Source organism: Coturnix japonica, chromosome Z, assembly GCF_001577835.2.
Source record: "Coturnix japonica isolate 7356 chromosome Z, Coturnix japonica 2.1, whole genome shotgun sequence".
Lineage (NCBI taxonomy): Eukaryota > Metazoa > Chordata > Aves > Galliformes > Phasianidae > Coturnix > Coturnix japonica.
The window spans coordinates 17,683,805-17,755,893 of record NC_029547.1 but is presented as its reverse complement, the minus strand read 5'-3'; the positions used below and the strand labels follow the sequence as shown (position 1 = coordinate 17,755,893).

Here is a 72,089-nt window from a genome sequence, read left to right as displayed (position 1 = left end):
AGAAAGTGAAACAGAATTTCCAGCAGACTTCTAGATCTCTCTCTCTCTCTGCAGAATCGTAACATACATTTATTATCAGATTTCAAATATATTTGTGATTTTTCATAAACAATTTTATTCTGCAGGAATTCGTAGCTCCATTGCAGCTATTGCTGCTTATACACACACACAAGCACACATGCAGATATATATATTTGTATTTTGGAGCTTTTAAAATATTATTCGTCAGCTTACATAGAAATAGTTACACTTGTTACTCCACTATAACTGATGCAAACAGGAGCTGTGAACAACAAAATGTACAGAAACCAGTGGAGTCAGGCTGCTGTCTAGTTCTGGGGGACAAAAATGAAGACTGATTTTGAAAATAGATACTTCTGAATGTGTACTATTGATCATTTGTTTTATGTTTACATTTCTAAGCCCTCCTCCCCTCCCACTTTTAAAAGAGAGCTTGTACAAAGCAATAAAAGAAAGACAATTCAAACATACAGCCTCTGATATTTCAGCAGAATTGCTGTATATTGCAATACAGAAGCCTGGAGCCCTGAAAAAACCTCATGCTGGATGTGCTTTCTAATAGAAGAGTATATTGATACTTTTCTCTTGATAAAGAGGAATTCCCCATGTCACTCTGTAGCTGGGTACAAGTGATGCGTTCAAACATCTGCACAGGATTCATATTCCAAACACAAGAAGTTTTGATGACTGCCTTCAAAATCTTAAGTTAACATATAGTAAGATGGTAGTAGTAGAGAAGCTAAATTGATAGACATGAAAAGTATGTCACCTTTTCTTTCTGAAGATGATATGTAAATGTCCTGCTGTCCTCTGCCAAAGACATCTCGTGTTCTGAGTATTGTCCTTCTTCCTCATTGATGCACACACCTGCTTTAATAGTTACATATATACAGTCAGACCAGAAAATAAGAGCATGTGCAGAGCAGTTTTTAGCAGCAGGTTTACTGTTTCCAAGAAAGTAGATTTTAAAACCACAAACTGACAGACCCTTCATTTGAATGTTGCTGTGCAATGGCAGGGAAATTAATAGAAAATTTCACAGCTGAAGTTAAGAAAGAGTGCATGTGTGTGTATGTGAGGTAATGTACACAAGAACTGTATACATTAAAAATTATCAAGATAATAGTAACAAAGTAAACGTAATTATTTAATATTAATAGGAGAATGGGAAAATTTCCATTGTATTTCCTACATACCTCTTCCCAAATGCAGGGCAAGCTGCTGCAAACTCATCTCAACAAGCTGAGGGACAGCCCCTGAAAGCCCCACAAAGGGAGGGCTATAGTACAGCTGGAATATTTCACATTAAGAACTAAACACATTCAAATCAATTCTTGCTTGAGCAGTTTAGGGTCACTCTGTCCATCCTGAGGTTCTGCTACACCTCAACAGAAAGTTAGCAAGGACCTCAGGATTATGTGCACTTAGTACTGAGCAAAGTGGAAAAGAACTCAGCTGAGCTAACGTCCTTTTTTTCCTCCTCATGATAAAATCTGCAATCTGCGAGCTGGTTTAGTTTTCTAAATTAGCCCAAAAGCTTCTAATTCTAGGTCTTCTTGGTCTTATTTGAAAAATAACATCCACTTTGGTAGGAGAATTCAGGCAACTACGTCATGGAGTGAGATCCTTACTGGCTTAACACACTGGGTTGAAAGGTTGTGCCTGTTCCCTGCTGAGGGAAAGGCACTCACAGCTTGTATTAATTAGTAAAGCATTACACTATTTTTTTCTGGTCTGTGACTTCCTGGTAGGTCAGTACTGGCTCACAGAACCACCATCAATGTTTTTAACTCCACATAAAAAAGAGATGCTTACCAGTGTTGTGTTTTGAAACACAGTGCTGTCTTGTAGTTTAGGCCAGATGCTTTTGGGGAAGATTATGTAAGAGCAGCATGACTTATGGGGATGACTGTGCTTGCTACTTCTAGTTTGCAAGTTGTGGATGCTCTTCAAAATGGGTCTTGGAGACCCAGAGGTCTTGGAGAACTGAGGAGGTGCCTGAAGACTGGAGGACGGCCAATGTCACTCCAGTCTTCAAAAAGTGCAAGAAGAAAGACCCAGGTAATTATAGGCCAGTCAGCCTCACCTCTGTCCCAGGGAAGGTGATGGAACAGCTTATGCTGGATGCCATCTCCAGACAACTGGGAGATAAGGAAGTTATCAGGAGTACTCAGCATGGGTTCACCAAGGGGAGGTCGTGCTTGACCAACCTGGTGGCCTTTTATGAAGATGTCACTGCCTGGGTGGACAGGGGGAGGGCAATAGATGTAGTCTACCTTGATTTCAGTAAGGCTTTTGATACTGTCCCCCATGACATCCTTATAACAAAGCTGAGGAAGTATGGGATAGATGAGTGGATGGTGAAGTGCATCGAGAATTGGCTGACTGGAAGAGTGCAGAGGGTTGTCGTTGGCGGTGCGGTGTCTGGCTGGAGGCCTGTAACTAGCAGCGTCCCTCAGGGGTCTGTACTGGGTCCGGTCTTGTTCAACATCTTCATCAACGACCTTGATGAGGGGATAGTGACCTCCCTCAGCAAGTTTGCTGATGACACGAAGTTGGGAGGATTGGCTGACACGCCTGAAGGCTGTGCTGTCATTCAGCGAGACCTGGACAGGCTGGAGAGCTGGGCAGTAAGAAACCATATGAGGTTTAACAAAAGCAAGTGTAGAGTCTTGCACCTGAGTAGAAATAATTGCATGCACCAGTACAGGCTGGGAGAAGACCTGCTGGAGCTCTGCTGAGAGGGACCTGGGCGTCCTGGTGGATGACAGATTGACCATGAGCCAGCAGTGTGCCCTTGTAGCCAAAAAAGCCAATGGAATACTGGGGTGTATTAAAAAGAGCGTGTCCAGCAGGTCGAAGGAGGTGATCCTCCCCCTCTACTCTGCCCTGGTGAGGCCTCATCTGGAATATTGTGTCCAGTTCTGGGTTCCCCAGTACAAAAAAGACAGGGATCTCTTGGAAAGAGTCCAGCGGAGGGCCACTAAGATGGAACAGGCTGCCCAGGGAGGTGGTGGAGTCTCCTTCTCTGGAGATATTCAAGACCCGCCTGGACGCCGAGTTGTGCGACGTGGTGTAGGGAGCCTACTTTGGCAGGGGGGTTGGACTCAATGATCTCTAGAGGTCCCTTCCAACCCCTACAATTCTGTGATTCTGTGAAAATGCACACTAAAGAAAAACAACACAGGGAGATATAGGAAAGAGTAGGGCAAAATTTAGGGCAGATTCATTAGCATGATCTGTTTTAATAGAACAAGGGGAAATGGCTTCAATCTTACAGAGGGTAGATTTAGGTTAGATATAAGGAAAAAGTCTTTTGCAGTGAGGGTGATGAGGCACTGGAACAGTTTGCTCAGTGATGTGGCAGATGCTCCATCTTTGGAGATTTTTCAGGGTGAGGCTCTGGGCAACCTAATCTAGCAGTGGATGTCCCCGTTTATTGGAGTGGGTTGGACTAGATGGCCTTTGAATGTCCCTTCCAGCTCTAAGGATTCTATTATTCTGATTCACTTATTCATTGTTCTGGTGATTTCATCTATAATAACTTTGTCTCATCTCTGAAGCCAGAGAGACAGAGTCACAGAGCCATAGAATCATAAAATATCTTGAGTTGGAAGGGTTCTTAAAGATCCCTAAAAGAATAAAAGATCCCTAAGATACTAAAGATCTTAGTTCTGACCCCTCTGCTATAAGCCGGGCTGCCACCCAGCAGCTCACAATACTCAGGTCCCTATTCAATGTTCCAGCCCTCTGATCATCTTCATGGCTTCTTCTCTACCCTCACCTATGTTTCCATGTCTTTTTTGTGCTGGGTCTCAGTCCTGGACACAGTACTCCAGGTGGGACCTGATGAAGGCAGAGCAGAGAACAACCCCCTCCCTTGTCCTGCTGGCCTTCTCTCTTTTCATGAAGCCCAGGAAACTCTTGTTCTTTGGGTCTTCAAGTGCACAGTACTGGCTCCTGTATGGCTTTTTGTCCACCTGAGCCCCCAAGACATTCTCTGCAGATCTGCTTTCAATGAGTTCTTCCCCCAGTCTGTACTCATACTGGGGATTGCTCTGGCACAGGTGAAACACCTTGCATTTGGCCTTGTTGAATCTATTTATGTTCATGTGGGCACACTTTTCAAGCTTGTTCAGATCCCTTTGGATGGCATTCTTCCCTTCTGTCATATCAACCACACTTCATATCTTAGTATCATATGCAAAACTGCTGAGAGTGTACTCAATCCCACTGACTACGTCATTGATAAAGACATTAAAGAGCCCTACTCCCAAGATGGTCTTGTGGGGTCCACTTGTAACTGACATCCATCTGTTCGTAGAGCTGTGGACTACAAACCTCTGGCTGCAACCATCTAATTAATTCCTTATCCACTGATTAGTCCTCCCTTCAGATTCATATCTCTCCAGCTAGAGATCAGGACATGATGTGGGATCATGTAAAAGACCTTGCAGAAATCCAGAAGATAACATCAGTTTCCCTTCCTTTGAACACCAAAGCTGTCACTCCAGGAATTATCTACCCTTGTTGAAGCAGCTGATGACTGTCTCAGATCATCTCCCTTTCTTGCATGTATCTGAATATAACTTCCATGAGGATCCATTTCACTCTGTTACCCAGCACAGAGGTGAGGTTCATGAAGCTTCATGTTCCTGGCCAAGTCCAGTTCCATCTGCACCTTGGCTTTCCTGATCCCATTTCTGCATGTCCAGATGGTATCCCTGTATCTTGCCAGGCCACATACCACCACATCCACTAACTTCTTATCCCTCAGTTTGACCAGCAGGTACTTGTTCAGCCATGTTGTTTTCCTGCCTCATCTGCTTTACTCAGAGATGGGGAGCTCTTGTGCTCTCAGAAAGGGATGGCTGATGAGTAGTCAGCTCTGCTCCATTGCTTTGTCCCTAAGAATACTGGATCTCATCCAGTAATTCCTTAAAAATATAAAATTTTACTCTTGTAAGTCCTGTATACTGACTGTTTTGTTTGCCAGTCCCCTATTCCTTCATATTCCAGACTCAGCCAGGGTGAGGTCACTGCCTCCAGTCTAAATCTCTTTAATTGATCTCATCTTCATTTATCATCTTTCAGCTTGTTCTTAGTGTCAGTTATAACTTTGACAGAACCTTGAGGATTATTTAGATTTTAAGTTTCAAATTGGAGCTCATATTCTTAGAAAACAAAATAGAACAAAACATATAGCCAAAAAAAACCAACAAAACAAACAAACAAACAAATAAAAAAAAAACCAAAAACAAACAAACAAAAACCCACAAGAGAGAGAGAACTTTGCTGGAATTCTGTTGAAAATTTGATGAAAATTAACTTTGCTGTTGTTGTTAGCACTGTGAAGGAAGCTGAATTGTGGACCCACTGGAAAGAGCAAGCTGTTAACTAAGTTACATTTTGTTTTGCCTCACTGGTAAAGAAATATCCTTTAGGGAAAATTTAGAATTTTTTGAAGAAACACTTCATTCTCTAGTTCAGAAATCAGTGGGATAGCAGAGCTTTCAAAAGAATATCCTAAGATGGGGACTTTGCTTAACAATTCAGGCTTAGCAAATCAGTGTTTGTTTCAGCAATTGCAATCCTGTTACGCGCTGACCATGGCCACACTGCAGTCTGCAGTCTTGATGAATAATTTTTCCTTTCTCCTTCATCTGTCTTGTTTGTGACAACACACAAGTGATCATCAGATTAGCATGCTGTGTTGCAAATGGAAGGTAAATAGTAGTAGATCGCTCACCACCACAGGCAGTATCATTCTAAGAAAACAACTGCCATTTGCTATTTGTTAACTGCATTCAGATGACTTTTTCCTTGTTGTTTTAAAGTAATAAAATATCTACAGATGAAATCAACCTGGCTAAAGAGGCACCTTCAGTTAAGTCTAATTATTTATTTATAGACCTAACAAGACAAAATTTGTTCTACAAATACATTTATCTTCTCGGAACACCTGGAGACAAAGCTCTAGAGAATGTTCCTGTCATAAGGAAGTAGTACCAATGGTTAAAACTAGTTATGCTCAACCTGGCAGTGCTTATCTTGTAACTGTCTAGTAGGCTAGCTGATCTTAACAATATTGAAGACAACTGTGGTATGCCACGAGATTACAAGTGGTCTGAAAGTGGACAGTATCTAAAGCAAGATGAGGCTTTGTTTAGAACATGTTCAGTCATTACCATTTATATTTTACAAAACAATAATATAAGACCACAGTGTCTACTGTAAAAATTTGCAACATGGCAAACCAATGCCATAGAAAGAGTTCAAAAAATTCAGTAATCAGATGCCAAAGAGGAACAAGATTGTTGAACCTCATCTGAATCCAGATCCCTCTGTGGGGCCTTCCTACCCTCAGGCAGACCGACACTTCCTTGGTGTCATCTGCAGACTTACTGAGGGTGCACTCAATTTCCTCCTCCAGCTCATCAATAAAGATATTGAACAGGACAGGCTCCAGCACCAACCCCTGAGGGATACCACTCATGACCAGTTGCCAGCTGGGTGTAACTCCATTCACCATCACTCTCTGGGCCTGGCCATCCAACCGATTCTTTACCAAGGAGTATACCTGTCCAGGAAACAGGCTGCCAGCCTCCCCAGGAGAATACTACAGGAGGCAGTGTCAAAGGCCTTCAGGTAAAATTAGTAAGGAAATTAGAACAGAAAAACGAGCATTTCAGAGATGAGTCTTTCTGGTGTTTGAAACACAGTAAGGATCACAAGGAATGTAATATTTCAGTCAGGCAACCCACAAGTGTGGAAGTGGGATTTGATGACAGGACTGAAGTTATTCTGCTGCTGAAAATTAAAACTCATAATTTGTATCTTGGGGTAGTTAACTTCTTGTATCTGTAACAGAGTCTTGAAAGGAGGCTGCGTTTCCATATATGTATTCTGCACTGTCTTTTAAATACTTTAATCCTGCCAGCTGTTTACCTGCAGGGGCTGAAGAGATTTACATTTTGCCTCAGTGCATAATTTAGCTTTTGGGGAATGAGAGTAGGTAAGGTTCCTTTCTTTTGAAGCATCTGACAATGGCTGCAGAATGTGAGGGCATTTTGGTGCAGAATTTATGTCATTTTTTGGATATTGTCGAAAAACTTTCTTGGCCCTGCTCAACAGTTTAGGAAGATCCTGACTGTCAGGGTATATCAACACAAAGAATGGGGAAACATTAAGAAAAATCATACATACAGCATGGACTCCTCAAATTCAGCATGTTTGCCTTTGTTGACAGAGCCTTTTCTGGTTTTTGCCTTTCTATGTGGTGTCAGACAGTGCATATTTTCAAGGATGCCCTAGGCATTTTCTTTTAACAAATGCACCACTATTGCTAATGGCCATGTTTAGGACTTGCGTGACATCGTTTTTTGTCCTATTTTACTCTTGCCTATTATCCTTCCTGATAATCTATTCTTTATTTATTTGTTTTTAATGAAGAATATTTTTGGTTAGTTACAGAGTGTCAGAAATTTTTACATAGAATTCTGAGGTTTCATGGATTAGTGCATGGTTACAGACTTTCGGGCTCTCAGAGCAGCTAGTTTTGTGGACAGCAATAGAATATCTGTATGGTGTGGCCTGTGATTGTTCCTTTAATTTCACACCTAAGATTTTAAACTTGCTTTGGGAAAGACTGAATTAAGAAATGTGTCTGAATTCCTAAGGCAGTCCCAAATCTCCAGGAAAGCACTTCAGTTCAATAAATAGTTAATGTGATTAGTCGTGAAGAGACTGCAGGTATTCCTGTGGAAAGCAGACTGAATTTCCATGTGCTCTGAGACTGTGAGTATTTAGAAGGGGTTTGCTGCCCCGAAGGATATTAAATATAGGCAGTTGCTCCATATGTCCTTTATTGGAACATACTGAAAAAATGCCATTTACAGCAGATACAATTATTTATTTATTAATTTATTTTTGTGCCTTCTATGCCCATCTCTGTTCCACTGGTTCTTCAGCTAGAAGGGTAAATTCTAGCTTTTGGGGGCGCAGGAATAATCACTTCCAGGTTTCCATTCTAACTTCATCACATGGGCAGGTTGGAAATATATCAGGACTTTTGAACAGCATTGCTGAAGATAACAATTAGAGTTACCATCTTTTATGCCAAACAGCATAAAGAGCATCACTGCAACTTAACCATCACTATTTTTAATACAGTTCTGAAATCATAATATTGGACAGAATACAGCAGGGCCCTTGTTCAGCTTTGTCAGATGTCACTGACCACCTGCTATCCTCAGGCCTGACTCTTGGAAACTAGAGGCCACTTCATTTGTTGCTTCCAGATATCAAAAGCCCACTAGGTTTACAAGATTGTGAATGAGATATATACATATACATTTTGAGAACAATACTAACTCCTACTAAACTCCCTCAGCCTTATGTGTTCATCAGTACCTTGGTGGCACAGCAATAGGAAATCCTGTTCTTCCTAAGGTATAAATAATTCTGGATAGGGCTAAAATAAAAGTGTGTATCATCTGTGTTATGTATTCCCTGACAAACAGCACACTGGTTGGACAGAACTGATGTGTTATTCAGAAAAAGATCAGTCTTGTAAAACCACCATGATCCAGCCTGATGGTGCTAAAGTGATATCCAATTGCTGAGCAAAACCGTGATGATTCTTATTTGATACTGAGTGAGTAATTTGGAATTACATCTCTGTTGTGGATAAGATGGTATGGGATGCAGACAGAGTACCCAGCACTGGTTAACAGTATGCAGACATCAAACCAGTTGGGTGCCCTCAGGGAAACACTTGAACATAGGCTTATTTGATTAAGCAGCATTTCAATCTTTATTTAGCTGGATGGTAAGCATCTCTTTACTATCACTGGATTAGTATCTGCAAGGTACCAACAAAGGAATACACAAACACTCACTTAAAGGAGAGCAAATGGTTGCTCTTCCTACAGTTGCTGTTCTATAAAACCTATTTCTGCAACAAATCTTTACCTGTTATACATCAGAATACTTAATCTGGAGCTGTTACGTGGTTCTCACTTGAGTCTTATGTACCTCCCACATCCCTTCTTCAAAAAGACAGATCAAAGCCAAAGGCCTTTCACTTCTTTCCCTTATAAATCTGTTGAAAGCTTTGTAATAGCAAGTCACTGAATACATGTGTGTGTGTACACACACACACACACAAACACAGAACACAAAGAACAGTTAATTTGTGGAAGTAATTCAAAGTAAGGAGAAAGAAGTATCGTGTATTTTACTCTTGGACATGACTTCAGTGGCAGAAGATAATTGCTTAGAGTCTGACTGAAGATTAAAGTACCACTTCATCAAAATAAGCATACATCCTAGACTTGTCCCGCAGGGAGCAGTGTTTCATAAATGCATAAGCAGGTGGCATAGTGCAAACTCCAAAGATGGGAGTATTTCCAAAAGAAGCTACACGAGCTTTTATGGAGTGAATCTTATCTGACTGGGGAGAAGATTCTCATTTAGCTATCTATCTGTTAACACAGCGTATTTGAGTTAGCAATCCATATGGATTAGTTTTGGGAGAAAATGTGCAGCATTCCTTGCAAAATGGTTTGGTTTTTCACTTTTCCAGCAAAGCCAGTCCTCTCAATCAGGTTGTGAATGTGTTGGTAAGAAGCAAGTCATTAAAAATTGCTCAATCGTGTGCAGCATATGATTGACATGGAAGGCTAGAGCTATTTGAAGGAGAAATTTTGCTTGAAGATTAAGGTAGAATGGAATTATATTGGTTCTCAAGTCACAGAATTAAAAATATTCAGAAAAGTCCTATGTTCACACAGAGAATTGAAGAAACAAAACTAGTGAGTCAGAAAGCAGCCCCCATTAATCTTAACTCTGATGTTAGAAAGGTAAATCTCAATAACTGCAGAGTACACATACAGCAATCTTTTTGAGACTGTAAAAAGATGGATTGAGTACTATTAAACATAAAGAAAAGCCAATTCCCCAGGTCCCTGGGAAGCAGGACTAGCACCTATTTGGATGAACACAAAGTTGCAAATTTTATCATCAGCATCACTGCAGGTGAAAGTTGTGAGAACAGTTACATAACTCTAACAAGACCCTTCCATCAGACGTGGTACAGTGTTTCAGTCTGAGCCAGGATGTCAGGCTGGAGCATACAACAAAGGCAAAGCTTGGCTTCAAGAGAAATGGACATGCCAAGTGGCACATGATAAAGTCTTTTCAGATTCAGATACCTATTATTCAGATAACTATTATTCAGATACCTATTGCTGCCCAAGGAGTTTTTTAAAATACAAGCTAGTTTTGTTGATTTCTGTTGCTGATGCTCTGAAATCCAGCGTTTGTAAATTCTGTTGTGCAAGATGGCATTGAAAATTATATATCTTTTCCATTCTAAGCCAAAATTTTGCAGAGATTTGAGAGGCAGCATATTCTGCCTGTGATCTGGCAAAGATACTCTAAATTAACTAGAAGTGGGTGGGGAAATATTAACCCTGAGGATCTTGCCTGGAAATAAACCAGTGTTTTGAAGTTTCTTGGGGAAAAAAAAAAAAAAAAAAAAAAAAAAGGTAAAAAGCACCATATAGAGGCAGAGCAACTAATAACAGTAATAACAGTCACACCAGCTTCCTAGGAGACATAAAGACCTGACTGAAATTCTGGCTCCAAATCAGACCCAGGTCATTCACACAGAAGAGAAGCACCCTAACAAACCCAGCGTTTGACCCTTCTCTGGAGCAGACCTATTCTGTGCAGACAACTAGGCATTTGTTGGGCCAGCAAAACGGAGTGGAATTCCTTAGTCTAACAGTCAGGGAATTTGCCTGGGATGTAGCAGCAGCAGGTGCAAGTCCCTCGACTGTGCCTTCCCAGATAGTATGCTTTCCAGCTATTGGCTCATCTCACACAAGTTCAGTGGTTTTGATCCGAACTCAGTGCCTGAACTGCAAATTATTTCAAAACTCATGTTCACTTATGCCAGAATTTCCCCACAAATCACAATGATTTCAATGCATCAACGTTTCCAAACACTATTTCATTTTTCACAGAATATTTTGCAAGCTGCCAAGACTGAGAGCTGTTTATGTTGCTGACAACTCGAACAACAGGGCTCTAATAGGTTAAAAATAATTCAAAATGAAGCCTAAAAATAAACTGTTTTTGAGCTACCCTAGTACTAGATTAATGATATGGCACAGATAAGAGATTTAAGTACCTAGACACTGCTAGCAATTCTAATCACAGATGAGACGGTTGGCTACGCTCTGCCATTTTATGCCCTCAGGAGACAGCAAAGGTCATTCAAGTGCACAGATGTGGGATGTTCAGCTTACTGGCCAAAAAAGAAATTCCAAACTCCAGAAAACGTAGCACCAGGATGGAGTACATATAACCACATCACTCGAAGAATGACTGTGAGTCTTTAAGGCAGTGCCTATGGAAAAGAATAAAAGGCCCAACAGGCGCCGGTAAGAACTGGATTTTTGTTTCTGTGACACCATTTGTTTTCTATTATGGATATTTGCATCTTAGGTTAGCATTCCTCTGAGATAAGACCTCATACCTGATAACATTCATCCCCAGGCCAGGCCACAGATCTATGTCCCTGGCACCATACAACTATTTCTGTCTGAAATCCAAAGTACTCCCAAGAACCACATCACTTTCTCTCTCTCTCTCTCTCTCTCTCTTTTTTTTTTTTAATCTGTCACTTTATGCCTCTGAAGTGCATTCCTCTGACCTCATCTTTACAAAAAAGGAACCAATGGCACACAGTCCCTGGTAAAACAAATTTAGTAGAGAAAACTTTTTTTTTTTTTTTTTTTTTTTTTTTTTCCTAAATAGAGATCTGGTCAGGAAAAGAAAAAAAAAATGCCAGGAAGGGAAAAATGGATCGTGATCCTAGAAAGAGACCCTGAGCACGTATGAAAGACCATATGGTAATGATCAAAGTCGAGGAAAAACAAAAAGCTGCCTTCCACCTGCAAAACAGAATTGTCTGAAGATAGTGAAATGGGAATGCTTTGAAGATAAGCCATCATGCACTGTGGGAAAAGGAGGCAAGAAGTGAAACCTGGTTTTGAGACAATTTCCTAAGCTGCACTCTGTGATCGGTGAGCAGGGGAGCCAGGTGCTGATTATTTTCTACTCTGTTCTAACATGTAAAAGTCGGCAGAAGGAGTGCTAATTGCATTTGTTACCTGCTTTTCCTCATAACCTTCCTTCCTGTGGATAGAAAGCAGACAGATGAGGGACTGAACATGAATGATCTCACCACCTTCTTTGAAGAAAATAATATTCAGGTAGTCAGTCATCCCCCCCTTCAGGATTCCTTCATTGCTTTCAGTGGTCTTCTCCTGGAGTGCTTCAAGATAAAGGCTTAAGTTCAAACGTGGGCTCTGCAGTTTCTCTCTCCTGTGTTTCTTAATCAGTCTGAAATCCAAAGGCAGGCACTGATGGAAATCAAGGATGCTATATTTGAGGTCACAGCAAGAGAAGTGAGTATACTTAACTCCCTCCACAGTTCTACTGCACTCACTGGTAGCATCTATGACTCCACCAGAAAGCATGAGGAATCATGAGACACAGGAGGTAATTCAAATTTACGCTGTGCATAGTTTGGCAAGTCAGATCTAGAGATGACATTTCAACAGCTTTAACATCCCTTGGTTACATAATGTTGTACTGATCAGAAACTAATCGTCTCTCCGACATGAAAAGCGGTACTGACGATTGAACGGCAGATGCTCACAGTGGAGACAGCAGCCGCTTAACCGGTCTGTTTACAGTCATACGAGTGTCTAGAAGAACACAAAGGTGGTTGCTGTGGTTCTATCTAGACCACGTCCTGTTTCTGATAGGGAAAGAATGCAGGCAGCTGCCTAGGTCTACAGGGACGTCTGCTGAGCTGTATACCTTTGAGTATTCTCACAGCCTCCAGCCATTTACGCTTTAGGGATTTCTAAGCTGGAGGTGGCTTCTGTGTGTTTAATAACCTTTAATGATTCCTCCCCACCCTCCCCCAGCTTGTTTAGTCTCCCTTTTGAGACACACAAACATTTAGCATTCACATCACACCCATGGCAGACAAAAAGTACTTCTGAAGCTCAGCGCATCTCAGCTCTGCAGATTTGTACTCCAGCTAAATGGATCAAAACCTACTGGCTATTAAAGGGATCCAGTGTAAATGGGGATATCCACACTGTAGGCAGGTGGGTAGTTCTCACATCACCTTACTTAGAAGCAGGTACCACAAGATGCTGGCATTTGCAGTTTAAACAGTGATGGGCTGCAGTAAAGTTGTTTCCAGTTTACTGTTGTTTTAAAATTTGGATTATATCCACAGAGGCGTGATCTGCTTTTTCATAGCTTAGTCATTTAAAATACTTCTGTTTAAATCATTTAATTTACATAGTTGCTGCATTTGTCTAAGTGCAAAGCGTGGAAACCTGCTACTGTGCATTTCCAGTGACGTCTTGCAGTACTCCCTGTTGAGTCAAACATTGTTGTCTCTCTCTGGATTTTGCTTTATGTGTGTCTGCTAAGAGTGGCTGCAAATGAAGGACCATGAATGCTGGAAGTTTAAGTATTTATTTATCTGTACTGGTAAAATATCTAATAGTTAGTTCTGTGGTGTTTCAGTGAAGTTATTTTCTTTCAGTGAGATTTTATGCCAACTGTAATTACGGAATATTTTACATATTTTAAGGCTACCCTTTAGGATGCTGGCTGGTGAAGGAACTTCACCATCAGTGCTCCAGCAAGCTGAAAATCTGTCTTGTGAAAAACACACAGTCAGAAGCCAAAAACCTCATGACCCATGCAATACATTAATGAATGAGACAGTCTGCAATGCAAAGGGCACTGCAACTGCAACATTTCCCCAGCCACATCATAACACTCAAGACGATTTCCTCAAGCGCTGCGTAGACATCCCAAATGAGGCAATAAAAGCGGTCAGATAGGGGGTGAGAGGGAAGAAAGTAAATGCAAATTTCGTTTCTGAGCAGCTCTCTATGTAATGTTGACAAAATACCAATTTGGCAACAACTTACCAGACTGTCTGTAAACTAAAATGCTGAAAAATCAAAGCACTGACCAGAAAATGTACTGAAATAAGGAAAGAATGTATCAGGGACTGCCTGTAATAAGCAATATGTTCAGCTTTAAATTCACAGTATTTCTCAGTTTGTTGTTTTACTTCCCTTCGCTGGTTAAAGCAGAAGGCAGCAATGACAAATTCGCATCTGATTAGAAAAAATCATCTCAACAGACTGACTACAACTTTGCATACATATTCCTGTAACAGACAACTAAGGCAGGCTAATAGACAACTGCTTTACTTGGGAGACATGCAACATTTTTTCTTCTCTTCCCTACATAATGCAGGAAAATTTAAGTATCTTCCAGTATTTCTAGGTGCTGAGTAAACAATATCTTGCTGTTTTCTTAACCACTTCTGATGCACTGTTACTAATAATTGTCCTTAATAAGTGTCACAGGACTGTATCAAGTCCTGTGAAGCCACTGTTTCACTGGGATTTTTGAGGAGGGTAAACAGTACGTATTATTTGTAAATACACTTTGCTTAGATGTTTCCACAATATCAGAAAACGATTTTGAATCGGTAGAATCTAGCCCCATGTACACATCTGAACATGATAACCAGTTTTAAAAAATCTGGTGATTAATCTTGTAAATAAAAAGTCAAGCCTCCTTACTTGCTCTTTTCCTCCAGATACCCAATAGATCTAACTCTCAGGAGAGGCAAGAACCAGGACGTGTTTCTTGCTGAGATACGTACATTCTTGATCCTGCAGTCTGCAGTCACTAGCCAAGTTCTAAGCATAACTTAGACCCCTGAATACAAGCAGGAACTTGTCACAGTTTGTATCCAGAGTACCCACATATACACACATTTATATTTAACTTTGCACTTAGTAGCTCAGATAGGCCGATTTCTCATGGTCCACTGTTGCCTTTTCTTGCCTATTGTTTTTATCACATGCTATGTGAATTCAATTCCACAAATAGCATGTATGTATGTATGAAAGATACTCAGGAGAACGCTGTTGCCTCTCTACATTGAAGGGGCTTCTGAAAGCCCTCTATAAATTCAGATGGACTACCTGGATCACCTCATTCACTGACTGACTGCCCTGAAGAACGTGAATGAGTTATGTAAAGTGAGTTACTTTTTGTATAGCCAAGCTGACTCAATCTTTTATACCGTATCTGTGCACAACAGTATACAGAGAGACCTCTTGGGGGGAATAAAAAGCAAATAATCAACCAGCCAACCTGACATCACATTCCCTTCTGTTATTCAAGTGGATAAATGGTTTAAAGCTAACTGTTCAAACTACACAAAATACTTCTGTAACTTCTCATCTGAATTCTTTAGGACTCATTCAAGACTACTGTTTGGCTTTTGTACTTACGATAATGAACTTCTCCAAAAGGCTTTCATTCACATTTTCTGCGCAGGAATGCTTCAAGATATGGACCTTTCTGTGATCTCTATGATAAATATGAAGCTGAAAAATCCTTATTTTAGGTCCAATTGAAATCTACTCTGCAATACAACTTCAAAATAATTTACCTTTGTTGTTGTTGTTGTGCTGAGCTACTGTAGGCACATTTCATTTAGAAACTTTCCAACATTGTTGATACTACCTACCATTAATCAAATCCTAATAAAATAATAAAATAAAATAGATCTTTCTCAGGATTTAAGATCACAAGGACTTACAAAAACCCGAATTACCAGACACACTGTAGCTTACTATGTAACTGCCTATTTTATTTTTTTTTTAAATTGTATTATCTCAGGTTTATTTCCAGTTGTTTTTTTTGTTTATTTGTTTTTGTTTTGGTTTGGTTTGGTTTTTTTTGTGCTAAGTAGCAAAATATGCTGGTATACCCAGTAATCAAATGTGAAGCGAGACAACAATATATCTGGAAAAAAAACCTAAACAAAAACAAAAATCAAAACCCACAAACACACACACACAGACACAAACCCCTTCCCCTAAGCTTCTGGTGCTAAATTACACTTCAGTTAGTTCAGATTATCATTTCCTTTTCTATTACAGGACAAAACTTTGTAGATAAGGGTAATTCAATTTCCCATTTCATAGTATAACTTAATAATCTGATTTGTTTTAAATTATCCATCAAATGGCACAGTTAAAGGAATACAATGCTAGAAAACTGAAACTGTGCTCTGAGTTCCTTGACAGTCCTTAGGTTCCTTTATTACAGGCCCTTGTTTCATTAAAAATTGCTTGTTGAAATGAGAACTGCCTCTTATCTTCAAAATAAATTGGTATCCTACAAAACCTTTGTAAGGTTTTGACCTAAAAATCCCCCCCACCCCCAGCAGAACTATCCAAAATATATCAAAGCACAGCAGGTATGTGCTCACATTTTGTAGGGAGTATAATATCCTAAAATCTGTATTAGATAATTGTATGTGTATCCAGCAACAGGATGGGGAGCTCTTACTTGCAGCATTTTACTTTGGCTTAAGTAGGAAGGACTATGAGGACTAATGTAGTTCCAAGCACATCCAAGATGGCTAAATAAGGTTGTGTGTGGTTTGCTGCTCTTTTTTTCAACTGTGGCTCACCATGGAATTGGCATAAACAGACATAACCTTAACAGAGCAGATTTCCTTGAAAGAACTTAAGAGACAAGGTGACAGGAAGAGGGGTATGATAATGCTGGGTAAAATTTTAAAAAGAAGCTAAAATTCAGCAAAAATGCTCCTGTTTTTAAACAGAAATTATTGTACTGGAGAGGTCAATCTTTCAAAATCCCATGCATCTAAACTTTCATATTGTCAAGAGGTGTAAAATAAAAGATATGAACCATGTACCTTGGAGATGTGGCATCTGTGTAAGGCTTCTCTGAAGAATGGTATGCAATTGTCCTGTGATTCTTTGAAATGTAGTTCATTATTTCTGTGTAAGATCATCGGATACCTCAGATGTCTGTAAATCTCTCATGTAAAAATGTGTTTTATTTGTCTGAAATTTCAGAAGAAGAACTTCCAGAATCTTGAAGCATTATAGCGAGGAAGACTTTGATGATGGACAGCTACCTCCAAGGTATGTCATTGAGATATATCTCCAACCTCATGCATTGCTTACAGCAAGAGTCTCAAAAAGCCTTACAGATTTTTATTATTGAATAGTTAGCGGTTGAAGATACTCAGAAGCATCATTAACTATGGAAGGTTAATTGTTGCATCTTTTGTTTTGATATATTCTGGATTTGTGGAAAATTTTACCTGCCATAACCCCATATAGATAAAACATGGTCAAGTACGACTTTTGCACAATTTCTGTTTAAGCCTTGTGCTGCTGCACTTGATAAGTTACTGTTGAGGTAATGAGGTTTAGTAATTACTAGATGCTTTTGATCCCTAAAGTCTTATCAGTAGTAATGTTCTGACTTCTGCAAGCTCCTGAAGTTGATTTCACTCCTAGGGTTTGAATACTACATTAGGAATAACCAACAACAGCAATGTCAGCCTGTTCATTATCAAGAAGCTCTATACCCTACGGCAAAAAAACATCCAAGTCCTAAGAAAGAGGCTGGGTAAAAAGTTCTTGACCCAAACCTCAGTAAACAACATCAAAGTAGAGTGCATGTTTGAGAATCACATATATATATTTGTTACAATTTAGTTTTTTTATGCATATATAAAACAAACAAGAATTTCCTTCCTCTAGCCTCTTCCAAGAAAAAAAAAAAAACACAAAAAAAACCAAAAAGCAAAAAACTAAAAATCTGATGTAATGAATGCTCTTTTGAATAATTGTTATTTGGAGAAACAAAGAAACTGCTCTAGTTGAAACTAGCTCTAGTTATGAACTGCATAAATCAACATACACCAACTCCGTAGGTTTGCAATAACCATGTTCAGTATTTCCTGTTTATCTGTCATTACCTTGGACTGTGCACTGGCTGCGTTAAGACACCCAAGCACTTCTTGATTTTAATTTTGATTGCTATCTTTCTAAATTCAAAAACCATTTAAGTAAGATATTCCTGGTCTTCACTATCAAAATGCAAAAGGAAAAAAAAGAAAAAGAAAAAAGCCAATGGCCCCTATGGCTCTTCTTTCTACCGTTTCCTTAATAAGAACAGCATATTTACCTTAGCAGAAATACAGAGATACGGCAGATTCTGGACTGTTAAGATATCAGTTTGGTGTGGAGCTCCTGGAGGAATTTAGGCTCTATTGCATAACACAGCTTTCAAAAAAGACCAAGTAGAGTAATAACTACATCAAATGGTTGATTACACTGAAACTGGGTATAAACACTGGTTTAAATAAATGTTAGCAGGCATATAAGGCAGCTGGTTAAAACTGAAACAAATCTGAACAACATACAATAGTTTTATGCCTTCTTTTTGCTAAAATTCAGTGGATTGCACTTACACTATTCATGAGCTCTGTGAAATGTTTCGACAGTTCCTTTTGTGAGAACTGCTTGAGATAAAAATTTTAAATTGCATATCAAAAGACATATCCCTCCCCAGTTTATAATAAATTTCTCTGATCTTGAACTGATATCTCAATTTAAACACAATTTAAAAGAAAAATAAATAAATCAAAAGCCACAGGTATGTAAGACAAAGTATTCAAAACATGATAATGTACATTATTGCAGTCAATGCTTTATTGTCTTGTAACACAGACTGAGTTTAGGCTATATATTCAATACTAAGGCTGAGATGCTATCATCACATCTCTTGTTAGGCAACAGGAAACTTCAATGCAGATAAACAACTAGCAATAAAAATCACAGAGAAATAATTACATAATATGTATATGGTGATGTTGTGTGAGGTATTTGGACACTCTTTGACAATCTGTGAATATTTAACTGGTTTTGTTTCATGATGGAAGAGAAGAATGGGGAAATAATTAGAATCTCAGTCTTTGACTATGTCTCCTGCACATTTAAGTCAAAAACAGTGGTTTCTATTTACATTATTCAATCCTGTTATTCAGGAATGGTGACAATATTAATTTGCGCAAGAAGGAGCTTATACAACATACATTTATAGAGAACCATTTAAATTAAATTATGTTCAAATGTTAAATTATGCATCTCATTCTCTGCTATTCAACAGACAAATCTGTCTTATGTACGAGAAAAAACCCGCATTTGTATTGAGAGAGTCTGTACATGCTGGAAATTTAAACAAGATATTAAATATAAAATTACTGTGAAAGATAAAGCACAACCTTTCTTTAAAGTTGCAGCTGATCACAAACATTCCTTTTGATAGATTCCTAATGCAGCAATTTTTTTACAAGTATGAACACCCCAAATCTCCTCTATATATAGGGAAGTTTGTAACAGGTTCAATTGGAGACATCAAAAACATTTTAAATAGACATCACAAGATGCATTCGTAGTTTAAAGGTCAAATTTATTAGGAGATTAAGAGATGTATTATACGTGGACTATAAATACAGCACAGCTGACTTTATTCACAGTCAGAGACAGCCAATGCCAACTTATTTTGTAGACACCCTTGTTCTTTTGTTCCAGGAAAAGTTTGCACCGTAAGACTTGGATTTAGGTTTCGGAATCTTCTTTTCTTCCACGTCATAGCTCCAGCCTAGGAGTTGTGGGGGAAATGGTGAGGGGCAGTTGGGGGGAAACAAAAATAAAAAAATAAAAAAGAATTTTAAATATTCATAGTATACAATATAGAGCAAATGCATCTTAAACCTTTTAAGTTTGGTATCTTTTTCTCCAGATAGGAATCCACTATGTTCCTCCTTTGCAGCTGGCAGCAGGGAATAGAGAAATGTCATGCACTTGACACATGCCTGTTCTAACAATTGAGAGACTTTGCATACCTCAACTTTCAGTACCCTTACAGAAATCTTGACAGTCATCAGCAAAAAAATCTCAGCAGTGAACAATGACCATTTTTGTATGCATTTCTGCAAGTTCACAGCATTGCAACTCCAGAGCATCACGAAGGTACTAAGGCTCTGTGTAAGCTGGGACAAAAAATGGAAAAAGCTAGGAAACAAAGAAAGGGAAGGTCACAAGGAAAAGGTGGCATAGAGTAGTCCAGTCCTAAAAGTTTGGAAAACAATCCAGACCTTGGAAAGGCAAAGAAAAAGGAAAGGTGGAAGAACCAAGGTCAGGAAGAGCAAAGAAAAGAATTCAACATGAGAAGGGAGTACAATGCTAAACTTTTTATAAGAACATAAAAAATGAAAAGAGAAGGGAATGAAGTGATAGAAGACAAGTAAATTATGTGATAGTTAAGCAAGAGAAATGGTAAAAAATGTCAGAAAAGAGGAGGTGGAGACATCAGTGTTTATGTAAATCAAAATGCAAATCAATTGCAGCCTCCAGGTGCTTGGAAAGTTGCCAGGGCAGCACTCAGTATTCCAAAGTTTGGTCTCTTCAGCTGCAACATCTCACTCAAAGTTGAAATACTTGAGTGGAAGCTAGAAATGGTAAAAGTGTAGGTACAACTGATATTGATACAAGGATATATTTCTTCCTTTGATTTAAAACGAAATGTCATTAAGTCTGAAAAGGTTGAACTTATACCTGAATTTCCACATTTGTTATTCACAGAAAGTGCTCAATGTACACATGAAGACATTAAAACATGTTTTGTTTTTAAGGCACAGGTCGTCCTGTCAATGAGCCTCAATTTAATGTATTCACCATCGACACAGAGAGGTTACCTCCAATTGTAAGGTTGAAACAATACTGATTTTTCCACAAGAAACACTGGGGCAAGGTTTTGGAAACATATTCTTTCAGTCTACAAAAGTACTGACTTCTGCCTACTGTTCTGGTTAAACAATATAATCTTGAGTAAACAGCCAGAACTACATCCAGAGACAGACTTTGGTATCACAACATTCAGCATTAGAACACCTACATCTGAGGCACTTGGCTGATGGAATGGAACCTACTGCCTCAGCTTATTGCTTCATCAATTTATATACTAGATAGATAGTAAGGCAGTGAGTGCCTCCAAGAGATTTGCAACTGCCAGCACCATGACTTGGGCTGCTATATCTATCAAAAATCCACTGTTAGTTACATCTAACTTTGGACTGCAAGGGGTTGCCATATTTGACAAGACTTCACACCCTAGAACAGCCTTCCTCAGGCACCTTCAGTTTTTCAAAACAAACAGCAGAGCTCACTTTTATAAAAATACCACAGTGGAGGGGGAAATAATTCTTGTCCTGAACTGTCATACAAGCTAAGGGGACAGAAAGCAGACTGTACTTTCTCTGGAAGAACATTCTTACCAGATGACTAAAGGCTACTGTGGCATAACAATCTCCGCATCCTTGTTACAAAAGCTGCATGTTTTTCAATAGTGATGTCAGATTGAACAAACAAGAATTTAGGTCAACAGTCTAAACTTTTAATTTCATCCAGTTACAAGTGTTTTCTCCTTGTTTCAATTTCAGACCATCCTCAGCAGTCACAGTTTGGACACAGTGCTCTTATTCTACCCACAGAGGATGCTTTGGAAGAGACAGGTGAAAAGATAGCTCACCTGAAGTTCCAGAGTTCTCAAGTGTGAACTGTGTTAAAAATGAATCCCACTGTTATCGGAACACCTGCAATGTCTAGGACTTGTGGAAGATAAATTTGAGGTTTTAAATAATTTTGTTATGTAATAGTTCTCAATGAAAAGGACAGAACTGTGTTCCTAGACTTACAGATTTCAATTGTATCTTAGAATAGAAGCTAGGTGCCTGGGACACAGTTCAGCTTTTTAACCACAACGGTTAATCAATCTTTCTAGTTTTAACTGGTGCACAACATAATCGCCTAACAACTCTATACATTAGGTCTGATCAAGAAATGTTTGTCTCTAATTAAGCTGGACCACATACTGATGAAAGCTGTAGAATGCTGGAAACATTTAACCTGGTTTTAACTCAGTTATACCAGTTCCATATATCCAAGCAGCAAACCAAATCTATTGTATCTCATATGTATAATACGTACCATTTTTTTCAGCAAAGGCAATGGCATCTTCCTTAGTAGAGAAAGTAAGAACCATGTTGGATAAAGGATCAGCTCTGTAAGAAATCAGATGACCAATTTTAACAACACCTGAAACATAAAATAACTATAACTGCATTTCAAGTGCCAGCCAAAAGCTATACTGCACATTATTTTGTAATACACCATTTCAAAAGAAGACTAAAATGTCAGCAATTCAAAATTCCTACATTTTCATTAGTTCTAGGATTACCTTTTACACTGTGTATAGCACTTTTTTCATCTTTCAGTTTGCTGAAATTCCCCCCCAACTCAATGCAAAAAAAATAATGTTTTAAGTGTTTTAATCAACAAACTTATTACAACATCAGTAAGTAGTTTAACAAGTGCTTTGCAACAACAATTTTTTGATTTTGAAAGCTGTGCAGTATCTATCTTCTTAGGAGAATAGGAGGCTTAAGGCCATTTAGAACAATTTAAGGAGGGAAGAAGTCTGCTGAGCAGTCAGTGGGAGAATAATGGTCTGCAGAATATCAAAGTCAGCAGAGCAGGAATTAATGAGAGATTGAAGAACTGAAAAGTTGAGATTTTATTTGAAGTCATGTGACCTCCAAAAATCACTCCAGGATGGCAACGAGATCTTAAGCCATCACTGAAAAGAAAGTTCAGAAACTTGAACTGCTAGCTAAGCAATTACACAGTGGCTCTTCACAATTACATTTCTGAAAGAAAGCAAATAAGGGAAGCACTTTTAAAAACAGATTAAAATCTCAGTAAAAAACAATACTTTTGTTTTGCTTTAAAAGCTTAATTTAAAAGCAATGACAAAAGGTGAAGAAGTAGGGCTCTAAAAATTAATCTACAGGACTTTCACAGATACAAGATATGGGCTACAGGAGCACAAGAATAACCTAGTGCTTCCCTGATTCAGCATGTTAGCCCAGGAGACAACTGCAAGACAAGACCAAATTGCAATCAACTATTGAAGGAGCTGTCTCTGACTGTTCTCTCTTTGAAGCTATAAGGGTAAATGAAGAGAAAAAGCAACCAAAGATACATTGAACTCTATACAATAAAGGACAAAGACTATGACTGGCAGTGGGGGAGGGGGAGAGGGAGAATCTAGCTTCCAGCAAAGACAACAATGTAATTTTATCTGATGTATGTATAAATCCGATATATTCCCCAAGAAAACAAAAAAACCACACACTGGATAAAAGCAGAAATTACACTTTGACGTACTATTATGCTGAGTTTTTCTAAAACTACGTAAATATCATATAAAGGGAGTATAGAGAATTAGGGACTATGAATTAGTTCACAGTGTGATCAAAGAATAATCAAGCAACCCAATATATTGCAATATTTGGACAGTTAATGCTTTTTGGACATCTCTTCTGTGATTAGATTCTGAGGCTGGAAAAATCTAGTCAGTGCTACTGAGCAGTAAATAATATAATTTAAGTTCATTGTGTAGTGTGGAACTTGTACCTGTTCAGTGCTGCACATTTCGTGAAAGCCTTCCCAAACATTAGCAATTTGGAAACAATGAAATGAAGAAATCATGTGTTCTGTTTTCCTTTATGTACATCCTTCACCCAATTTAAACACAGCTTTTTCATTTCTTTCTCTGAATAAGCTACCCATGTATTTAAATTTGTGATAATCTGTGAGTGAAACAGCAGAGTTCAGAAAGGCCAACATGATGTCCTGACGGTAGTAACACTGCTACAGGATTTCCTGTGCTCTAGGCTGTCTATCAGTGATTGCAAATAAGAATTCCACATTTTGTTCTTTTTATATGAGCCTATGCAATGGGAACCATATGATTTCTGTGTTTCTTAACTAACCGCTTTATGTTAGGATATACTCAAGAACTATTAATCTACTTTCCTGTAATGAAGGCTCCCAATTAAAACAAAATGACACAGATCTATTTTATTTAGATCTGTAACTGTGTTACTTGCACTGAAAAAAAAAATACTCTATGAAGAGATCACTAATTATATTACATTATTCAAAATTAAATGGCAAAATTGTTCTCTGGTGAACAACTCCTGCAGAAATTAATCTGAAGAGAAGATACTTGTTAGTTTTTTCCGGGAGTTGAACAGTAACTTGAAATTGCCAGAATGTCCACTAATATTTCTTGTGAGAGCTCTTTAAAGAATGAATGGATACAAAATAGTTTACAAAACCCTTGACCTAGCAGTGTCAATTCACAACACAGCCCTCACATTTGGCTGATCTGGAGCTTGTTTACATGAGAAATATTCCTTCCCTTACTGCAAAATAAAAATGCATTCAGGGATGGATTAATTCAGAACAGCCATTCCATTTTATATACTATGCTAAACTCACTCCAGGACAGTTTAGCATTCAGGTAAGCCCTTAATAACACGGCACATTTCTCTAGTTGGACAGAAAATTTAAAAGCTGTTATTTTGGCTGAGAATGTGCAGAATCCCACCCAGAAAATAAGTTGTCTGGAGGGGGTACATTCCCAGCAAAGAGGAATTAGAAGAAAAGTTAAATTAAACCTGAACTGTAAAGCTGGTGTTACTGGCACCTGTTACAGTGCTGTAATCTGTGCAGGGTATAAATAAACCATACAGTAGTGGCTAGACACTTTGTGGAGAATATAAGACAGGTGGGAAAGGTGTATTGCTGGTCAACAGTCTATTACCTAATTAAGGCCACTGCAAAACAACTCAATCGTGGCTTGCTAAATATAGTGGATACTCGCAGCAATGGAATCACACCAGCCATAAACATGTTAGGTCTCTGAAGTCTCACACAGCAGTTTAAATATGCTTAAGACAAGATGGTGAAAAACCCCAAAACTTGCTAAGATGAAGATCATTACATAAAGATTTAAATGAAGGGTTTTAATGGGGCATTATAATACAATTATTTTACTTCCTAGTTAATATTTTTCCTCACCTAATGATGTACTACCTCAGCTTTCCTAATTTCTTTGCAAGGCCAGTGCAACCAAGACAATACATGCTGCAAGTATCATAACTTGATTTCAGAGTTATTTTGAAAACCAAACTATTAAAAATTTACAATATTGGTAATTGTTTGTGGAAAAAAAAACCACAAACATCTCTGAATATTTCATATTTGAAGATTCCAATTTAGTTTTATCAGCAGATTGTGCTCTTTAATCATACGTACCTGTATGATTGTAGCCAGAAATTTTGAGAACATGTTGTATCCTTTCTGAAGTCTGAAGATTAATTTCTATTGTTTGATATTTGTTTGCAGAGAATAGTTAACTTTTCTGAACAGAAAAAAAAATTCCTCATTTCAGATTTTTAGGATTTTTATAAAACTTTGTAAAAAGAAATTCCAATTGCTAGATATCATTATTTTATGCATAATCAAATTTAATATATTCCAATTGCTAGATATCATTATTTTATGCATCATCAAATTTAATATATGGAACTGACAGCTGAGAAGGATTTACTGCTTCAGGTATCTAATAACCTTCCTTCCCCAGTGCTGTTAGACAGCAACAATACTCACAAATACAGTATCTGAAATTTCTGGGTAACATTTTTCAAACTCTTGAAGAAGACTTTGTAAACTAAAGTCTGTATTTACATGATCATTAATCATATGACAAACAAACCTGAACACCTACTTGACATAAGTGCTGTAGACTTACAAAAAGAAAGATAAATTCAAAATGTACATGACTGGTGTAAGTCAAACATAGAAGAAAAGCATCTCCAAATTCAGTAATTACTCACGTAGATGCCCAACCCATCAGAGGGTTCTCCCAGCGCTCCCTGTTGTCGAATTCCATCTTCCATTTCTTTGTATTGTTAACTCCTGCCTGCATTGCATTACGTGCTGGAACAAAAATGTGAACTCTTCTGGTTTTGATGTGCTCATCTGGAACACCGGTTAAAGTAGAGATATCCTATTAAAACACAATGGAATTTGTAAAAAAAAAAGGGTTCATATGAAAGGCTTGTGAACTAATGTTATGCTTGTTTTTTATTTTTTATTTTTAATTACAATATGAGAGTTTTGCAGAAGCGTAGACTATGAGTCCAGTTTTATAATGTTGAAGCAGTTTCACAATGGGGGCTGCTATCATTCTGCTTCCCCTGGCTCAATAAGATTTTACATGGATCAGCCACCTGAACCTGCTCATCTCCTACCTATACAATAGCCAGAGGTAGAGCAGGACATCCCGTCCAACCCTCCAACTGCAGCTGTGAAGCCAAGACTGATCCAATTTGCAAGCTAAAGCTACCATGGAATTGTATCATAAGCTCTTTCTTTACACTTATACGGAAAATTAGAGCATACACTCGAGCATGGACAAATCCCAAAGTTTTACATTAACATCAAGAGCCTGAACCAAATATGAGCAGGTCTTCCCACCAAAATCCTTGCCAGCCATTTGGGTGCAACAGTGTAAATGCTTTCACTTGGGCTTATGGCTGAAGACAATTAACAAACAACCAGACTGAAGCATAAAGCAATGCTCAGCATGAAGGAGGAGGCACAATTTATATGTTCTACAATAATCCAACAACTGACATGGCAGAGCAGGCACTGGAAATCACCTCTCTTATTTTTCTAATTAGTTAAATTTGATTAGTTAAATAAAGTTGACCCCTCTTCTTTAAACAGTAAGGCTAAACTTGACACAAGCTGCGAGCGCTTGATTTTGAGAGTTGTTTCTTCTCAAGGCTACTAGTTGATTTTTAAGCACGGAACAAAATTTCTTGTCAGCCCATCAGCTGACTTTACTAGCCCCATCTCAAACTGCAGGGCTTTTGTTTGCCACCCCCCCACACTTAAACTCAAGGTATGTAGATTACTGCAGGCTACCTAATTTGGTACCATTAGTTCCTCACTAACAGCAAGGGCTCTAACGCCCAAAGCTCAACAGCCTGTGTCAGCCTGAAAACACATTTCTTGAACAGATATTGTGCACTAATTTGTCATTTCGATAAGGAAGTTTCTCCATGATTTTGCACCATTTGCCACTGGTAACACTTGGGTATTCTTGTGAAGGACAAAATGATTTAGAAGATTCCAGCCTTCCAAACCAAACACATGTTTCATAATGTCAGAAGTAGTTTACCCTCCTATCTTAAGGTTTTGCTTCTGTGCACTTCACAAATAAACATAATGAAGATAAAAAATAAAGGACCACAAAAAGCAGTCTAAAAGTATTAGCTGACTTTAGTACGGAATAAGATAAGTAAAAATCTCACATGAACTGATATGAAAAATTACTCTCAGCAGCATCTGATATAATTAAAGTGAACTTTCTCTTTAGAAACTAAACAGTAATTACATAAAATTAACCTGTCAGTTCACCCTTGTACAGTAGAGTGCAAAATCAAACATCAAATCCATCTCTAAGGATGCTAAACTACTTCTGTTCCTTACATACTTAAAAGGCCAGTGGGAGCTCCTTGGACTCCCTCCCCTCCTCACTCTGGAACCAAGTAGTAAAGTAGTTTGTCCAAAAAAAAAAAAAAAAAAAGAACCCAACAGAATGTTGGGCACATTGAACTCATCTCACCAGCAGTGGCATGACTCACATGAAAAGGCAAACATGTTTAAAGGAAACACTGTGGCTTTACAAGTCTGTAGCTACTAAATTTATGGGATTTTGCTTTGCAGCAAACTTAAAAGCCCTTGGTGCTGACCATCATTTGAAACCATTTGAATCACCATCACTTGAAATGAGGCAAGTCTTATATTTTTCTGTTCTTCAGCAAATTGACTCTGGGAGATCAGTCCCTCAAAACTACTGCATGTCTGAAACGTTTTATTTGTATTTGCAGTTAGAAAAGAAGACAAAACAAACAAATGCGAACACTAATTTTTTACACTCTAAATGTTCTACACAGACTACCAAAAGGCAACTGTCCAAATATCTTACCAATTCCATTACAAATGCTTTTATTAGGATCAAATAATGTTTATTTTCAATAAGAGTCTAGAAATGATATGAAAGACTATCACTTAAGTGAAATGTTGCAACACACACAGAACACCTCCCAACAGACAGACAGACTGGCATTTCTGACTGCTGAAGCTTGAACCACAGCTTCAGGAGGAAACAGCTTCAAGTTTTCTTATTTGAATTGGCAGATGGCTTTGTTTAATTATTTTTTTTTCTTTAATGCAGTAGAAGTTTTGTGTGACTTCTGTGTGTTTATAAACCTGGACCACTGTAGCACTCTTGAAATGCATATTTTAAAAAACATGCCCTGGTTGAGAACATTCTGCATTGTTCTCCAGTAATTTTATTATGGCCATTGAAATAATCTGGACTTTGCTATGTGCAAACCGGTTTGCTTGTTATCACCAAATACATCCAAATTTGCAAGCCTGGAAATGGCACAAAATCATAAACATGTTTTTCCCCATCATAATTCTCGGCAACTTCTATGGCCATTGTGAATTTTATGCTTCAGATTTGGAGGTCTTTTAATTCCTCTAGTATTCTCTGGGATTAAAATAAAATATTGTATAAACCAGTATTATGGATGCATGTCATCTTTTGAAGCTTTCATGCTAGAAAACCGTGAACACTACACATTAGTGCATACAGTACAATTTAAAAACTCGTTACTAAAAACCAGTAAGCACAATATGTATGAGCAAAATGTTGTAAAAAAAGATAAATCCTTGACTAGTTCGTATGTATGAGAGCAAAACCAAAAGCAGATCAAATCCCCAGTCCCTACAAGTCATGCTTTTTGGGCACAAGTCCGGCTCCAAATCAGTTATTTCACCAATAATATAGGATTAATTCCATAAAAATTATTTTCAAGGTAAAATCTAAACCTGCCTGCTTTCAGAAACTAAAATAACTAGATAGTGTTGCTAGCTCTTCACACTTTGATTCATTACAGCTGAAGTTTCCATGCCTTCTGGGAATCCAGCGATTGTTTATTGATATCTTCCCCATATTAAAACTGGCAATTGAACAGACAGTTGTTAGGACAATGAGTTTCTGGTTTCTGAAGCCCAAGTTGTCCTGACATAAAATCACTGTTTTTGCTTGCTGTAGATGTGTAAGGTACTGTAGCATAGCTGAGCTGTTGCCAAAGATATGGAATAAAAAGGCTTGGCATCTATCACATACTTGACACCTAAAGAGCACAGAAGCTCTAAAATTCCTATTCCCTGTAGGCGCACTCTTAGTCTAGACAAACTGATTTCTCACACTTTTAAAATGCATTACAACACTCTATTGTGATCATTTCATCCACACAGCTCCAGCTAGTGACAGAAGAACCTGTCCTTTAAGCGACATTTCAATGGGCTAAAGCTCCCGCTCCAAGATTCCATTAAAACAATATAATACTTGAAAAGAACTGTGCTGCACTGGGTTGAACTCTCTACTGTGTCTTCAGAGCTTTGTTCTGAGTTCAAGTTCTCACTGAAACTACCTGTGAACCAACTTTCCAAAACAAAGATGTTTTTGACAGCTATTTTCACACTACTATCTTTTTTTTTTTTTTTTTTTTTTTTTTTTTCCCCTTCAAAGTGTTCCTTACGGAATTTAGCTCTATTAGCATATTAAAATATTAGTGAGGTGTTCAGCATCACAAATTCTAAATAATAAGGTGACAACATAAAAGATGAGATCTGAACTGCATAGCTTTACTTTTACTGAAAATTAACAATCCCATTTCATTTTTAACGTGGGCTATCATCTGAAAGACTTTTTATGACCATTTTGGTTTTGGTAATATAGATCCACTCTTTTTTTCTTTTTTTTTTTTTTTAAATAGTAACTTCTTAGTATTGACATTTTGGATCTCGAAATAGGTTGGGAGGGACAAAACACTTTTTAAAGCAAAACAAATTGCACCCAGCATCCAACTGCCTACAAAGCACAAGGACTTTGTGCCTTTATTAAAGCTTATACTACTTAAAATCACTGGTCATGATGGAAGAACTGTTAAATCTGCTCTGGAAGAAGTAACAAGAAATGGTGGAAGTGCTACATAAGAGGAAGAAAAATGGGTACACCGGAGCAGCATTGATGAAAACAGGATTCAGCGTAAATGTGACATTCAAAGGAAAGGGATTACGTCTTCAAGAAAGTTCCACACTCACAACACCATGACCAAAAAATAAAAGTAACTGAACTCTGCAGTTCAAGGCAAAGAGATAAAATGATTGGAAATATCTCTGAAATGTTTTTGAATGGGTGAGTCAGGTGTGCTGAATGGTGTCATATTTCAACTCAGACATTACTCCACACATTGGCAAAAAGTGTACATAGCTGCTATCAACTACCTACTGTTTAGCATCCCTCTTTTTTTTTTCCTTTTTTTTTTTTTTAATAAAGGAAACAGGGAACAAGCAATGGGAAGTTGATGTCAAAACACAGAAAAACCTCCCAGCAAGCTTCCCGCAACCACCCAGGATTTAGAGTCTTGCTAGGCGCTCTCTTTTCAATACCAGAATTTCACACATTTCAATGACCATTATGACTTCAAAGAATCAAATTTTCATCATTGTCCGTCATCTGCCGGTTGATTTGTATAAAGGAGTTCTTCTGCATGCACTCCAGACAAAAGGCTCCTTACTTTCGTGGCTATATATCAAATTTAAAAGTTCTGTTTGTGACAGTTGTGTCTGTGGTAAATTAGGGTAACACTGAAGGAGTGCAGCTGCTCTGCAGGAACCTCCTTTTTGGCATCATTTCACTTAAATAAAAACTGAATAATTAGCTTCTGCCTTTATTAAACCACAAAAATGCCACTGGCCTTAGTAATTACTTCCGGTTGCCCCACCTACTTAACCTCAGGAGTTTACACTTGTTAGAAATGAGGGAAAGGAGAAGTTTTCTGTACTTTATGGGAGCAGCCTGCTTGCTTTCCCATCCCCAGAGTGTTTTACTATCCTGAGTGCATGAAGTCTGGCTGTGGATTTGTGTTGCAATATACTTTCTGTAGGAGCTATGATATGAAAGCACAGTCTGCCTTACATAAAAGCCACCAAATAGCTGCTGTGACAGAAGCTTTTTATTTAGTGGGCTCAGCTGCTTCAGCTGGAAGTCAGGATGACAACATACTTCTGCACTCCGCCACACTATTTTTGAAGTAAGTGTAAGAGTACAAAGTCTACTACGGAAATTGTGAATGGAACAATGGAGCAGAATGAACTCAGCACGGTCAGACAACATTTATCTAACAGCTACAGACATAACGAGGGCGAAAAAAGTGTCTCTGCCCTTAGGAAAGTCTGTATTACTCTGAATAACGTTTTCTTTCAGGCTTCACAATCTTTTTGCATTATCATAGTGATCTGTGAACAACACGTGGTACCTAACATGTGTTCTCCCGTCTAACTAAGCCTCAGATCAATAAAAAACCTCAGAAAAGGACTGAAAGAAACATATATAAAAAACAAAAAACCAAACACTGTAAACATGAAACTGAATTCAAAAATAATGCCAGCAAGAAAGCTTCTATTTCAAGAACATATCTTTCCATAGGCAGTTTTACAGAAAACCGTAAAGAAAAACTGGGTATAGGGAAAAGGATATGAAACTGGCACGAATGGAAGCTGGTATCATCACACTAACAGAATCACTGTAAGTGGAAAGGAGGTGTGAGTACCTAAAACAGCCCATCTACAAGCACTATCAGCTTCAGCCAAACTGCTCATCAGTTTGCATTTCACAACCAAGGAGCTGCTTGTTTAACAGCCCTGGTGGCCAAACTTTGCCACTGTCAAACAACCTCCTTGAGAAAGTCCTTGTCACTCCATTGCACAAAAACTCACTCGTATTTCTCAATATTTTGTGTGCCCAATATTATTTCTTGCTGGTTGACAATCACAGCATACCACATCCGATGCACCACCATTAAGACAGTGTCACTTGGAATTGCTCAGAGAACAAGATGAAAGAGAAAGCAGGCATAGACAGTTGGGAGTTCCAAAAATCACAGCTGCTTTGTACAAATGTTACTTCATTATAGTAAGCAGAAAACTTCCTCCTCCCCAACCAATCTTTCCATTCTTCAGTTTTACTCTGAGTTGCATTCCCAAATTGCCCATAGACATTTGTTCCCAGCAAGTCACAGAAGAATTGTGTTTATAAAAGTGATTAACGCTAAAATTTATGGCAAAATCTGCTAACTTGTGTTTTTATGAGTTTAAACCACAATACTTAAAACAAAAACAGAACTACAAGATTTTGCTTCTTCTTGATAGGTCAACAAACCTCAAAGCAGAGAGGTAGTTTCTTGGCAAACCATAATGCACGACAGACTCGCAAAAAATGCCTACTATTCAGTCTGTACTTTTGATGGACAGGTAAACAACATTTTGAGACTTAGAAATAAAGCATTCGAAGCACGTAAGTTCCACTTTCTGCACAGACAGGTACTGCATGCTTAGTATAGCTTTTTTTCCTGCCAAAAAGGAGTCAAAGAGCAAGACAAAAAAACCAAAATAAAACAAACAAACAAAAAACCCAACTATTTAATGCATTTTTTCCTGTAAATGTACCTCTTAGTTTTGGGTATACTGTCTGGGTAAAGGTCATGAAAGTAAAGAAAAAAAGTGTATGATTTCATAGTTTGACAAAAATTAAGAACGTCATTGCTAAATACAGGGAAGTAGGGCTGGTTAGGAGAGAAATACTGGAAGAATGATATATTTATAAAAATAGATGTTTCGTCTAGTAATGACCTGAGAATTCAATGTGGCCGTGACATTCTTCAGATTGAGAAAATTATAAACAAAGTGCTTATCCAAAACAACAAGGAAAAAAAGCCCCCGAATTATTTATAGCCGACCCTGTAAACTGCTTTTTCTTACAACACAGTAAGTTTTACATAGCACATACTATCTAGGATTCATTCAAAGCTTATGTAAGTACATCTTTTGCTGACACGCACAAAAGCAACTGGCTTGTTTTTTGTCATTATTTGTAAGGTATTTAAAAATACACTGCTCCTACAGTCAACAATTTTTAAAAGTTTCACAATCCTTAAATTAAGAACAGAGAAATAAAATCAAGTAGTTAAGAATACAACAACAGCAGCATTTTTAGACCATAAGCTTTCAAATTAAAGGAGAGGCAGTCTCACTTTACCTGCATTTAGAAAGCGTTCCAGTATATAAAAAGAAGTTTCAATCACAGACACTGAAAGTCCTGGCCAACAATCCAGGGATACTGGCAGTATTTTCCATTTTTTTGTGTGTGTTTCCAAAGCTGTTTTAGTGAAGTCCTTACTTTTAAGATTCACTAGAAGTTATCTGTATGTATGTGAGGAGGGGAAGTGGTTTCTGTGAGATGTATGATTGCCATGCGTTCTTGCAGTTTTGTGCCAAAACAGATAGTCGCAAATGATCCAAGGGAGAACAGCATTCAAAAGCTGACAGTGAACCGGTGTACTACTTACAAATAAGCACTGCAATTGCTCTTGTGAACCTTGGCTTTTACAGAGCCAATTCATAATCCAGACAGATACCTTAAAACCTGAGCTGCTGAGTTAAAATTCTAATGCATGTCAAAATTTTAAGACTTGATAACTCCAGTGAAATTTCTCACAATACGGCTGTAAACAACATCACTGCAGCGTACGGAACAGCTATGGTGATTCAATTTAATTAGCTAGCAGTCTCCCTGGGCTGGTAGCTAGGGCACAAAATACCTAAAAAATTTAAAAGAATTCCATTATTTTGTATTCCAGTGTTCCTTTTGTTTCACTTCCTAACCACCTATTTACTCCCTCCTTAATGGTAGCTGTGGAACACTTATAAGGGATTTAAATCGAAGGGTTAAAATTTTAGTTAACTATGCAGATTTCATTAAAAACAAAGAAAAAAAAGGGGGGGGGGGAAAGGGTATTCATCAGAGGTTTGCATGGAGGAAGCAAAAAGTACTGTTTTAAAATTTAATCTGACAATACAGTCACAGTAGAGCAGAGAACACTACAATATCCAGAAATCCTGAGTTCATGTAAGCCAATGCCTGCTTCCATTGTGATGCATGTTCTCTTTTCTTTACACCTTCTTTATAATTAAAGTGATTTCTGTGATCTTTGTCACAAAGTAACTAGTGGTTTGAGACACAGGGGAGAAAAACAGAAAGCAAATCCCCAATCAAGAAATGCAAATTACGAGCCAGATCCCTTGTTTGGGCATGCTTTGAAAAGTTGCATTTAGGAAGTTAGAAGGAAGCCAGACCTGTTAAAAGCTGTTCCTTACCCTAATGCAAGATGTAATGCTCCTATGTAATATGCATGGACTTCAAAAGTTGAAAGCGGGTGCTAAATAGTGTACACAATTTCCATACACAGCAGGTAGTGAAGCAAGAAAAGAAGGGACACAGTTACCCTCATTAAAGAGATGCACAATAGAGAACTGTTATGCAGTGCTACCATAGGAAGGTCTATGCATCAGGGATGCTGCGGCTATTAACAGCTTAAATGTTCGCTATATTTTGTTAATTAGTGGACACAGCTTTTAAGCCTTCAATGTGTTTTAGAAAGATCTTTATGAACAATAACAGATTCATTATTTCCTGTTGGGTTCACGGGGCTTCAACTGTTTAATCATAATCCATAAACACGTGACTGAATACCACTGAACAAAAGCTGTTTCTTTAAATTTACCTGTATGGTTAAAATGCAATCAATCTACAACCTTCCTGTAAAAAGCAGTATCATAAATAGTAGGTGTTACTGTTATTTTATAAGCTCTTTGTGTGTGTGTGCGTGTGTGTTTGTTTGCTCTATCTAGGAGTTTACTGTAATTTGTGCATAGGTCTGTAGGTCTTAGCCCTTAAGGTTACTAACAGGGCAGAAAATCATGATCTTCTACCTTTTAATATAATACCAAAACCTGTCATTAAAATAAAAAGCTGCTATTCAAATTCAGTGATTCATTTCGATACACTACAGCTTTCTTTTAAGCATTCTATTACTGGGGGTGGGGGGGAGGGGAAGAGGGAAATCAAAGGAGAATACAATGTGCAATTATGTTTACTGAACAGTGATAAAACAGTAAGATTTTTATTTTTTTGAAACAGGCATTACAGAAGATGATATTCAACCTTTGACTTATCAGACAGCCAGAATTATTTGACCCAGGAATGCTTTTGAATGGAACTGGCATGGTGGCAAAAATGCGTTCCCCTAAGAAAAAATAAAAAAAAACAGAACAATAAAGAATAAAACATGAGTGCTGACTACATTTTATCTTTAAAAATGTTCTGTCCAGTTGACATGTTACTCAATGAAAACTTTCAGATACATGATAATTCCGGCTTGCACTGAAAAAGTTTGGGTTTTCCTTGTTGTTTTTTGTTTGTTTGTTTTAAATTTACATGAGTACACATCCAAGATGAGTCTATAAAGAAAAACGGTACACTTCTTCACGAGCTGGTAATAGGAATTACTAATCATATTCTTAATTTGTATTTTTAACATTTGCAGCATAATAATAGTATCTCAAGAAAAGATACTCCGTTAATTCTGCATGTCTTTGTCAGTGCTTTGTTAGCCAATGCTTGGTAGAGATTCCCTATAATTCATGTTCTTCTCAACCCAATCTTCAGGCTGACAGGATAAAAGTTATTTACTCATCAAGCAAAGGTGTTCTTTTGCACAAAAAGCAAAGAGATTGTCATTATGGAATGGATAGAATCATATGTTGAAACTAAACAGCTTCCCTACAGTGCTTCACTAAACATGACCCAAAAAATTCTGTGGTTTGAACATTGGATTCTTTCTCTATGGTCCTTGTCCTCACTCACAATTCAACATTCATAATTTGAGAAACCAGCTGTAAATTAGTTAAAAGGCACTTAACAAGCCGCCTAAAATTGAAAGACCATCTCTTTAAATTTCATCATTGATCATCTGAGTAGAAATTTCTACTGCAGAAGCACAAAACTACTGCAGCATGCCTTGCACCTCTCCTCCTCCCAGCCAAGATGCTCTAGGATTCCCACAGAATTACGGGGATACAGTTTCCCCTTCCAGACATGGAAAACTCTTCTTTCTTAATAAAGCGGTTCAGCAAGAACTTCACAAATAGAAACAGCCTTCAAATCTACAAGCAGGACTTTCCTAGATAATAAGAAAGACTTGTGTTTTATCTACAAGAACTTGGATTTATTACACAGACATGGAAAGAGACATTTTAGTGAACAGAAAAACAATGGCACTACAAGGACTTGTTTACTTGCTATTCCTTGCAATACAAAAGGAATCTGTGTTATCTACTAAAATATTTCATAGCAAGGGTTACTATTTAAGTATTCTAGGCAAGTTAGGAGTAATGGCACAGTTCGTGAGAACATGAAAATATGACCTAATCTCTGAAAAGCAAAACAACAAAACAGCTTCAAAAATGAAGTTACTGCTTTACGCCTCTTGATTACTAGACTATATCAACAGCTTACTTTTGTTCTTAGTAGCAGATTAGAAACACTGCTTACATACTTGGACTTAGAAAATCAGACATGCATTTGCAAGTTGAATAACCTGTTGGAAACCAGACAAACTAAACATGGCACAACCATACCCCTTTAATTTGTTCTGAACAGCATTGTAGCAAGCTCTTCAGAATGAGTATGCTTTGATAGAAAATAAAATACTATGTAATGAAACAAAAAAACCTCCTGCATGCCCTTCAAAGAGAGATATTCTTTGACCCAGTGCTCCCAGACTAAAGCCTTGAAATTTCTGCGCAAGAATGCTGCACGAAGGAAGTCCAGACAAAACAGACACTTGAGATGTTAGGAGGTTGTGTAACTGCAATCTCAGACACTCCTCCTTTCAATACCCAGCAGAGATAGCACTACCATGCACCCAAAGAAAAGGGCCTCTGAGGAAGAAACCCAAATCATTTGACCTGTTCCAAAAAGAATTATCTATATAAGGGATGAGGATGCAATTGCAGGAGACTGGTACATCTTTGGATCACTTTATACTAAGTTCTGGGCTATCTGCAAAATATATTTATCTAAAATGAAAAAATAAACAAATCAAGTTGCAGTTTACTCAATTAGCAGCATTTATTGCTCTTAAAAGCAGTAAGTTTGATTAGAATTTCCTTAGCTTCTCTAACTGCTTAAAGGCACAGGAACTTTCTTCACCTAAGGCAGTAAACTGCCACTTGTAGACATTATTACAGAAAACTGTCTCTTGATATCTGGCCAATCAGGTTTTCTAAACCACTGCAACCTTGATCAAACTGTAACTGTTTAAAAAAGGAGATGCAGCAAGCAGTATGGACTGAACTGAGATAGAATATTCCAGTGTAGGAAGGATTTAATTGCCAAACAGCAAAGAAGTAGTGTTTTTAAAGATTGCGTATTGCAATAAAGACCTCAGACACACAAATTAACAGTGACTGTAAGAAGAGAAGCGTTTGAGTATTTAATTGAATGCAAGACCACACTTTAATTAAATATTTGTAATTCAAGCAGATGCATTTGTATTGTTATCTGCGAACATTTAGCCTTCTCCTGAATATTTCACTCGTATTGAAAGAATATTCTGAAATACTACCAAAATGCTGTAATAATGGAAGCTGCTGATCTAAATGAGGAAAAAAAACAACAGAAGGAATACAACCTACAAAAAAAGTTTGAAGGGGGGTGGGGGGGAATGAAGAGGAAAAGCATAATAATAGTGGTATTTTTTGAATAAAGCTTTGCTGCATCACAGAGCCATACATACAAGACACACAAAATTCTCTAAGCTACATTCCTCACCTAAAGAGGAATGCTGTCCTAAACTCAATTCTTTATGGTAACCAGTTGAATAAATACTGCAGTTACAGTGGATTGAATGAAGAAAAGATTATTCTAAATTATTTTATCCAATTTAAACAGTTTAGGAACAGCTTGAACTCACCCTTAAGGAATAAGCTGTAAGGGGTTAACAGTATATACAAAAAAAACCAACAAAACAGAACATCCACTATATACTTATTAACTAACACAGTGGTAATGCTTGGAGAATTCTTGGCTGAACAGTAGTTTCATGGAAAGAAAATATAGTAAAGCCTGTCTTTAATAAATGCATACTTTGCCAAGTATTTCTCATCACTGAGTTGCAAAAACAGCTCCTATAAGGAGTATTCAAATGTCACAGTCTTGCACGTAACTTTACGACACATTATTGCATTGTTTTTCAGAGTAAAGCATAGCATATACTCTTGGCTCTTGGGAAAGGCTGTTATGAATGATCACACTTTGCAAAGCATGCTAAGGTTTTATTTGTTATGTCCTTCATTTCACAGCACTGTAGACAATCAGACTGATATGTGATCAAACTGCATCAATTCAGGCTATTTTTCACTTATTTGTATATTTTATTTTGAGCTGCAGTATTTATTATAAGATATATGCAAGTCTGCACATCACTGTTCAAACTCAGAATGTAAAATTTCACTGTTTCCCATGCCTCAAGCAACACTGGGATTTGGATAAAGATGTACAACTCACCTTTATCCTGAAAACACTGTGTGACAATTGCTAATAATGCAGTCTTTCAGAAAAAAAAAAACAACGAACTAAGCCATTTCTGCAACTGGTTACTGAATGTCCCAGCATGCATACTTTTTTTTTCCTCCTAAGAAGTTTGTTTTCTGAGAATCCTACTGATACATTGCTGCTCCTGGATTACTCCACAGTAAACACAACAGACACTATTTCTTACTTATGAACAGCAAGAAGGAAGCTACTAAGACTCAGTTGTTAATCAGTTCTGGCCTAGGCTGCAGCAGTATGCAGCACTGACTACTCTCTTGAACACAATTTGAAAAGTATGAAATCCTCAGCCCTGAAAAAGTAGTTGTATTTTCTGCACCAAATTTAACATATACATGAGATTAACAGTTACGTAGAAGTCTGATGTTCAGTAATAAGACATCTGAACCACAGCTGAAAAAATTCACAACATAGAAAAAAATAAATAAATTAGGGTAGCAGCTGAAGTGTCAATTGCATTACTGCCATTAGTCTGTCACACCTGTAACACAACCTGGCCCTATATACTCTGGCCATGCTGCACAGACACTTTTGTACATCTCAGTCGCACTTGACAGTGCTCTTTTTGAATACTTTGTGCAGCAATCCATTCCATCTCATCTTGGCTTTATACAAAATATAAACATCTACAACATGGCTAGAAATAACAGCCGATCCTTAACTACTGTTCCACAATATTTCCAGTATCTCCCAAGTAACCAAATTCTTCAACTGTGCTTTGCTTTCATTTTGGTTTAGAGCCATAGCTTGTTTACTACTAGTGAAATATGCTGCTATTGAGATGCAAAGGTTATCTTCTCCAAGTTCCGATTTTGAAATATTGTTCTAACATGGCTCCATTTAACCACTACAGAAAAGTCTGTTTAGTGGTAAATCTTTGGGGGTAATTTGGTATAGCACCTACAATTGCAGCCACCAGGTTTCACAGAAGTGTCTAGGCTGTGGTTGTCCAATTTTTGGGTTGCCTGTGCAACCCCAAGTGAAGTGGAATAGTCTTGGGCCACAGACAAGTGGGTCATTCCAAAAGTAATGCCTCCTATTAATTTTCACGAAAACAAAAAAATACAAAGAGCACAATAATGCCATTGGATAGAGCAAATTCTTAGATACAAAACACTATTTTTCAACAACATCACCATCATTAGCTACGCATTTTCGCTAGCAAAGAATGAGAGCCTGCATGCTGCACTCAAAAAATCTGCATCAGCAGAGGTGATCTATTGTCACCACAGTCAGAATTTACCACTCACTGCCTCACTGAGCTCACATCCACTGTTTGGTCTCCATCAACATTCAGCAAGTGTCAATGAATGTCAGTGGGTGCCATTTTTTTCCATGTGGAGGAATTCAGTGACACACCTTTGCTTCACATTCACTTCTATGTAAGACATTGTGTTGTCAGACTGCTCTTCTGCTGCCACCCATTGCACAGCAGCAAAACGTACCAGAATATTGGTGCGAAGGTTCAGACTCTACTTCTATGCCACCAACATCTGCCTCTGATGTTGTAGGCCAACATCATAAAGTAGGAGGCATTACTTTCAGAATATTCCTCTCCTTTCAGAATAGTTAAGTGTACATAAAGTTACAAAATTTATTTTAACTTTTGATGTTTTTTTGGGTTTTTTTGTTTGCTTTTTTCCAAACATAAGAAAGCGAGCAACACAACCATAAAACTAGGTATTTGATCCTTGTGAAACTAATCCATCAGACTAGTTTGATGGCAGTGGTTGCAATACTTCGTTAACTCTCAAGATGTTCAGTAGAGACTGTTCATGAAATTTTACTGTTTACTTCACCCTTGACAACAGTTGCTCACAAATGTGTGTAGTGGCAAAAAGCAACAATGAGAAAAAGGTATGATTGTGAAGTGAGGGGTACTTCTCTCTGGTAAGAGAGGTCTTATAAAAGTCTGGTAAAGAGACATGATGAAATTCTTTTACTGCAACTCTGTACATTCTATCTGAAAACTCACAGGTAATGTATTTATGTTGATGGAAAATCACAAATAAAAAAATATAATTAATTTATTTTTATTTTTATTTTTTTTTCTTTTTTGCAATCTTGAAATCCATTTTAAGCAAAATTACCAAAGCCTGGTATAATGAACATAAAAATAAGTTAAACAGTTAAATATTTCAGAACACTACCTGAGGGAGATTTGCTGCCAACAGCCTTTGTCCTCTATAGCCCATATTTCCTAATGCAAGCAGGGTCTTGAGAGACTACTTTTCACCCAGCTATTTGTCCAAACTCTTGGAATATGACCTAATTGGTGGCCAGAGATTCAAAATATGATGCAAGAGCTGTATTTTTGTTAAGCTTTGTTCAATTTGTATTACACTATTTGGATCTAGCTACTCACTAAAATTATTTTATTCAACACACACAAAAAATGAACAATAATTCAGACAAAGATACTGTTTTCTGAATGTGTTCTATGTAAGCTGAGCATTGAGAATATTTTTTCTAATGTCGATAATCCTCTACTTACTTCACATTCATTTTTCAGTATTTCAATAGAACTAATTTTTCTATCGTATTCAACGCATGCTGGACTGCATGAAGATTGCAACTGGCTACTGCTTATGTTATGATACTTTTCTCCCTTCTATTTCATTTGTTTCTTCTAAGACAAGGAATATTTTGTTCCTTTTGATTCAAACAGATTCTAGTTAATTCAAAGGAATCCCCGTCAATCACATTCTAGTTAAGTGTATGCTCATGTAGGAATATGAAGTCCACAGAAGCACTGACAATAGACTCAATTACAATAACCAATTAGAAGCTCGTAATAGCCAGTGTTACTCTATATTAGCCTTGTAATCATCAACTCCCAGAGGAGACCAGTTTCCAAATGTGAGTTACAGAAGGAATACAGCAAATGGAGAACTATATCACATTTTCTGCCCATTCCTGCATCTTCTTTCTGATACATACAAAAACTACCTGAAAGGTGATGTCAGACTTAAAACATCAATACATATCTGTATGAAAAGGCCATCAAATTCATCAAAATATAATTTAATGACTTCCAACTATAGATGCCTGTATCTTGTAGTAAGAAAAGGGAGGGCTTTTTAAAATTAAATGTCAAATACTGACTTTTGGAATACTGTTTAATCACAACTTGCAGAGAAACAGTACTTTCATTATACCTCACAAAGTCATTTTAAAAATTACCTATTAAATTACCTGTAATGTAATGTTACCTAAAATTAGGAAATATGCTACAAAAATCTAAAATATATTAGTACAATACTCTGTTTATACACAGGGTTTAACACATGTCTAGAGAAATTCTGAAAATCCCCAAAAAGGTGAAAAATCACATTAAACCTCTTTGTGAAGGCCCTCCTTTCTAATGGGATGTATAGTTCTGCTTATTAATATCAATTATTGGACATTTTATGGCACTAGGAATAATTCGTCAATAATTTATCTAAATATTCAAATTAGAATCTTACTCTAATTTCTAATTACTTAGAAATTTTACTCTAATTTCATAACCTTTGGTTTCAGGCCCAAGAATCTCTGATATTCAAAATAGCTGAGGATTAAATGACCATTTAGTTTACACATGTCTACAACTGACAAGCAAACAGTGAACTTGAAGAAAATGATCCAGTGGCTACTAACATTAGGCTTCAGAAACATCCCAATGACTATGAGTGCTTTCAACTTGACAAGAACATAGATGTTAGAAACAACTATGCTATTTACAATTCATTTACACCAATACTGAGAGAACAGAACAGCTGCATTTCAAAGTAGTTTAACTCAACTGTAAGGATCAACTGTCATTGCTAGATAGACAAGGTAATGCAAAACTAACTTAAGATAATGTACATGTAACTATAAAATGGAAGATAAAAGAGTATCTTGTGGGTCTGTCTTTGCACTGCAGTCTCTTTCAGATTTACATATTCATCACTGGAGGTCATAATAGGGAAATCTGATGGTGTAAAGTCAGGTATTACAAATATTCTACTTAGATTTTTTTATACATGAAAGAACAGTGTTATAATAATCAAATTTAATTTATAATATGTTTAGGGAAATGAAGGCCTATTGACATGGTGCATCATATTTACATAGTGACTCATGAACTCCTGTACAATAAATGATACTTTCTGAAACCCAACTTATTCAGTAAGATTAGCAAGATAATCACCCTTGCTAAAATATTTTTTTCCCTTATTTTTGAACCTAGGATGACGTTACAATTTTTAAATATGGAAGAAACAATTACAAAAAAATACATATATTTACAGATAAGTAAAAATTTATTATTGCTAAATGTAAATTACAAACAACGAAAAATAGAAGTCCTCTAGTTGTCAAACTAGGTGCATTTTTTTCTAATAATCTTCAGCTTTCTCGGTGGATAGACAGTTACCTGTACGAATGTTCCATTTAAAAATACAAATCCCAAATATTTCTTTATGTTTGCAAGTAGTTAACATAGTTTCAGGATTACAAGCAAGCAGATACAATATGAACTGCCTGGTATATATGATGGGATTTTTTTTTTCCCTGAAGATTCAAAAGTGATATGAAAACCAATGAAAAGCATGCTTCTGCTGTGACGCATTCCCTCCAGAAGTCTTACAAAAATTATACCATTGAATAATGTAAACATAAGTGTCAGGTTGCATCTAGAGTAACAGACCACACATTATGGAAGAACTTACAAGAAAAGATTGCCAAATTTCTGATCTGCTACTGATTAGCAGAAGAATGTTATGCGTTTGTTCCTAGTTGTAATCCAACCTTCATGCATATTCAAAAGCTAGAGTATATGTACACAGTAACAATAACCTTGCATGCCTCTTTAAGCACACTATTTTGTAATATGGGTCCTAATGAAGATAATTTTAGGAAGCTGGCAAATTCTGTATGATTCCACTACACAGAAGAATACTCAGATTTCAAAAACATAAAACTTGTTATAAATTACAGCTCATACTGATCCCTGACCACAATGTAATAATAAACAAGGTACTCATCACTTTATATTGCTTAATACTTGGAATGCCATATTTCCTTCACATACTTGTTTTACTAATGCTGCCTTTTAAAAAATGTATGAAGGATTTTTGCTTTGTAGTTCACATTTGTATGGCTTTCCTAGAAGAGCATAGAATACCATACTGAATGCCTATTGTGTAGAAATAACCCCGAAGGCTGTATCATAGCAGTATGCAGTAGAAAACCCTTACCAATTTTTCATCAACTGTGATGAGTTGCGTGTCTCGAGTTTGGTCCTGTGCCAGCCGCCATGTGGAAGTGCTCAGTGACCTGCGGTGCAAGACTTGAAGTTAAAAAATGATTCATGCAATGAGAAAATAGAGGCAGACAAATCTTACATAAACAAGTTACTTTAACAATATCCGTCTTGTAAAAAAAATTGAAGAGGGAGAGATGAGGGCACAAAAATCCTTTTTCTCCCCAATTAGTTCTGTCTGCTGAGTTTTTGGCAGACTCCCACTTAGCAGTTCACAACAGGCTGCACTTTATGTCAGCCTACAGGCTCTCTGTCACAGAGAGACTGCCAGTGGCAAGGACTGTACTGCTCTATATGAATGTACAGTAGCTGGTTTGTCACGAACAGACAGAAAAATACAAGGCTGCTGCAAGTATTCTGGAACTCTGATCCTTAAAATGATGGCATCAGAAGAAAAAAATCCTAAACCTATTTGTAATGGGAAAGCTCCAGTTCTACACTTCAAACCAGAACATTAATTTTTTTTATTTTTTTTTTTTTAATAAGCAAAAAGAAAAATCAACAAACGGAACAAAAACTCTAAGCTAATAATTCAAACAAAATTTTCTGTCTTTGAGTAGGCAAAGTTCACAACCATTTTGCTGCATTCCTGAATCAGTACAGGCCAACTTATTAGCTTCCAGGAAATCTGATTAATCTTTCTGCATAACTGCTAAACCTGCAAGGTACAGATGGAAACCTGGAATCCAAGCCCACATCACTGAATTAAGAAACAGAATTTGCTGTTAGTTTGCATTATGTCACTGATGTCAGGATTAGGCTTTTTGAGTGCAAATCATCTTTTGGCAAAACAATGCAACAGCAAGTGAAGCAAGCCAGAAAGCACAGTTCTCTGAGCTAGTAGTGTGCTTCACGTTTAATTAAGGTCATTTTAAACAAATGAGGCAAAAAAGTGCAGGAATACAAACAACAAACCAGGAGCTAAGCCCCCTAAGTTTCAAATGTTCTTCAGAAGATTACTCAACTTGGGAAGACAAACATACTTGCAGATGCAAGAGAACTTTTAGATTTTGCCTTTGGGATGCTTACAACTGTACTTCCAGTGATTTAACACCACTATCTTTTGAGGAAACCAAACCATCCACAATTGTCTTTAAAAAAATTTTTTAAAAGGAACAGCTTTTTAATCAGAATTCCAAGACTTTCAGAAAATCCTCAACACAAAAATAGTCTCCACATCCAACTACACCGTAACTACTGAACAAACAATACTTCAAAAAGGGTAGCAGGAAAACTAGCATGCAGTCATTCAAAACCTGTAGAATTACAGCAGTGTACCCTTACAAGGCATATTAGTAAGACATGAGAACATGGAAGCTGTAGCTAAGGATAGAGTCCCAGTGATGCATGCACCTACTCATGTCTTCCAGCTTTAAATCTTTCTCCAGTTTTCATGGATTCTGGTGATAGTGCATTTCACAGATTGACAGAAAGATCTATGTTGGAAAAGACCTTCAAGATCATGAAGTCCAATCAGCAACCTGACATACAAAGTCCCATCATTGAACCATAACGTTCAGTGCCTCATTTGAAGATATGAAAACAATCACTTGGAAACAACCACTACTGTGCTAAATAGAGGAAAATAGCTGCACTGTATGTAGAATAATAGCTAAATGAGCATTCAATTTTCAGACAATATTGGCATGGCAAAGTTTTGAGGAGGCAAAACTTGCACCAGAAAGGAATTGGAAATTAGTGCCTATAAAATAAGTCACAATAATATTATAAAACAAAGCAACTGGGAAAAAGCTCAGTTCACTAATATTTCAAATGCAGATTCCCACCAATATATCTACACCTAACACAGAATACAAGCTACTAAATTACCTTTAATTTTCCAGTAATGACAACAAAGTCTCTAAGTCATGAAAATTGAACTCGACAAATGAAGCATACAGAATCACATAACTTTGTGCGTGGACAAACATGTGCATTTGAAATTACAAAAACTGCCTCTAAGGATACTCAGAAGAATAACACAAAGCTTTTGAGGAAGCCAAGGAATGCAAGAATTTCACATCCAGATGACAGCTCCTCTGTTACCTCAAAATCTCTGATCCAGAGAACTTGTGGCTTTACACAGCTCTCATTTTTTAGTCTGCACATATCAAACAAGTAAGACTTAAAAAAGAATATAGTAATACATACTGCAGTATGCTATAAAGATGCTTCTAGATGCAACCAATGAGAAGTTACCCTAGAAGAGGAGCATAACACATGACTTCCAGAAGAAAGCAGCTGAGAAGCACATTATTTCCAACCTTAACCAAGGCAAAGCATTCTGAAGGGGAAAAAAAAAACCACTTTATCTCCTCATCTCCACAAGAATTTTAGTACCAAAACAGCATCCCACAATTATTCTAGAGCACTATATGATGTGGTGTACACTTCGTTACATAATATATGGCCAAAGAAAGTTCACACAATCAAACCGTAGAGAACAGCAGAGAAAAAAGATGCCGTATAAATCAGGAAGCTTTTCCTTGCTCTATGAAAAGGTCTGAGGAAGATGTGAAGTATTTGAGTTTGCCAGGATTGGAGTAATTAGGCTGATCAGAATCACACATTTTCTTTGTAATATAAATGCAATTTAACAAAATTTCAAATTGAGTTTGAGCCAGCTTTTTAATATGAACAACCATTTAGCAGCTCTAAAAAGCATAAATGCCATGCCCTTCCAAAATTATTTCCACTCAGATTATGCCATCTGACACACTTCTTACTCAGGTGACTGCTCATTTTGGAAATTTCTGCCTTTTGAGAAAAGAATAAAAACTCCTACAATTAAAGCTGAGAGGGAAAAACATATTTATAAAAATCCCATCATATTAAAAGCGGGCAGAACCTTTCCCTGAGATGCCACTACACTGTACACAGGATGAGTTAATGTTTTTTGCACAAGGTGTCTATGTCAGATGGGATGATTTGGAAGGCATCCTACCTTACAGCTCTCCATAATGTTTTATCTCGCTTCTTCAAAGACAGATGGACAGCTTTTGCTAACTTAACTTCTGCTCCTTTTCACCACTTTAGAAAAAGCTCACCTGCCCCTGGCATTAGTAACCTTCTTCCCCTTCAATATGCAGCCATCTGCTCAGGTCTGGATTAAAGGGAGGTGGAATTTTCTTTAAGAACTTTGTAATTGAAAACTGTTTGAAAACAAGTATTTGGACAGACAACAAATTTGAAGCTTAAGTTCATGGAGGACAATGTATAAGAATACATAAAACACTAGCTTTGCTTCAAAGATGACAGACTCTTGGTACTTCCATATGTTCTAACTCTCTTCGGAAAGTATCCTAGAGCCTAGAAATATCAACAACTTGAAAATACCATGCACCTTAAATATTACTATCTAAAAGTTAATAAGAGTGTTACTGTTTCCCAGGGAACTTATTTGATTTTCACCAAGTTTCTTTGCACAGTTTCCCTTATGCCAGACACTAAGCTGAGGAAAGATACCTCTGCCCCATAACCCTCTTTTCAAACTCCTACAGTCATAAGCACCATATGATCAATCACATTTTCCCTCACAAATCAGTCATACAGACTTGATGACACTTACTTATCATTTAAGTTTAATGAATATATGATCTAAATACCTTAAGTGACTATGCCATCACAACCTTTTGTTTTGTCCCCAACAATAAAGCAATTCTCACAAGATTCCCAATTACTACTTGACTCTGCCCACATATACCTTGAACCTTTAAATGGCTTCTCCAACAGACCAAATTTATCCTTCTATCTTCTTATGATTCTCACACAGAATCACACAGAATTACCCGGGTTGGAAGGGACCTCAAGGATCATGTAGTTCCAACCCCCATTGATTCTCCTTTCTTCTCACCTGTAATATGCTTTTGTCTCTTTTTTTTTTCCTTCTAAGCAACATGGCTTAACATTACCGCATTTTGCCTTTTTCAGCTGCTCAGGCTTTCTTTTTCCCCTGGCCAAAAATCTCAGGCTGACGCCACAAGAAGAGAAAGTCCCATTTCTCACCAAGCTCTGATTTAAAATTACTGCTCACAGAAAATTTTAAATAAATACATCAATATTTTAATTCCAAAGTTCAGAAACTCTACGGAGACTTTTAGACATAACAGCTAGTAAAAATCAACCTTCCTGTCATCTAGGTTCATTAACCTCCCATCCAAAATACAGATCAGACAAACTTCCTTCACGCTTACAATCTACCAAACAAAATGAGATGAAACTCCAAGCTGGCCAAAGCTCCGCTGCAGATTTGCGTAAGCATTTTTCTTACAGTGAGTTCCCTACTGATGAACAAACAAGCTTTAAATGCAAAAGCTGGGGCTTATTAGAATAGTTAGCCTTTAAAAACAAACAAACAAAAAACTCAAAGTGATTTAGACAAAAGTAAAATTAAGGTTTATTAAAAAGTCACTCATGTCCTCTCTGATCTTCCTGGTACTTTCCCACACGCTCAGTATGAGGCTAATCAACTCTGCAGCTTCTTGGACTGTAGGAAACCTTACGCAAGTTCTTCTAGTCTCTAAGAAGGCTTTATTTCTGCCAACAAGGAGGCCTGGCTGCGGCTGCTGGAGATGCATCTGGCACTAGCTCCCTTCTCAAGATTTTCTCTCTTAAATACAGTCACTGTATTAATGGAAGATACCTATTTTGTTCTTTGAACATTAACACAAATATAGAGGTATCTTTGTCTTTCCACAAACACAACTAACTTGACATGAACCTGGATGAGGCCCTTCTGCCCAGAGAGAATATCACCACTTAAAATATTGTTCCATTTACAATTACAAAAGTGCTATTTCTTCCCTTCCTTTCCCATATGTGTTAGGCATTTAAATTCCTTAAATTTGATCTACAAGATCCTGTATAATTGTTTCACAATATCATCATTTAATCATTTGTATCACTTATGATCATTTCACCACACTAACATCTGCATTTCACTTAAAATATAACTATTTATCATACAATTTTGTCTTTAGCATAAGTCCAATCATGGCCTAGCTCGGCATGAAGTTTACTTTAACATCTGCTACAAAACAACACACTTCAATTAGATTTCTCGGCTCCAGTGTTAAGGATTTTCAAAAAGGGTCACTTTTTCTTCCCTAACATACATTTCTTTAGAGAAGCATTATAGACAGGAACTTTACATCCAGAGTGAATTATAGTTACAACTTGTTATTTTAGAATCTCACAGTAAATTTAAAGATCTTTTATACTGAACAGAGAGAGAGGAATAGAAAGTTGGCAAAGGGTTCTCTACATGGTCTTCTTGGTAAATATTTGTATTAAAAAAAAACCAAAACTCTCCCATCAGCTCAGTAACACTGAATGAATTAATGATGAATACAACTGAAACCCTGTATTTGTAGACTTCATAAAATTTAGTAAGTTTTGCTTATTTTGGAAAAACCATGACCAGCTATCCACACAGATTTCTTCTACGGGAAGAGGTTACTCCCCCTTCTGCAGTCAGTAAAGTCACAAATAGATTCTGTAACTCTACCAGACAAATGGAGGGGCCCATTATGAAGGCATGTGAAATTCTTCAGTCCTCAATACAACCCATATACAAGGTTATAGTCTCTTGACTATCCTACCCCACTACACAACAAGGAGATAGCAGAGTTCCTTGCTTCGGTGAACATACGTCTCTTCTTCAATTTCTGAATTAAGGCTTAAAAATTTACCTTAGTAACTTTGGATATCTGTAGTCAACACTTTAAAGTTATCAAACGCGAAGTTCTTAAGAGTCTGCTAACAACCAGTATTTAAAACCTATATGGTCTGTTTATTTACAACACAAGCATAAGTCTTGTGGAAGAGGATACCAGCCACAGAGGCTCTGGAAATCTCAAAAGGAACGCCCAGAAACCTAGTACAAGGTGACAAGCAGCCATATTCACAAGGCATGAGTTTGCCTTCCACAAAGAGCAACACTTACTGGCATGTTATACAATACCTATATACAAAAACTTGTATTTACCTGATCCAATCTAGGAGTTGAGACTGAATTCATGGCAGGAAAAAAAAAGAAAAGAAGAAAAAAAAAAAAGAACAGAAAAAAGACTTCTTAACCTCTTCATGCAACTCATCTGACTGTTTGATCTATTAGCACCCCCTTTTGGTCATCTGCTGGAGATATACTAAACAAAAGTAGATATTATGGCACACATAATCAGATCACAACACAAATATGAAAAAAGTCCAAGAGAACAACTCATGAAAAATAAAGGTACTCACTTAGAGTTAAGTCTACCTGAAGCTTTAAGTAATCTGAGACTGAATGATCAAAATAACCAGCAGGTGTGCATTTGCAGATGCACACCAGACACAAAAGACAAAATAGATAACCATTCTTAGAAAACCAGTTTCTTTATTTTTTTATAATTATTATGGCATTTATTAGGAATAACAGAAGCATCACAGCTTATAGTCACCATAAAAACTGAAATTCTGAACAAGAAGAACATAGATAAACTGCCAGGTCAGAACTCTCCACAGCACCCAACATAGTCAAATGCTGCAATTTAATAAACTAAAAACAAGTTAGTATAGTGTTCTTTCATGCATATTGTAGACATGAGTGACCTGTTAAATCATTTCAGATACAGTTCAGATAGTTGCATTCAGGTCTCATATACTGCATTTTTATAAAGCAGGCTCATAAAGCTGAATTTGTGGAAGATAAAATACAGTGGGATGATTTATTGGTAGTAGATTTACTACTGAAATACTGTAACTAAGGTGACAATGCCTCATCAGAGTCATTAATAATATTATATTTTAACCAGGGCATATTTATTATTCTTACAACATAAACAAAATATGGGATAGTTCATAATGCCAAACAGTCCATGTGGTATCCATGTGGTTCTGTTTTGTAGTATAACTTGCATAATAGCTTCTCCTGGGTTTGGAGGTGAAGCAAGTTTCCAATTTACATGCAGTTACACTCTCAGAAACTAATGGCGTTATTTGCTTGCAAAACAGTGCTAAATTATCAACACTGCAAAGATGGTTTCTGGATGAATGAAAGGAACACTTAATTGTTTAACCTAAACTACTGCTGTTTCTATATTAAGCAGCAGCACAAACAAAAAAAAAAAAAAAAAAAAAAAAAAAAAAAAAAAAAGAAAAAAGACCAGCACTGAAATAGAGATGTATAAATACTGCATAAGAACATAAAAGGTCATATGAAAATATACACATGTATTCAAGGTTTAGTTCAATAACCAGGGCAGGAACTTTTTGTGCTTTTGTGCTTTATTTTCAGGCAAATCTGTTTACAAAAAGAAGCATCAGGCATCTAATATACAATAAACAAGACAATAACTGTTAACATTTGACCTGTGGCTTTGTGTGCATTCTCAAAGCTAAATGCTAAACTGGTTTGCCTTTGCAAATATAACTCATTAAATATTTCTAAGTACTAAATACTTCAGCTCTTTTGGGTTCTACTATAATTATTTCACAGAAAAGGAAATCCTTGCAACAGCCACAGCATCAGATGAACCACATCACTATGCAAGCACAGCTCCAGCTCCCAGCAGTACCCTAGGATCAGAGCATGGCAGTCACCTCTAGCAATCCAGCAAAGTCCCCACGACAAAATCTAGCTCCATGAGCTGCCAACACCTGAAGCACAGGTGAGCACAGTGCAGCCCTTCCTGTTCCTCACCTGTGGTCAGACAGCAAACACAGGTAGGGTTAACCTACTCCTGCAGAGCTATGCAAGTATCTCGACCATGCTCTCTAAGAACCTGCTTTATAGGAGAATTAACTGGGTGGCTGCATGCACACAGCACAAGTGTATACACAATGACAACTACTTGAGGTGATGACTATCTGGGGCAAAAATTCACAGAGCTAGCACAAGCTCATAGCAGCACCCAGGCAAACATGGCCTTCATGCCCCAGAATAACTCTGAGAAAACGCCAGGACAACACCAGACTGTTTCTCAACCCTCTTGTACATAAACTCAGTCATTAATTGGATCTAATGTCATGTAAGTGCTTCTAGATCCCTTTATGCAAATAATTCAAATTAGTCTAGCCCAGACAGTAGCGTACAGACTATAGAAATACTTCAGATAATGGGGCTTAGAACATTAAGAATTACCCAAAAATATTTAGTATTTGTAGTAATCACAAAACTCATTGCAGAGATTTTTGCAGAAATCCTGCATAGCCTGTATCAACTACCAACTGAATATTGTTATTTAATGAAATTCAGTTACATTCCTCTTCTTTACAGTGATTTACGAAAATGTAGAAGACTTCTGCTTCTAATTCCAAAAGCTCTTACTGCTATTTAGTTAGAAAGCCTGATAAAGCTAGCAAGGAAGGGGGAAAAACAATGTGGAGAGAAAAGACAAAACACACAGGTGACATATTTGCTGTTTGTTCTTTGTAAATGTCAAGTTTCTCCCCACACATACATTCATATAACTAGACAGTAACTAAAAACTGTGCTCTCTTTATAGCAAGAACAACAAAAGTCAAAGGGTTTAATTCCAAAATTGTGAGGAATGAAACTAATGTTCCACAGCCCACCTCTGGGTTAGGGAAGTCCATGCATTTTGAACAAGAGCCTTTGAATTATGTAAAACTAAACAAGAAATGCAAAGATACAGGAATCTTCACTCAAACTGTTCTATGGCAAAGCATGGTCTTGTTTTTTGGCTCCATCCTATCCTCTCAATTTTGCCTTCCTATTTAACCGAATGTATAGGTTTAGGCAACACTTATTCAAATAACCTCAGCCTAATCTCAAAGTCTGTGTCTAAAGCAATACTATGGTTTATAAAAGTGAACTAATCTACTTGGTTAGTAAGCCTTTGCTGTTGGGCAGCAATGAAGGAAAATTTATTCTATAGAGTTATCAATTTTTGTTTGTATTACTTCATAAACATCACAACCAAATGGCTCACAAATGAAACATGACAGACAGAACGTCACTTTTCCAAATCACATGCTCTCAGCAGTTGTTTTAGATGAGAATGAGATAATCTAGCTAACACCAAGGATGATTTCACTCTTTCTTTGTCCACTTTATCTCATCTTAGCCACCTTCTCTACTGTTTCCCTCCTGAAATCAAGGTTTTTTCTTCAAATCCTCTTTGAACTGTTGCTATTTTACTGTTATCATCTGCCTTAGCTACTCTACATAACACCACACAACTTAATCAACCACAGATCATTATTTTCTTTTTCTGACTGTCCACGTTCTGCCTTCACTGAAATATTCCAGCTCCTCCACTGTACACACCCCTGAGTGGAACAAACAACACAGTATTTCAATATTTCTTTTCTCACTGAGCAACATGAAGATACACCAGTGACACCATCTTACATGCAAGAATAATTCTGAGTTTTCAAGTCAGCTTGTGCGTAATAAAACATCCTGAAGACACAGGCTGCCAGACTATGTGTCAGGGCCCTGAGGGCACTAGCAGGCCTTAGCAAATCTGATCAGTCTCACCATGGGGACATCAGGAGATCTACTTAAGCTGAGCTTTGGATCTTCAGCCCATGCTTGAGCAACATGATTAAGTCTATCTTTCTACAGCCCTGGCTCTGGCTCCTGCCTCAATCCATCTCTCAACTTACAGCATCTCTCCTGCCACTTTTTGACCTTGTTGCCTGCATGGACTTAGATACATTGCAGCTTGTCTTCAAACCTGTACCGGGCTCTCATCTTTTGACTGGAGACCCCAGGTGGACCCCAAACCTGGCTTATCTCTCAGCTATATCTGGGACTCCTGTCAGATCCTACTATCAGTACACAGTTCTGCTCATGTTGAGATGACTGCCCTGGTCAGTGAGGGCACTGTCCTTGCTTGGATCACCTTCAGCTTCCAGCTTATCCTGGTTTTAGGAGCAGCTGGACTTTAATGCTTCTTTGCAATTTGATAATCATGACTTCCTACTAATTGCAGCTTCCACCATTTCATGTAATCTATTTGCATCTGTTTTTCAGCATCATTACTTTGAAAACAAACCAAAAGACTTTACTTTTACCTACTTTATAAAGATTTAATTTATATTTTATCACTTTCTAAAAAGATACTAGCCATATGGATTACTGTTGTGGAGACCAGCATTTACCTTCTACAATACACGTGCCTTTAGGTTTGCAACCTATGTGGCCTATGAAAGCATCTCCAATTGAAATTTTACAGTTATCACATCAAAACTTCAAATATCAGTATAGATGCAAGTATGAGTAGCAGTCACATGTTGCCAGTTTAGAAAAAAAGAAGCTTCATCTGCAGCATACCATATAAATCTCTGCAGTCTTGAGACAACTACTCATGAGGGAGAAATTAATGTGAGGCACAAGAGTAACTGTTATTTAAATGACATCTGCTTTGAAAGAATAGTTGACTGCACTGTTGTTCCATAATTATCTTAATTAATTTTCTTCCCATTTAAAGCTGTATTGTAAATACATCTCACAGTCATTTTTTGCGAACTCACCTCTGAGATAAAAGTAACCTCATCAGCTACTGCTCATACATTTTGTGTTCTCCAGCACTTTTATTTATAGTTGGAATCTCTCCCACTCCACTAGGACTACAAAAGGAAAGCATTTTGTTAGCCTTCTTTTACTGTCCTACTATCTAAGTAGCTATTAGCTCTCTGGAAGGATACTACTGCTTACTTTTTTTTGAAGTGGAATAAACCCTTAAGGCAAAACTGGTACTTCAAATGGAAACCTACCTCATTCTTGAATTCCAGTACAGACAGTGACATTCAGATTACTAGTCTCTTTCTCTGGTAGGCATAATCAACATCACTGTATGACAAAGCATTACTACTGCTAAATTTCCCTTTAGATAACTTTGGGGTACATACAAATATTCCTCGATCTCATAACACTCAAAACCACTGCATTAGGAGCTGTTTCTTTTCTTAGTTCAAAACATACCAGTTTTACAGAAGGGAGTAAGACACTTCTTTGTTGTTGGGTTATTAAAATACAACTCTAATTTCATAATGAAAAATGCTACTTCTGAAGATCATTCAATTCAAATCGAAATACCTATAAAAATCCCTAACTAAAACTACTGCAATACTAACAAAAAAAAAAAAAAAAAAAAAGATGTAGAACTAAACAATTATTCTATGAAATAATTCTTTAATATACTTCAATATAAATGGCATTACTAACACTACTAAGATGTTACCTTATTAGATAGATAGCAAATGACATTCATCAGAAGCATATAAGTGCCCAGTACACATTAATAAAAGATAAGACTTCAAATGTTTTATATAGAATACATCATATGTGAGTTATAAAGAATTAGGAGAAACTGTTCATGAAATCTTTCAAGCAAACACTGCAAGAATAACCAGCTGCAAGAAGTGTTTGCCCACACACATTCTGGAGCTGCCTACAGTCTGTCTAGTCTGGTCAGAAGTTAATTTACTTCCTCAGCTTCAGTTACAGGGAAAGCGAACATTACAACATACACAAATTACTGCAGCTAGACACGGCCTGTTAACAAAATAGTAACTAAATATACTTTTGTCCTGGCTAGGAGAGAGCAATTGAACCTAACAGTTCAGACAAAAGTACGCTACTAATTTCTTAAGAAATATGGAAATATGCATTATAAAGATAACATTTTCAGATTGCCTCCTGCTAACTTAATGGTACTTTTTAATAAGCAATAATAGATGTGAGCCTAATGCAGTCTGGATACTTTGTGACATGTTTAGAATCCTATTGGTACCAATTTTAAAAAATTCACTCAAAATCTATTATTGTGAGAATGAAGAAACGTATGCGGATAAGACTATAAAAATAAACTCTGAAAGATTATACAAATGTATTGAAACTGTCAGTATAAAGGATGTTTCTGAATTTGTTCTCATTTTCTGAAAAACTATTTATAGTAGCTTTAAACTTCCCTGCTCAGCACTTCAGTGGATGTAACTTTTCTCTTATTAACAGCCAGTTTTGTTTACAACAGCCAATTTGGTCAACAGCAAAAAAATCAATAGCCACTGCACAAGCTGGAGTACTTTTCATTTCTAGTTTTCCTCAGAATACTACAAGCTGAATTACAATATATAACATAATAATTATGTTAACAAAAACGAACAAAGAAGGGAGAAAAAAAAAGTACACAGACATGGTTCAGAAATGTACAACTTCTATTCTTAAGAACAGATTCTTCCTTCCATCGCTAAGATCATCACAGAGCACAATAACTATGAACAAGAATTCCTGCTACTCGCAGACAGATCTGAGTAATGATTTTGCTCTTTTTATATCCCTAGAACTTATCTTACACCTAACACTATTTTAAAACATGCTTAATGTTCACAAATCCATTAAAGAAACAACATTAACAGACAACCTGTCACATGTCAGGGATGACTAGAATTTGTAACTACTTAAAGTAGATTATTTGTTCATTGAATAAGCAAAAGCAGTATCAAAAAAATTGTAAAAGTAACTGAAAGTTTATAATAGCAGTCATGTTAATCGTAATCTGTGTTTCTGTCCTCACCACCTGTTAACATGGTCTTAAAGACAGGCAAGATTACCCACAGTATAAGGGAGATTCAGTGCATTGGCCTAATATACTATCATCTATACATCAATCTAATATTTCCTCCCAGAAAAAGTAATATGAGACACTTATTTCAGCTGCAGCTTGAGTAAAAGAGTAAAGTTGATTGATGAGCATCAATTAAATTCATTAGTTACTTCTTTTTTTGTACTTTAAATTATCCTGAAAATCACTTGTGCATGCCTCTGTGAAGAACAGCTATGAAGGTTCCTACAAGTCCCTACAGTTCCTTGTAGTCAGAAACAGGAGCCCAAAACAACCACCTCTTGGGCAACCGTGTAAAAATTCTGCAAATAATGCACAGAATTCAGACTTATACTGGGAAAATACAGACAGTTAAGTCATAACACTCAAACATACATTAAGGAACTTCATGGTCATTTTGACCATAAAGTATTTTCCCACACTAAGTTAAACATGCTCAACAGTAAACACTAAACTACTACAACCAAAGCACATTTTAATATTATGTTGACAGATTTGAAATGCTAACTACCGACAGCATTCAAATTACCCTACTTTGTATATCCATACGGCATTTCTTAATCTACAGATTTCTTGATTTATTTGACAAAAAATTATTTAAGTCACTAAAGCATGTTTAAAAAAAGAAAATACCCTCTCAAACTGAGAGATACCAAATATCTGGTATTAGGAAACATCACCACAAAATCCTTCTTTATAGGAGAGTTTATGCGATTGCTTTTTTTTTTTTTTTCCCCTTGTTTTGTTTTATTCTAAAATAAGATTCCTTTTCAAACTCAGTATCAGTATCATATTATAGCCCTCTGCCTTAGGAGAAGGCCTTAATCAAACCTTGCATTTTAATTTTTTCTTGTCTCAATCTACTCCTTTACAAATCTCCAAAGTAGAGGGAAGATCACCATACTCTCATCAGTAGAGCAGGAAGAAGTTTTTTAAGTAGAAAGTAATGTTTGGGGTTTTTTTTTTTTTTTTTTTTTTTTTTTTTTTTTTTTTATTTTGCCGGCTTTTGGTTAGTTGTTTTTTGTTTTTAGGCCCAAACTGGGCTGATAACAAAGCTTTCAGATATTTTTCAGCAAAGGCAAGCCTACAGCTATTTTAGTATTCATCTTCCAATACAAAAACATAGCCTTAAAGTCTTCCTTCTTTTCTCTGTTAAACCTTATATTTCTAGAAAGGCTGTCATTCCTTCTTTGGGTTTCTAATTCCAAAAGTGAAGGAAACAAATATAATTAAAGTAAGTCACTCTAAGTTCTCAGCTATAAGCAGCAATTTAAGAAGTCTCATCAGGAATGTTCTGCTGTCATCACCTCCTGCTCTATTTACTTTTCTTCAATTACATTAGAAATTCAGCTATTCCCAGAAAAAAAAAAAAAAAAAAAAANAAAAAAGAAAAAAAAAAAAAGAAAAAAGAAACCCAAAACCACAACCTTCTCTCCTTTTCCCACTTCTCAAACTTTGGCCATCCACATCTCTTTTCCCTGTCTGACCCTCTTACATCATCACCTTTCTACTGAACCTCAACTAGAACAATGAAACTGACTAAACTTTACGAAATGTTGCGGGAAACCTACAGAGCATTAAGAACATGAATTAGGAGGCTAAAGGTCATGAAACATACTATTTTTCACTTCTCATCTGTGAAAGAATTCATTTTGGTAGCAATATTTTAATATTCTGAATGTTTCACTGCATCCAAACTTCACCGTTCTTGACTGAGCCTTCCAAACCTTCCCCTTTCCATGCTAAAGGAATCAAGGCACAGCTCACCTTGCTCCCCACACTGCTTAAAGTGGAAAATAAAAAAACCACTCGGGTTCACTGGAGTTGCTCTAACCAAACATGGATACGGATATGCATATCCACTAGTAATAGACCAGTCACTGCTGGCTCACCACCTCTTGCCTGGCAGAAGCAAGCAAGGATTATTAATTTTGATATTGTATAGAAAGCACTATAACAGAACTCAAATTATCCTATTTGTCAGAACTCTTCCTTGTCTTTTAAAGCATGCAGAACTGATGGGGCAAGAGTTCCTTCTTCACAATAAACAGAGACCAAAAGATCATTCAAGGGACAAGTAATTATATATAAAAAAAATAAATAAATAATAACCACAGGTGATGCTTTCAATCATGGTGAATAAGTAATATTTTGCAACTACACTGCCTTGTATCCACACACAGTTATTATCAGAGTAGTGTGGACAGCCAAAAGAGATGTGTTTTTAATGAAGTATGCACTTAGTTATATGCAGCTTTTACTTCTACATTAGTGCTCTAGGCAAGATCAGACAAAGACTTCCTACTGCTTACCGTTTTGTTTTTAAAGTGATATTTATTAACTGAACAAATTGCAGTGTTTTTCATCTTTTATCCCCTTTATATATTTGTCTCTCCATATTTCACCTCAAGTCTGCTCCAAACTTCCACATCACTAAAATCTAACTAAGAAATTCCTCTGAGCTTCATTAGGCCTTTTGGTTTACAGCTGCACTAATGTGCAGTAGTACAGTTTGATTCACCACACCTTCTCCAATATACATTAAAAACAAAGTAGAAATTCAAAACTGAATTGTAAAATTTGAGTTAAATATATATTTTAAGAGGCTTATTTCCCCTCTGAGCAACCAAAAGACTATGTCTAAGTACAGCTTACATAGTAAGGGTGAAATCCCCACTAACTTTTAATCCTTATCCTCAAATTTTAACCCAGGTAGTGTCTGCAGATGCAGTCATCCACTGGAATCAGTTCAGACAAAATTAGATGTTGAAATACTACTTTTTTATTTAAAGAAAAAAAAATAAAAATAAATCAGAGCAGTGTTTCAACCTGAGAGCACAACGCTTACATTATCTCGTACGGCATACGTGAGAATGTGGCCAGCATGCACAACAGGTGGATGAAATAAGAAGTAAGACAACTTCAATAATGTGTTACTACTCCAGATCTTTTTTTTTTTTTTTTAAAAAAAAGCAACAAAATACTCAACAAAAGAAATACTATTTTGAGGAAAACAAATAATTAGGAGAAAAAAACCAAACATTGGCATGAAAAAGTTAGTTATTCTCAGAGAAAATAAACGTAAACAAAAGGTGAAACATTTTCCGTGTTACTGATGAAAAAGCAAGGTAGCAACTGAACAAAGTGCTACACGTCTTCTGCATTTAGAATTTCTTTATTTTCCACAAAAATGGCTTCCCCCTCTTTTTCTGTTTTGAGCAAACCTCTTGCCAACTTTGCATATGCAAATAGAAGAGTAATATTTAAATGGCATCCCAGATTTCCTCATTCTCTTGAGCATATGGCATGAACTGAGTAACAGGCTTTTTACTACACAAATATCCTAAATTCCTCACCCTGCTAACTTCAGGTGTCTGTTATGATGAATTAGCAGAACATTTCTGATCACCCTTAGAGTCTCTGCAATACAATTACTAGAAACAAATAATAAATTTTAAAGAACCATTATCTCTCATGGAAAAGTGATAAGAACAATCCATTTTTATAAAATTTAAGGACTGGATAGCCAGATACTACACCTGCACATACAAAACATTCTGCTTCTGCAAAATGAATGATTTTCTTTGTATCATGACTGCGATATCTTGTGAGACAAAGGGACCCTGAAATTCTAAGTGATTTTGGAATGAATAGCTGTTTCTCAATTTAGAATAAATTTGTTTGTTCTTCAAGTACAGAGCATTTAAAGTTCTCTTTTCCCAGCTCAACCTACCCACTTTCTCCAGCTCAAGGGAAAACTGTGATCTTTCCCAAGTCAACGACATTTAAGAGAGTCCCTCCTTTGTTTTCCTCCTATTCACATGAAACTGTACCATTTAAATTGTACCCTTAAATCAAATTCTGTCTGACAGTAATTGAGCAGTCAAGCTTTACGTAATTTGGAAAGGCAGACATATAAGGTACATCCTTCCCACTGACATCTATTTCAGACAAACACATCCAACATAACTTTAAGATCATGAGACAATAGATCTTACATTGTAAAAGCTTCAAAACTGCAGTCCCAGCTGCTAATGGTCTATTAGGCTCGCCATGAGACAGAAGTATGGATTCAGTAACTGCTGCTTCAGTGATCTTAGCTAGACATGCATCATTTCCTAAAGATATCAGATATGGTGTCTGAACTCATAACTTGGGCTGAACAATTATTTCCCAGTTGTGTTACTAGTCATGAGTTCGGAATCACCACACAAGGACATGTAAATTCCGAAGTGCTTAATCCTCAAATTGATACACTTAAACTTGAAGATGTACTATGTATTTATAATAAACAAATATTACTCATGGAAATTAGAACAGAATCTTTTGGCAGCACTGGAAGATTCTCCCAGGAAATGTTTTCAAAACCATAAGGCAGCTACCTTACTTTGTAACTGCAGCTCCAAAAAGCGTAGAACTACTGGAATTTGTGCAAGTAAAAAATAAACAAAAAAGCAAAAAACACTTCAAATAAAACTGATGCTTTCACTTTTAAACTTTAATCCTACAGTGAGCAAACAATAAACTGCATTTTTCCCACAATTTCAACTAACAACATAAATCTGTAATTTCAACATTTCAATGAATCCTAGAATGGCTGAGGTTGGCAGGGACCTCTAGTCCTCCCAGCCCATCAATAGCTCCAACAGGAACACCCAGTGCAGGGTGTCCGAACCATATCCACACAGCTTTTGAAGATCTCTAAGGAGGCTCCACAACCTCTCTAGGCAACCTGTGCCAGTGCTCCATCACCCACACAGAACAGAGTGCTGCTTGGTGTTCAGGAGGAACTTATGGTGATCTACTACTACACTGTCTCTTTTACTGGCAATGGACACTATTGAAGAGCCTTGCTCAATCTTCTTTTATCCAGCCTTTAGAGAGCTCTGTATAATGGCAAGACCTCCCCCAAGCTAAATTCTCTTCTCCACACTGAATGGTCTCAGTTCTCTCAGCCTTTCTGTACAGAAGAAAAGTAAGGCAACAGTTCTTTTTTCATCTTCTTTACCTTTTGCTGGACTCCTTCTGGTAGCTCCATGTCTCTCTCATACTAGGGAGCCCAGAACTAGACACAGTACTCTAGGTCTCCTGGTTCCAAGGAAAATTTTATTCTCAGTCTTCTAGCATGCAATGATTGCAAAACTGTGTTAAACTAAGTGAAAGTGACTTGCAGTGCCTCTTCTCAAAGAACCTTGCAGATTTATAATCAGACTACTTTCCCATGAAATGCGAAACATATTCAACTTCCCCCAAGGCAAATATCTCCAAGATCCCTCCTAATAAAAAAAATAAATAAATTAAATTAAATAAACAAAAAGTACACTAATACTGTAATTCTCATTCTGTGGGATAGATCTTATTCCAGAAGAAATGACAACTCCAGAGTCCCTACCACACATCTCCATGTTGTTCATTCCCATTTCTTTTATGTCCTACTATTTGTGCTGGAATAACTGCTTAGAAAATTGTGTGTTTCAAGCAAACAAACAAAACTACTCTTAACCTGGATGAGTTGACTGCTCCAGTGTACCGCAGTGCAGGAAACTTTTTGCATCAGCACTACAGGGTATATGAAAGGGAAGGCAGAAATGAGCAGCCAGATGGAAACAGGAAATATCCGCATTAGTGCAGACGAGCTCCTAAATTCATATTCACGGATTCCAGAGTATTTTTGTGAGTCTGACAGTTAATTTTCAGCACTGTAGAACAGGTGTCATTTTAAAGGGGAACAGCAACCAATGGAACAGTCGGGGCATAATAAAAAGGGCAAAACCAAAACAGTTCGGCTTTAACCCTTTTACCTCTTTAAGTGTATGTATGCAGTCATCTGTGTGTAGATTAAAATAAATAAATGTGTAGAAAACACACAGATATTTTCAATAATTACTGTAGCTTTCCCTAACCCAGGAAAGCAAACCTTTCACAGAAAACAGCAGTGAACTTCATTTGTTTTCCTGATCAGAAGAGATCTTACAAAACCTTGGGACACGCACAGAACACACACACAGCTCTTCAACTACAAGCTGGGAAATGCATTAAGTCCTCGGTAACATCTCCCCTTCAAAGAAAAACAAAACCAAAACAAAGTGCCAACAAAAAATTAAGTGGTTTCCAGCACTATTTCACAGATGACAGTGAAGCATCAGCGAAAGATCAGCTATGCATCCCCTGAGAACACGTCAAAGGCCTCGTGTTGAGGATGTGGAGAAACCTCAGAGCAGCACGGGGCACGGGAGGGAAGTCTGCGGGAAGCCGGGCACAGCGGTTTCCAGGAGCTGCGGCCTCCGGGCGCCACAAGGACGCGGGGCGGGCGGTCACGGCGCGGAAGGACAGGCGCAGGCCGACAGGCGCAGGCCGACAGGCCCGGCCCCGCTGGAAGGGCTGTGCCGGCCGCCCGCTCACAGCCTGGCCTCCCCTGCTCGTGGAGGGACCCCGCACTGTGCCCTCAGCGCTGCTCCCGACGGCGGAGCACTAGGCCCGGCTCAGGCTCCTCAAGCGGAGCGGCGCGGCCTCCCCTCGGGCCCGTCGGTGCGGGGCGGCCGTGCTGCCGGCCGGCGAGCGCCCGCGGTGCTCATTACCTGGCCGGCGACAAGCGGAGCACGGCAGCGCCGCTGCCCGCCACAAGGTGCCTCAGAGCCGTTGACATTGAGAGAGCCGCCGCCATGACGCTCGCCTCAGCCGCTGGGGGACGGCGTCGTCGTTGGGCCAAACCTCCTCCGCCCAGACAGGAAACGCGAAGGCGAGCGGGAGAGGAGGAGGGGGCAGGGTGCGTGCGGGAAGGCTGGGTGCGACGGCCGGTGCCGGACTGCGGTGCCGCGAGTTGCCGGGAAGGGGAGGCGAGGAGGAGCCGGGAGATTGCTGTTCTGTCGGCGTCTGCAGCGAGCGTCGAGCGGCCTGAGAGCGTCGGCCGATCCGAGCGGCCTTGCTGCGCTTGTCTTGCTCCCGGAGCGGAGGGTGCTGGGCCCCTGGGTTGCTGCTCTGACGTAACGGCGTCGTGCCGGGCCCAGCGACGTCGCAGCCCGAGCGGCGCGTTGCCCATGAAGGCCGGGAGCCGCAGCGGCCTGCTGCCGCCATTGCGCCACAATGGCCGGGGCCCGCGTCCTGTGCAAGGGCGTGAATTTGCCCCAGATGTGGCTCTGGTAATGTTGGCACTAGTCTGTGTCATTCTGTTTCCAAGTCAAAACAGCATGAGCTCTACAACCAGAGCTGAGCTTTGGTCTATCTTCTAGCATGTTATGGAATATGTTGTAGTGTCTAAACTGCATTCGTGTTCTTGGTTCACTAGGGTAAACAAGCATTTCACATATGCTGTGCTTACAGAAGGGCTGTTGTGATTTTAAACTACTTCATCTATTGCAGATGAACAGAGAAGACCAGCAAGACCCCTATTCTCTTAAAGTCATATTTTTAATGTATTAACTATAAAAGGCAAGTTGGTAACAGCACTTACGTCGTGGAATACGATGCTGCATTCATAGTTAAAGAAGACAGGTTGCTCTAAAGGAAGACTCAGATACTGTTGTTTTCAGTGCCAAAACCTCAAGTGACCTAGAGCTTTTGGAAACAGTGCTAGAGTGGGATTTGTAATATTGTGAGGGACTGAAAAGTTCTGGGTTCTGGGAAAAAGACGTCTGCATTCTTAATACACACATATATATTAGATATATATTTAATAGTGAAATCTTACGGTCTGGGGGAAAAAGTACAATAAAGCTTATCTGAAGTTTCAGCTTTGATCATACTGAAACACTGGAAAAATTCAGAGTGTTAGACAAAAAAGTTGTGAATTTCCTGCAGGAGGAGATGTTAGTTTTAACTAATAGTTTGTGAGCTGCTCTGGGAGAAGCTAGCCTTGTTTTCTGTTTTGACAGCACGGAATCAGATACAAATATTCTACAAGCAAGTGAACTCAGCATTTCCCTGTCTCAAATAAAGTAAGACAGAAGAATGATGGTTTTAGTGAAAAGTTAAACAAACCTTTAACAAATTTCTTCTGCAGTTATCAAATCAACAGAACATTAATTTCCAATGAGAACAAACAAGCCACATGCTTGTATTATATAATCCTAATTAAATGTCAGACCTGGAGCCACTATTTCATAGTCTTTGTATTAGGCGAAGGTTGCAAAACATTTTCTGTTGTAAATCATTCTGTTAGTACTTCCCACTCAAATATGTAATTTTCTACACTTTCTTCCTGTCAAATATTACTGAATTATGGGCAAATGAAAAAGTATAATATTTTTCTCTTTCGAAACAACAGCAGTTATGCAGAGAAAAAATGAAAAATTGTTCTGGGCAGCATAGTACAAACAAAGTAAGGAAAGCAGTTTACCCATTTTGGTAGTTTTGTGGACAGTAGTATTAGTGGAATTTTTCCATCATTAGTGGACATGGTCAAAGTCAGATGTTGTAAGGCAGACAGCAGGAATAATCTTGTAGCAGTGATTAACTGAGCATGGCCTATAAGGAAGCATATAGGATGGAAAATATGAACCTTTGCATTTGTTAATTTTTCTCGAAGTATTTTGAGAGAAGACTGAAAAACTTCTTTTCCATCTGTATTAGTGATGTATCTAGTCACGCATGTTCTCACACTCTGATTCTTCATTCATATGCAGACAGAGTAAGAACATCTGCACCTTAGAAACCCAGTAATTTTTATCACTCCCTATAGTGGCCTGAATGATGGCAGGTTATAGGAGGCCAACATACCAACTCAGATTCACTTCGGCTAATCTAAACTTGTACCTTCTGTGGTGGCTCAGCTGAGAGAAATCTGTCTTATCCTGGAAGCAGAGGGAGATTTAAGCTGTTCAAAGACATCAGCTGCTAAAGAGTGGTTTGGTGAGGCCAGTTGTTCTTGAGGGTCCAAATGTAAACTGAGGCAAGCTGTTTAAAGTGGGGCAAGCTGTTTGAGTCTGTCTACTCTCTGTCAGTATTCAGATAACCAGAGCTCATCTGAAGATTCAGGTTTCAGGGTTTTTGCATCTGCTGTCTTCTTTCACTGTCAGAGATGGAAGCAGCAGTTTGGTCCTCACATGAATGCTTCCTACGGCTCACTTCTTTGAACTCTTGCTTTTCCTGCTACCTCTCCTGTTGGTGATGGGGAAAGGACAGGGTAGTACAGGGCAGCTGGAGCTTGGAGCTGTCACTTTATTAACTGGATCCGTTAGAGGAAGGTGCCAAAATCAGGAGCAGCCTTTGGCAGCTGCAGAAACAGTACTGTCTTGTGCTAGATCACAGTGCCTGATGGGCTTGAGCATGTGCACAAGTGAACGTGCTGCTAATTGTTAGCACAGTCCCTGGAAAGGTTTCTGCCCAGGCCAATTAGCACTGTCCCAAACAATGTCTGAGCAGTCTGGGAACCAGTGTGGACTGGGGACTGTTCCTAATAAGCAGTGTGGATGAGGCCAGTCTGGGTTTTGGATTGTGTTTTTGGAGCAGGGGATAAGAGGAGAAAGAGTTTAGTTCTGTGGATGTGAACTGTGCCACGTAAGCTGAGCTGCATCAGGGGTACAAAAGGGTCCTTTGACTGTTTATTTACTAATATAAATGTAACCATAGCATTTGTTGCTGAAGTATTATTGTATAGTAGTCACAAACACAAGAGACTATTTCTAGACAAATATCCATAGCTCTCCAGAGACAGCATGTGTGGCAATTCCAAGTACACAGTTTACTGTGAAATTAATATGCACCAACAGTCCCCTTGCAGTCTGGTCCCTGAGAAAGGGCGAGAGATAGGAGTTTTTCTCTTTCCCACTTTTAACAGACTTACAAATAAGTCTCTAAGATACTCCTTCATAGTTTTGAGTGTATACTGTTTTATCTGATTGGCTTTGTGTAATGTATTCATATATATAATGTGTTTGTATATATAAGATCTACTGAATTGTTGCGTCTCAGGTTAAACTAATCAATTTGTGTGCATATGCACAGTCCTAGAAAATGAAACATTAAATGCCCTATTCTCCTAAATAATACAATAAGTCAGTTTTTGAGGTGACCACAAAAGAATCTTCCGAAGTCCATACTTTCATGAAGGCTTAAACTTTTCATTCATAATTCTGGCTGCAAGCTGGTCTTCTGTCACTGATATACTGTGAAACACTGTCCCTCAAGACCGAAACAGTTTATGTGCCAGCACTTATTGTGCTGTACAGTATGCTCACAGTTCCTATTGTCTCACTCTATGAGAAAGCTTATTAGCTTAACTATGCAGGGTTAGAGTCATATTTTCTCCTGACATATGTGAGCAGCACACGTTGTGAGAATCTTAGAAGAAAACTTAACCTTTTACTTTTGTTTTTGTTTTTCTGTAAAAGTAAGGCTGTACAGCTTTATTCCAGGGAAATAAATTCATAGACTATAATATTTTCAAATAAACTGCAGTTAGAAGTGAGAAATTTAGAGATACTTCTTAATGAATTCTTCTTTTGAATTGTTGTATTTTATTCTGGGTGGCTTGGAGGAACTATAGAGGAAACAATAGCATCATTCTTAAAGATTTTGAAAGCTTTAAGTGTCAAAAAAGTAGTAGAGAGGGGGTGTAACACTCAAGCAAACTAATCATACTGGTTACAGCTACATGTGTTCTCAGTTTCATGTTGTATGTTGGTTTTATTGCCTTTATGTTCAGAAACAATAATTTTAGTGTTGGATAACTCTCATTCTGACCATTCATGTAGCTAAGTGTGACAATAGCTTAAAATGTACTATGGTATTCGCATTAATTAACTGGAACATATTTTTTTTTGAGCATCAATTTTTAGTTTGAAAAACATATTTTGGCAACATGAGGGCTCACTCTGATGAAATATCGGTTGTGGTTGTACTTACAGGTTTTTTTGAGTATTTGCACAGGGACAAAGACTGTTTCTCTTAAGTATCCATTTTCAGCCCTCTCTGTGCATTCAGGCACAGGGTAAATTTAACAGATTAAGTCCCAAATGTCAATTTCTGCATCAAAAGATGAGTGACCGTATGATGGTAAGAACACAATGTTTGGGAATTTTAGTAATTGTTTACATCCTCTATATAGCAGCCAGGTTGATAAGGAAGATGACAATATTCTCTGTATAGTCTGTTTGATTGCATATGAAATTTAAAGTGCAGACAGAGCTTTCTGTATTTAATTTCCCCCCCTGTTTCATATGAGGGAATAAAACATCTCAGCTCATACAGGAGAAAAAAATTAAAACCAGGCAACACCAGCTCCATTGTAAGCTTCACATGCAATCAAACAGCCTTGCAGGGAAACTCGCCTTCCTGACTGCACTGCTGCCACTTGTGAACTACAATTAAAAAAAAAAAAATAAAAAAATCACTTTTTATACTCCCTGCTTTCAAGCTAGACATTGACATGTGAACCAAAATCTTCTTTTTAACTATTGCCCGGGAGGCCACCAAAGAATCCCAGCTGACCCCCTGCCATCAGAGTGAGTGATGGTAGGCTGCTGGTGTTGCAGCTCGCTTCCCTCGGGCTGCCACCCTGAGAGATCCCACCATCCACCCTCGGTGTGAGTGACATTAGCCCACTGGGCTTTGAAAACACTTTTCAGGTCGCTCATCGCAGGGAGATAGCTTCCTTCACACACACCATCAGGGTGAGTGACGTCAGGCCGCTGGGGTTTAAAATACAGACCCTCAGGCTTGCTAAGCTGACACTGCTGAGAAAACTGCTTTTATTGTTTTACATCAGCAGGGACCTCTTTGTCTTTCTTTGTATTGTTTACTTAGAAGCCAGCCTCCCCCTTTCCCGACTCCCACCCCAGACAATTATTAACATCTGTAGAGTAATTTCTTCTTCTTCTTTTTTTTTTTCTTTTTTCTTTTTTTTCTTTTAAACTGGAGGTGAAGCAGATTTTAGTCTTTGAATTTTTATAGCCATCTGCTTTCTCATATGATTTTTGAAAGATCCTGGGTGTGTCTGAGTACTTGTTAGTGGGAGTGTCTTAGCATGATAAAAGACAAGCAGTTCTTAGAGATTCTAATCTTTTTAGCAATCCTCTATCAATAATGCAAATCTTAATCATACTTCCACCTGAGATTTTCCTGAGGTTCATGAACTTAAGGAAATGTTTTTCTCCACTCTTGACAGAATATATAGTATATAGAGTATATAGCTGTTGATTGGTTTTGCTTTCATGCTGCAAAAATTAAAAAGTTCCTCTCTTGCCAGCCACGATAGGAATCTATACCTGTTATTTCTGGTGGTGTATTATCAGCCCTAAATTCAGGTGATGAGATTTTATGGGCTTTGTGAAGTGAATCTATAGGGTTTGAGATAAGAATCCTATATTGGCTAATGTGAAAGAAAAAAAAGATTAAAAACTGTAATTACATAATGCTGCTGTATGCTCTGTATCACAGAATATGTAATGCATTGCAACTATCTTTTTTTTCTGAACTCTACTTCCCTTTAATTCAAAATTAGTAAATATTTCTTAATTGCTGAAAATATTTCTATTTTAAAGTTTCTAATTCTTTATGAAAACAGCAGTAGAGAAAGCTAAAAAAATAAATGCATTTGAGAATTTAGATAAAGAGCATCTGAGAAAGAATACTTGTTAATTTGTTTAAAGGTATAGAATATGCTTATATTAAAACTAACATTTTTGTGTAATATCCGTATATTGAAACTAACATTTTTGTCCTGCGATTTTCTTTTACTTTCTCTACTTTGTGACATTTGAAGCTCAGTCTTTCAGGGATCTGATCCACGCTTTATTGCCTAAAACCTTTTTGGAGTCATATTTCACAAGTAAGAGAAACTTGAGTATTTTTTTATATAGTTTTAAAGTATTCTCTTTTCTTCAGCTTACCTGCTTTTTTGAATGGTATTAACAACAGGTGCTGAAAGGCACCAATTTCACCAAAGGAAGAGACTTTTTGCTGTTTTTGAGAGAAATCAAAATCAGGAAATTATTAAAATATGTAGTATATGTTCACTTTGGTGAAGCAACTAGGCTGTCCAGTAAGAAACATTAAAAAAGAATTTGCCTTAGAATTATGGAAACTGAGATAAAGAACATAAGTACAGAAACAGTGGGGACAATTGGATAGTGAGGTGGATTGAGAACAGTCTGACTGGCATACCCCAGAGAGTTTTAGTCAGCAGCACAGCATGTAGTTTGATGCCAGCAGTGTTCTCCAGAGGTTGGCGCCTGATCTGATCTTGTTTAACATCTTCATCAGTGACATGGATAAAAAGCTAGAGTGCACCCTCTGCAAGTTTGCTGGTGATACAAAGCTGGGAGGAGTGGTCTACACACCAGAAATCTGTACTGACATTCAGTCAGATCTGGACAGTTTGAGAGTTGGGCAGAGAGAAACCTGATAAGATTCAACAATGGCAAGTTTAGAGCTTTGCACTTGAGGTGGAATAACCACATGCATCAGTACAGGTTAGTGAATGACCTACTGGAGAGGAGAGGAGCTGTGTTGAGAAGGACATGGGTGTCCTTGTGGACAACAGATTGACCGTGTGTGTCCATGTGTGTCCTTGTGGCCAAGAAGGCCAGTAGGATCCTGGGATGCATTAAAAAGAGCATGGTCATCAAGTCAAGGATTGTCCCCCTCTGCTATGCCTTGGTGAGACCACATCTGGAGGACTGTCTCCAGTTCTGGGATTCTCAGATCAAGAAAAAAAGGGGGACTTCTAAACAGAACACAGTGGAAATCTACAAAAATCATGAGGGGCCTGGAGCATCTCCCATATGAAGAAATGTTGAGAGACCTAGGACTATTCAGCCTGAAGAAGAATGAGATGGGATCTAATCAATGCTTATAAATAGCAAAAGGGCAGGAGTCAAGTAGATGGAGCCAGTCTCTTTTTGATGGTGCCCAGTGAAAGAAGTAGGGGCAGCAGGCACAAACATGGACACAGGAAGTTTCATCTGAACATGAGGAAAAACTTTGTTTCAAGAGTGACAGAGCACTGGAACATGCTGCCCAGAGAGGTTGTGCAGTCTTTTTCTCTGGCGATATTTGAAACTTGCCTGCTTATTGATGACCTGGACAAAGGGGCTTCACTAAGTTTGCAGGTGACACCAGGTTCGGAGGAACTATCGTTCTAACTGAAGGTAGGAAGGCAGTTCGGAGGGATCTGGACAGGCTGGGGATTCAAAGGAATTTGTGCTGCGATGGTTGTCAGCCCATCCAGTGTAACTGTTTCCAGTGTAACTAGCCATAGGACTAGAGGGAATGGCCTCCAGTTCCATCATGGGAGGTTCAGATTGGCTATTGGGAAAAATTTCTTCTCTGAAAGAGCAGTCAGGTGCTGGAATGTGCTGCCCAGGGAGGTGATTGAGTCACTGTCCCTGGAGGTGTTCAAGTCCAAGTTGGACTAGGTAATCATGGACGTCTTTTTCAACCTTTGCAATTCTATGATTCTATGGACTCTTTCCTGTGTAACCTATGCTAAGGAACCTGCTTTAGCAGAGGGGCTGGACTAGATGATCTCCAGAGCTCCCTTCCAGCCCTTCCTATTCTGTGATTCTGTGAAATGATGCAGTCAACAAATTTAGTTTGATTGAGGTCTTTTCAAGTTGTCATAAAAGTTACCCCTAAAAATTACTTCTAGCAGGTGCTTCAGAGAACAGTGATGAAAATGATGATATTCTGTCTTCCACACTGTTTTTTTTCTTTTCCAACTTATAAATGTTCTTTTAAAGGTTCAGTTTTATGAGTTTAATGATATTCTGTCTACACACCAGATGACATTTATGTGTTCTGTGGCTTTCTTAAAATTACTTTTCTAAGTTTGTCATTAGCGCCTTTTCACTTTCTTGTAAACAGGACCTTCAAGTCCAGTGGCTTTTTTACACCTCATATGATCTGAAGCAGGAGCTGGATCTTCTACTATTGCTGTTCAGAACCATAGAAGAGAAAGGATCTAAGTGCTGTTATGTAAAATTTGCAAGTGTTTTTTGTTGTTGTTGTTGTTTTTCTTCTGGAATGACAATCCATGCACTCCTTGCCATTATGCAACCGTTTGCTTGATCAGAGTGAAGAAAACCCCACTTCTTGCCCTCCTTCCTCTTTTTTATGATGCCCAACTGGATTATCACTATTGCATTTTCTTTGCTTGAAAATATCTGATCAGAGAAAGTCAATATCTGACTACATAATACCAGTAGGACGAAATTTATGTCTAACATTTTACCTCTCTCCTCTTGGCTTCCTTTCTAATTAATTAGTTAATTCATGAACTAATTCTTACCTTCTGTTGTGGAGTTTTGCACATCATTCTAGCAAGCTCATATTTGCTTGTATCAGTATTAAGACCTTCTCAAAAATATATGCAATTATATGTATTCTCTGATTATAGATGGTGATCTTATCTATAGGGCAGCCTCACAGAACGTGAAGGTTTTCTGCTAGGTATATAAGAAGCTATACATTTCCCTGTGTATCATTTGCTCCTGCCACTTGCTACGACAACCAGCTGAAATATATAAGACAAAAATTAAAGTTTGCATGGTAATGGAAGACAATGATGGGATGTCTGAAAATGTAAATATCCTTTAAAAATTAAATGCTTTCTTATACAAATAAGCTCCAAACTTAGACTTCCTAGTGAATGTTTTTACAGGAAGTTGATTCTAGCTGAGTCGAATTTTATTTAAGTTGTGTTATTTATTCCCTTTTTGACAAAATATTCAGTC

At 37.7% G+C, this 72,089-nt stretch overlaps 1 protein-coding gene across 1 annotated transcript; it reads right to left on the bottom strand.

The window, feature by feature from the left end:
* Window positions 1–18,673: 18,673 nt before the first annotated feature.
* Window positions 18,674–63,598, bottom strand: NDUFS4 (NADH:ubiquinone oxidoreductase subunit S4). Its single transcript, XM_015848725.2, has 5 exons — window positions 62,997–63,598; window positions 43,779–43,857; window positions 25,793–25,965; window positions 22,035–22,108; window positions 18,674–19,647 (listed from the first exon to the last, which is right to left on the bottom strand). The coding sequence occupies exons 1-5, from the start codon at window positions 63,581–63,583 to the stop codon at window positions 19,544–19,546; spliced, it is 1,017 nt and encodes a 338-aa protein (XP_015704211.1). The 5' UTR covers window positions 63,584–63,598; the 3' UTR covers window positions 18,674–19,543.
* Between the last annotated feature and the right edge of the window lie 8,491 nt (window positions 63,599–72,089).

Coding starts and splice junctions, on each gene's coding strand:
- NDUFS4 (XM_015848725.2), bottom strand. CDS start 63,583: ATGACACAGACTAGTGCCAACATTACCAGAGCCACATCTGGGGCAAAT. Junction 25,966..43,778: donor TCACAGTTGATGAAAAATTG/GTAAGGGTTTTC, acceptor GTGTTTTAATAG/GATATCTCTACTTTAACCGG. Junction 22,109..25,792: donor CTGATGGGTTGGGCATCTAC/GTGAGTAATTAC, acceptor GATTTCTTACAG/AGCTGATCCTTTATCCAACA.